Source organism: Cucumis sativus, chromosome 5 (assembly GCF_000004075.3).
Source record: "Cucumis sativus cultivar 9930 chromosome 5, Cucumber_9930_V3, whole genome shotgun sequence".
NCBI classification, from domain to species: Eukaryota; Viridiplantae; Streptophyta; class Magnoliopsida; order Cucurbitales; family Cucurbitaceae; genus Cucumis; species Cucumis sativus.
The window spans coordinates 22944664-23007808 of NC_026659.2; the positions used below are offsets into that span (position 1 = coordinate 22944664).

The 63145-nt window shown below is 27.9% G+C and overlaps 6 protein-coding genes across 8 annotated transcripts in view; 2 read left to right on the forward strand and 4 right to left on the reverse strand.

The window, feature by feature from the left end:
- The first annotated feature begins 6322 nt into the window (after nucleotides 1–6322).
- Nucleotides 6323–10248, forward strand: LOC101221226 (purple acid phosphatase 17). Its single transcript, XM_011657141.2, has 7 exons — nucleotides 6323–6607; nucleotides 7992–8148; nucleotides 8238–8345; nucleotides 8476–8603; nucleotides 9274–9402; nucleotides 9727–9794; nucleotides 9928–10248. Exons 1-7 carry the CDS (start codon nucleotides 6404–6406, stop codon nucleotides 10142–10144), a joined length of 1011 nt encoding a protein of 336 aa, XP_011655443.1. The 5' UTR covers nucleotides 6323–6403; the 3' UTR covers nucleotides 10145–10248.
- A 4300-nt stretch (nucleotides 10249–14548) lies between these two features.
- On the reverse strand, nucleotides 14549–18631 carry LOC101208398. Its single transcript, XM_004142767.3, has 3 exons — nucleotides 18072–18631; nucleotides 17849–17970; nucleotides 14549–15257 (listed from the first exon to the last, which is right to left on the reverse strand). Exons 1-3 carry the CDS (start codon nucleotides 18331–18333, stop codon nucleotides 15093–15095), a joined length of 549 nt encoding a protein of 182 aa, XP_004142815.1. The 5' UTR covers nucleotides 18334–18631; the 3' UTR covers nucleotides 14549–15092.
- A 5046-nt stretch (nucleotides 18632–23677) lies between these two features.
- Nucleotides 23678–26370, reverse strand: LOC101208641 (probable xyloglucan endotransglucosylase/hydrolase protein 28). Its single transcript, XM_031886107.1, has 4 exons — nucleotides 25947–26370; nucleotides 25745–25845; nucleotides 25280–25488; nucleotides 23678–24506 (listed from the first exon to the last, which is right to left on the reverse strand). The coding sequence occupies exons 1-4, from the start codon at nucleotides 26134–26136 to the stop codon at nucleotides 24005–24007; spliced, it is 1002 nt and encodes a 333-aa protein (XP_031741967.1). The 5' UTR covers nucleotides 26137–26370; the 3' UTR covers nucleotides 23678–24004.
- Nucleotides 26371–48056: 21686 nt separating this feature from the next.
- On the forward strand, nucleotides 48057–49695 carry LOC101208884 (probable transmembrane ascorbate ferrireductase 3). Its single transcript, XM_004142769.3, has 4 exons — nucleotides 48057–48277; nucleotides 48771–48819; nucleotides 48923–49122; nucleotides 49210–49695. The coding sequence occupies exons 1-4, from the start codon at nucleotides 48116–48118 to the stop codon at nucleotides 49486–49488; spliced, it is 690 nt and encodes a 229-aa protein (XP_004142817.1). The 5' UTR covers nucleotides 48057–48115; the 3' UTR covers nucleotides 49489–49695.
- A 285-nt stretch (nucleotides 49696–49980) lies between these two features.
- LOC101209125 (protein OBERON 3) lies at nucleotides 49981–54445 on the reverse strand. The gene is made up of 2 exons (XM_004142770.3): nucleotides 52361–54445; nucleotides 49981–50958 (listed from the first exon to the last, which is right to left on the reverse strand). Exons 1-2 carry the CDS (start codon nucleotides 54138–54140, stop codon nucleotides 50312–50314), a joined length of 2427 nt encoding a protein of 808 aa, XP_004142818.1. The 5' UTR covers nucleotides 54141–54445; the 3' UTR covers nucleotides 49981–50311.
- Nucleotides 54446–62565: 8120 nt separating this feature from the next.
- LOC101209374 (zinc finger protein 7) overlaps nucleotides 62566–63145 on the reverse strand; it is a 3722-nt gene continuing 3142 nt past the window's right edge. For all 3 annotated transcript variants that reach the window (XM_004142772.3, XM_004142771.3, XM_031886071.1), the window contains one exon: nucleotides 62566–63091. In XM_004142772.3, coding sequence (XP_004142820.2) covers nucleotides 63082–63091 — 10 coding nt within the window. In that variant the 3' untranslated portion in view covers nucleotides 62566–63081. The remainder of the gene's footprint in view (nucleotides 63092–63145) is intronic.

Consider the following 63145-nt stretch of genomic DNA (forward strand, 5'->3'; position numbering starts at 1 on the left):
AAAAATTTCAATTCTAAGTAAAACTTCTATGAAAATGCAAAAGACAGTATATGTATATATAATTACCAAAATCAGTATTACAATTATTCTAATTTAGTCGTTAAACTTTAAAAAAAGAATACTCATTTGGTAATTCATATCATCATATCAACCAAATCTAGACGTTTAAAATCTAAACTAGAGCCAACCAATACTTAAGCACATGTCAACGTTATATTATTCATCTATAACCACAATAAAGTTTTTAAAAAAATAAGAAAATAGACATTTTGTGAATTTAAAAAAATCTAAATAGAATCTTCAAAAATTTAGAAACGACTACTACAATAGTATTTAAACATTTTAAAAAGTATATATTTGATTTCAAATATATATATATAATAAAATTCTATAACCACAATAAAGTTTTTAAAAAAACAAGAAAATAGACATTTTGTGAATTTAAAAAAATCTAAATAGAATCTTCAAAAATTTAGAAACGACTACTACAATAGTATTTAAACATTTTAAAAAGTATATATTTGATTTCAAATATATATATATAATAAAATTCTATAACCACAATAAAGTTTTTAAAAAAACAAGAAAATAGACATTTTGTGAATTTAAAAAAATCTAAATAGAATCTTCAAAAATTTAGAATCGACTACTACAATAGTATTTAAACATTTTAAAAAGTATATATTTGATTTCAAATATATATATATAATAAAATTCTATAACCACAATAAAGTTTTTAAAAAAACAAGAAAATAGACATTTTGTGAATTTAAAAAAATCTAAATAGAATCTTCAAAAATTTAGAATCGACCACTACAATAGTATTTAAACATTTTAAAAAGTATATATTTGATTTCAAAACCATGAAACAATCAAACTATATATGCTTACTAAAAAATTTGTTGACAGGGGACTCTCGAAAAAAAACTACACATATAAGACTTGATCATTAGTTGGAAGGAGAGTTGACAAGTATAATTACCACTAAACTATCAATAAATATTAAATATTAAAAGGTTTTGTTTATACATTTTATGTATATAAAAACAAAAAAATTGAGGAGCCCTCTAGCCTATACTAAATTCGTGGGTGTATATAGTATACCATCTAAATTTAAAAGCATCCATCACATATCAAATCAAGTCATCTAAAAAAGAAACTTTAATTAAATTAAAAGTATTGAAGGTGAAATTAGAAAGAACATATGTATAGGTTTTGATATATGGAATATGAGTTGGAAAAAGTTGTGTGGAGGATCGTATCATCCAAATTAGAATTTTTTTTAAGAAAGAAAGAGAAAGAGAGTGAATGAGATGGGGATAGGCAATGCATGCATAATAATATTCCTGATAACAATATATAATAATGTGTTACATGGGGAACCAGATAAGTTGCTTATTGGTCATCTTCTCCATGCGCCATCCTCCCACATGCCTGTCAACCTCAACCAATCCCCTTCCATTTTCTTCTGTCTTTTCTCCTCTTCTCCTAAACTTGCACTTATACCAATCATATCAAAACATACCCGTAAATGTATAGTTGGTCAACAAATTTATAAATATAACAAAATTTAGATTTAACTCTTAAAATATTAAATTTGTTATCTTTATAATTATTTTAAAATATTGTTATACACTTAATTATTAATTCTAAAATTGTTATCATTAAAATAGACCTATTTAAAAGTATGTGAACAAAATAATTGTTTAAAAAGTATAAAAATTAACTAAATTAACATGAAATGGTACTTAAATCTAATTTATATATTTGCTTTTTTCTCTGTCCTTTTTCTTTTCACGTGATTATCGTTTATTTGCCGTTGTTTGAAAATTAGAACATTATGTGGAGCCACACATTTAATTTTAATAAATTTTTTAGGGTTATTTTAATTGAAGTAAAGTGGTTGATATAATCAAAGTCGATAGTAGGCAGGAAGGGACTATAGGTGGGACTAAGAAAAGAGAAAAAAGATGCAAATATATAAATTAAATTTAAATACTATTCCGTTTATTTAGTTCATTTTTTATACTTTTTAGTACTAAAATATCCTTTCTAAATTTAAAAAGTGTTACATGTTTAGTGTTTAATTAAGTTTTTGAATTTGATTTCGACTTAAGAGGACAGATTTCAAAATTTTACTATTCACATTTGAATTTCGTTTTGATTTGGTCCATAAATTTTAATATTTATATTTTTATCCTTAACTTTTCACTAAATACTTATTTCTCATATTCAACGTTATTATACGTTAATAAGTGGAAAATTAAATTTAAAATTTTACTATATGATTACTTTAAATTAATTAATAAATATTAAAATCAATATGTTTGTAAGTGAGTATTTAATGAGAAGTTGAGGTTTAAAATCTAAAAGATGGAATGATAGGGTATCAAATTGAAACAAAACTTAAATCTTAAAAGTAAAATTGCAACAGTGTGATACTTAAGGACTAAATGAAAACCAAAGATCAAAACTTAATAACATTTTGAAACTTAAGAATAAAATAGAAACTAGATCCAAAATGGATAGATTAAAAAAGAATAGATGTTATTTTGTTTTCTAAAATTAAAATTTAGTAACAAGTATCCTTAAATTAATTTTTGAAAAATTCGAACAAGCAATTTGCAACAGTTTGTTGAATGAAAGAAAGCTGGATCAAGAAAACAAAAAGAAAGAAGTTACCTCCACCAGCTAACGCAATGGATAATAAAAAAGAAATTATATATTAAGAAAAACAGAGTTTCTTTCTCTCACATTGTATCTTTTTCAAGTGTTTCTAGTGAATTTAATTATAAAATTTTTAAAAAGCAAAAGTGCTTCTATGTGAATTTTGCTTTGATATGTTTGTAGAAGTTGAAATTGGACCCAACAATTGATTGCAACTTAATTTTTATGAAAACTGTTTAAGACTGAAGTTTGTAAGTTTGAGTCCAATTTTAACATTTGAATTCATGAGATATTTTGGAGCTATATATTTGTTTTTAGTTATTTTGGTTCTCTCTATGTGTTTTCATTTTATATTTAAAAGTGGTTTAAAAAGGATAGATTTTGGATTTTGAAAAACTAAGAATTGATGTTACATTCAGAAATTGAAAATGAGAAGCACCATTTTAAAATAAACAAAGACAAAAAAACAAAAACAAAAGCAATAACACAAAGAGAGCGCTAAAAGACATGTCATCCTTTTTAAATTTGACACACAAAAAAAAAACAAAACAAAACAAAAAAAAAATTCTAAAATCCAATTTTACTTATAAAATTTAGTTAAAAGATCAAATATATATAAAAAAGAAAAACATATAATTTAAAAGAAATTTTTTTAAAACATAACAAATCAACCAAAATACTTATAAAATAAAACATAATAAAGATGAACCGCAATAAATAAAAAAATATATTTTTATAGATAAATGGTAATATTTTAGAAATTTTACTATTTAAAATATATATTTTAAAAGAAATTGACAAAAAGAAAAAACATGAATTAGAAAGTAAAAATTAAAAAGAAAAAAAGAACAAAAAAAGTAAGAACAAAATCACTGTTTGACCATCAATATCAACAAAAGAAATTAAAAAAAAGGAAAGGTTAGAAAAAAAGATATAAAACCGTGGGACCAAGAGATAGAGATTGAAGCATAGGAAACCCACCTGATTTGGAGTTCAAATAAGATCCAAATGAACCCTACCTCACATGACACACTTTTTTGCTTTAAACAATCTATACTATTCTATGCCATCCTATCAACACTCACTATACTAATAAATATATTACTTTTCTCTTCATCATTTCCTAGCTCTTATTTGACAAAATTAACCCATCCCCCATCATTTATATGTTTCATAAATTACATTTCCAATCCCTATATTACATCCTTTTTGCATTTTAGTTCATATATATGACCTATATGTGCAATTTTATCTACTTTCTTATACTTTTCTAATTTGTATTAATCAACATCGTCATTGTAAATATTCTCCTACGTGACATTACGTTATCATATAAATAACGTATAATTCTGTTTTTTTCTTCTTCTTCTTTTAATTACTATTAGACAAACGAGAAATAAAAACTTGCAATTGGAATGTTTTGAATTTGTTGTATGATGTATCGAACAATAATGACTCCAAGATTTAGAGAAATACATTATATAAACTCTTTAATTTTAGAGGTCTCATCACTCTCTATTCAGTAACATATTTTTCACTAATAAAGTTGTTCTATCTTTGTCTTGTGGACATAGCTAACACGTTTTAGTGAACCACATAATCTATGTAAAGGTTAATGATCTTTGTATTATTTGTTTGTTAGTGTCAATTAGATTTATCATATTGGATTCATAATTTTAATTTGTTTATTACCTAAGACGTATCAAATTATATTTTTATATTTCAATGCAAACATTATTTAACTATTCACTTAAAATTGCTAAGCTCAAACCATTGTACGATTATTTAAATAAAAGATGTTTTCGTAACTTCGTACATAAGATACTAACTATCAATTCAAAACAATATCTTATTTCCAAACAAAAAAGAAAAAAGAAAAAACTCTAACTAATATATTGTGTTTAAATAGGTTATTTCATTCCTTAAAATTCCAAATTTTTTATTTTATTTTTAGAGAAAAGAAAAAGAACATTTTGTGTATTATTTGTTGCTAAACATAGTGGAACACCTTCATAAATCACTATATAGTATATACATTACCCCATCAAAATAGATACCAAACTTTTTTCTAAGAAATAGTATTTTATTGCCTAACCTAATTAATATATTGCCTCTAAACTCGGCTCCACTATTATTGCCCATGACATTAATAGTATACACATTTCAAATAATTTAAACAATTAGCAACTTATTAATGAGATTTACCAAAGATGGTTTATGTTGTAAAAAAAAAGAAATATATAACTATATATGATTACTAAATAATTTAACAGACTTAAAAGTGACTTTAAACAAACCTTAAAAAAAAAAAAGTAACGTAAGCACAATTTAATAAATTATGATAATTCTTTTCTTTTGTTCGAAGTTAGAAGATTGAGGTATTGAATAAATTTAAAAATTCATAATATGAGAATATATAGTAGGCAAAAGAAACTCAAATATGTGAACCTTTCACTTTTTTGGAAGTTTGGAATGGGATGTATTTTTTTTTGGTTAAGGTTCTTCTTTCCATTTATCATTTAGAGTTCGAGTCTTTATCTAATTTAAGTTTTATGGATTTTGATCGACGTATTGTTTCATTTCGAAATCATTTAACAACAGATGAGTAAGTTCATATATTTTTTAAAAAAATGTCTCCTCATATTTCTAATGCGAGATAATCTTGCTTTCACTTTCAAATTCGATTTTAATACATAGTAGGAATTTTAAAATAACAAACATAATTCAAATTATATTTAAATTAAGATTAAACACCATCTTTGTAATACTTTTTCAACCTATTCAATTTCTGATTCTCTATACTTTCAATACAACCTAACTTTAATTTTGATTGCTAATTAATTATTGGTTATTTTTTTAAAAAAATAATTATACTCGGCTAGTATTTTCACAATATACTTTTGTAAAACATGTTCCTATCTTATACTTTCTACATATGCTTAAGATACTTTCTACATGCTTATAATCATTATTGATGACAAATTTAGGATATTTAAGCCTTCGCATAATGATAATTGTAAATTTGTATTTTGAAGAAATAAAAGAAAAGTTATTATAATTGTAACAACAAAGAAGATATCAGAAGTTTAAAGAAATTAATGCCAAATAAGGAAAAGAATGTCAAATGAATTCAATGTTCAAAGTGATCATAATTGTATAAATAGATAATGAAATCGGAAGTTTAAATTATTTCATGTAGATTGACAATAATTTATTTATAAAGAATTTGACTAATAACGATTTAACTCAGCTATCCTACAATTAAGATAAATCAACCTTTTCCTAATCCTAAAAAACTACACCAAATCTATTTTAAATGATTTAATCTTTGATATCGAAATTCACCAATAATAAAATTTATTATTATTTAAAAAATTTCAATAAAAAAATTAGTTTTAATTAAGTGCAGAAATTTAAAGTTTATTTAGTATTAATATTATAAAAAAATTGTAAAAAATAGGTACCAAATATTTAATGAATTTCGTGGTTTAGTTTATTTATTTATTAATTAAAAAAAACCCCTTAATTATCCCTATTGGCATGTAATGTTTATTTAAATTACCTTATTTAATTAATTGCGTGGAGGAAACGGATTAACTGTTGGCATGAAGTTAAAAGGCATTTCTTTGTGACGCATATATATAAATGCAAAAAGCCTCTTCTTTTTTTCCTTCATCTTTCAAAACACTTTTGCCACCTCCTCTCTTTCTTTTGGTCCCTCCAGGGAGTTTTCGCCATGGCCGCCACAGCCGCCGCTTCCAACCACCGTGTCGCACTTCCAATTCTCTGCCTTCTTATTGCCTTGAGTGGCATCCTTCTTACCCGTGCCGAGCTCCCACGATTCGCCCATCCCTCCAAAGACGACGGCTCTCTCAGCCTTCTCGTCCTCGGAGACTGGGGACGAAACGGAGATTACAACCAATCAGAAGTTGCCTTTCAGGTCCTCCCTCTCTACTCTATTCACTCCATCTTTCCATTTAAATTAACGTTTTACTCCATATACTTTATGTTTAATATTTTTATAATAAGGATCGGAATATTAAGTATTTACATATCTAACACAATATGATTTTTTAAATTTGTGGGTTTTTTAATTGACAATTATTAGATTTTTCTTAATTTTATTTTTTGTTACCAATTTTATATCTTTTCTTTTTAGTATTATATTACAAATTTTATAATATTCGAACTTATGAATTAATTATAAATTCGATTTCTTATAAAAAAAAATTATGAACTATAATAAAGAAATTATAGATGTTGAGTGTTGCATGCTTAATGAAAATAGTTTACTCTAATTTGAGAAATTTGCAAAAATTAAGAACAATACATGGATTTCTAAAATTGATACCATCTTTTTTCCATCTAACTAAATTTTTTTAAAAAAAGAAAATCACGGTTAAAATTAGTTACAAATATAATCAAATTGTAGTATTGATAGATATTATAAATTTTGTTATATTTTATAATTATTTGGTTGATATTGATATATTTAAAAGCAATTCTATTTTGAATGTATACAAAGTTTTAATATTTTCAATAAAATTTAAAAATAGTCACTTTTTGTGGAAAAAGCTTTTATTCTCCTTTTGTTTGTGTTTTTTTTAGTCTAAAAGTTATTGTTTAATTTAAAATTAAGTTGAATAAGTAGTTTTAAGATTAAACGAAAGGTTGGAGTAGAGATTGAAGAAACACACTAAAGCAGATATATATTTGAGCAAAATTAATTGAAATTGAAATTTCTGTAATAAAAGAGAATAAACTAAAGGTATATTAAAAGATTCCAGGCATTATTCCGAATGAGAAAAAGATATTCTTGGAATATAATTTTGTTAGGTGGGCCAATTCGCAGTAATTTTCCATCAATCAAAATTGAAAAGTAATAAAATAGAAGAAACTAAATTAAAATAAAACTTCTCCTTTTTTTTTTTTTAATTAATTAATTATTATTGTTACGTTGGGTCATATTAAGCTAAGAATGAACATTGTGTGGTTGAATTGAATTAGTGTTTCAATTTCTCTACCTTCAAGCAAAGATAGTAATCTTATCTTTTGCTTTAATAACTTGTTTTGCTTTTTCCTTAAGTAATTATTTTCAAATGTTCCAAATTCTAAAATCCAAACTAAACTCAATTGTCATCCCTAACAATAAATATATCTTTTAAATAAAAGATCGTGTTTGGATTTATTAGTGGAAAAAAAATACACTTTTATATAAAAACTTTTGACAAAAACAGAAAAAAAATGGTTTAAAATAAAATTTTAAAGTATTTCAAAAGTTATTTTAAGACTATTAGATACTTAAATTTTTGTATGTTTGATAGATGGGAATCATTGGCGAAAAACTGGAGGTAGATTTTGTAATTTCAACTGGCGATAATTTTTATGATAGAGGACTAAAGGGTACCGAAGATCCCGAATTTGAAGAGTCATTTTCCAAAATATATACTGCACCAAGCTTGCAAAAGGAGTGGTATAGTGGTAAAAATAGAGCTCCTTCATACAAAATATTTAGAACTAAACTATTATTAATGTTAACTCATTATATATTATATTTAATTTGATTGCAGTTTTGGGGAATCATGATTATAGAGGAGATGTTGAGGCCCAACTTAGTCCAATTTTGAAAAAAATGGACAACAGATGGATTTGTTTGAGATCTTTTATAGTTGATACAGGTAAAAGAAAAACTATAAGCCTTAATTTATTGATATTTTTTTATAATATCATAATTCATAGATGCTTTGTTTTAATCCACAAAATATTGCAACAATTAATAAGTAATGAATATATATATATTATTGGTAGAAATTGTGGAGTTTTTCTTTGTGGACACAACCCCCTTTGTGGATAAGTATTTTAATGATCCTGAAGATGAGATTTATGATTGGAAGGCTATTTTACCAAGACGAAAATACCTTTCTAACCTTCTCAAGGTAACTACCACCCTATCTTGGTTTATTATTTCTTTTTCTTTTCATTTTTTTCACTTTACATATTCAAATTTTTTTTAAAAAAAATATTTAAATATGGTAAAATGAAATATATATATATATATATATATATATATATATATATATATATATATTAAAAAAATTCATATTATATTATAATTTGAAATTTTGATATATTTTCAAATATTTTTCACACATTTACAAGAAATTTTATTTTCTTTTAGTTTTCAAAACTTTTTATTTTTTAAACACTTCTAAAAATTGAAAATAAATAAAACAACACATCAATAAACTAGTATTTATAAACTTAATTAAAATAATAAACAACTATAAAATTAACTTAATGCATGAATTTGAAATTGAAGCAAACACATGAAATTGAAATTTCAACAACTAAAACCCGAAATAATAATTGTTGTCATAAATCTTACATATAAATCTTAACTATAAATGAACTGATTTGACATTCATGGTACAATAACTGAAGACAAGAATGAATTGACTGCTTTGAAAATTAAAACGTGAAAATTAAAATCTTATTGGGTGAACACCTAATCAAAACAGCTTGAGATAAAAATTCAATTGATTTCTACAATTTTGTTCAAAAAAATTTAAGTTCATTTATTTATTTATTTTTGGGAAAATGTAATAGGAATTCGACTCAGCATTAAAGGATTCAAATGCAAAATGGAAAATAGTTGTGGGACATCACACTTTGAAAAGTGCTGGGAGTCACGGTGATACTCAAGAACTACATCACCAACTTCTTCCCATTCTTGAGGTCTTTTTTATTTCTTTTCCCTTTTAATTTAATTTCATTCAACAAATTATATACTTCTATCTCTACTTAATTACAAATTAGTTTCTATTATATTTCACTTTTTAAAATTTTTAAAATTAAAATATCATAAACCCACACAATCAAAGAAAGAAAGGAATCCTCCTCTCCTCTCCTTCCTTCCTTACCATACACATCAAGATATATAGAATTGATGGGCATGACCCTTGCTTGCTTCCAATATTTTATTAACAAGAAACTAAAATACTTTCTAAGATAATATATTTTAGTTTTCAGTAATTAAACTAAAATTTCAAAATATGACAGGAAAATAAAGTGGATTTCTATCTAAATGGACATGACCATTGCTTACAGCATATAAGCAGCACAAACAGGTAATGTATATGTCTTTATTTTGTGAAACATGACAAAATTCAATCACATTTTAGTTTGATTTACTTTGTTATATTTAAATAGAGAAGTAATTATTTAATTGAAAAGCATATGTATATATGTAATTGGGTGCAGCCCACTTCAATATTTTACAAGTGGAGGAGGGTCAAAGGCATGGAGGGGAGACATAAATTGGATGGATCCAAAAGAGTTGAAGTTTTATTATGATGGGCAAGGTTTCATGTCATTACAAATCAATCCTTCACAAGCAAACTTTACATTCTTTGACATATTTGGCAATATTTTGCACCAATGGTCTTCCACCAAGCCACTTCTTCATTCTACCATTTGATGAATCATCACTTTGCCCTTTCTTATTTATTTTTAATTATTCTCCTCAACTCTTATCATTGTTATTGTTTATTCCCCAATCTTATATATATTATTAATTTGGCTTTCTTTTGTATCATCATCATCAATGTAATATATTAGCATTCTAAATATTTTATGGTAAATTTATTAAATCTTGTATAGTTGCAAATATAACAATGGATCTATCACTACAAATTTTATTACCTTTATTTAGTGTAAATTTATATTGAAAAAAATAAGTCCACATAATTTTTGCACTTACAACTTGAAATAGGAAAACAAATATTATAAAAGAATTACGAAGATAACAAATAAAAATGCATACAAAGAGCCTAACAATCACATAAAAGTAATAACATACAAAATCTAAAATGATTGTAAGACATGACTCTCAAAATAATATAAAAATGATAAACTGTGGTTTTGACTCTCAAAACAAAAACTTGTAGGATGTGTTTTAGTGATACTTTCACTCTTCCAGCTACTTAAAATGTTTCTAAATGCCACTTTTTACCCTTAAACTTAAATTAACAAACTCTTGAAAAGTGTTCAAAGACTCTCTAAACAACCTAAAAAGGACAAATTAATATCTTGACTCTCTTATTCAAAATATATATTGCATGGATCATCTACGTCGACATTTTGACTCTCTAAATAACTTTAAAATGTCTAAGTAATATTTTCACTATATTTTTCAATATAAATACACGGGTGCATGCATACACACGCACATATACGTGTATGTATATAATATTGTATATGTATATTGACTCTCAATCAAAACAAACTAAAAATTTAGAATCTCACAACAACTGAGAAGTTTTTGTTAACTTTCAAACTCAAACTAAAAAGTTTGTAAAAAGTGTCTAAGTGACACTTTGACTCCTAAAACAACATGAAAAGTTTCTAAGTGTCTCTTTCACTCCAAACCCAAACTAAAAGAACCCTTGACACATAGTCTATCATAGATAAAATGCTATATTTTAATTTATTATACTTGTATTTGGTTTGTTTGGCTATTTTGAAAATAGTTCTATAATACAATTTAACATAACGTGAGGATTGGTCGATTATGAAAACCACATTGTTGTTTAAAATATTGGTTTATATATAGTTAGCAAAACCTTCCAACAAAATGTATAATTTAACTAGAATAACAATATATTATCGACTTTGATATCAAATATAATATTTAAGAGTTTCAAAGTTTCGATCTTAATTTCTTTCTGTTTTTCTTAAATGGATAAAAAATGATTATCTGGGGGAATGGCAAAATGAGGGAGGGTTTGGCTTTTTTGTAAAAAAAAAAACAGGATTAATAAAAGCTTGTTTAGTAAAACTTGAATTTTATTTTATATTGTCAGTTTCATTAAGTACAACATATAGCATATAGCATTTGGTAGACAATGTAGCTTCCATTTCTCAAAATTGTTTTCGGATGCTATGATCCAAACAATTGAAATACTTAACAGTGTTTTATGTCTCCATTGTTTCCATAATTTGAAAATTACATTTTAAATAGCATAATTTTATTAAATATATATAAGAATATTTAGAAATACATAATAAATCGATTAGTTTTCAGTAAAGTTAGTAAAATATAAATGTACATGGAATATGCCAAGACTGACACATAATGGAGCATCTATTTTTAATAATGATATTTATAATAGTAGTACATCAGAAAACAATTTCATTGAAATGAGTTCTTTTTTTTCTTTCTTATTTCTTCCTTTTAAAAAAAATCACACAATTGAATGTGTGGTAATGTGAAAAAGAAAAAGTTTCACTTTCCCTCTTCTAATGTATTGAGTATGGAATGCTTACAAGTATACGTGGCTTTCAATCAATTAAAAATGTAACTAAATAAAAAAGTCAAAAGTGGATATGAATTTTTTTTTCTTTTTTTTTGTGAGGAAGAAATATGGAAGTATTAGTTGCGTTCAAGTTTACACTTCTACGTGAAAACAACACTTACAAGTACATAATTTGTTTTAATTTTATAAATAATGTTGATCAAATAAGTATTTCTTAAAACTAAAATAAAGTGGCATTGTGGCCTAATGGACAATAGAGGTAGAAGTTTGGTTCATTAATTTTTGGTTGATTACATCATATTATATGATACTAACGGAAATTCAGATTGATAATTAAAATATTGTACTAAACTATTTGTTTTAGAAAAAATTTAAACGCAACTCCCCAACAACAAAAATAAATAAATAAGAATAAAATTATAATATAAAAACTTGTAATATATAATTTTATCCTAATATCTTTGATCATTTCTTAACCTTATCATAACATTTTAAACTGTTTAAGTTTATCCAAACGTTTAGAGACACTAAACTTCACTAATATAATTTGATGATAGCATTAAAAAAGTGGGTAATTTTTCTTACTTTAAATCAAGATTGGTTTTACTATTTTAAATAATATTATGTGCTTATATATTGTATTTTATGTATAGTTATCAAGTCTTTAAGAGGTAGAGTCGAGCATCAAGAAGTTAATGGTATTGAAAATTATCAAATTGGAGCCACAACGAGGAAACTAGATCAAATGGAAGAAAAAAATGCAAAAATTACAAAGTTGCTGTTAGACAGAAGGCAAGCAGCATAATTGTGTAACAATGCTACAAAAATGTGCCAAGAGAGCCGCTGCTCTCCAACCTGCTACAAAGTAGATTTTTTTTCGATTTCTAGGCCAATTCCTCTTGAGCTTTCAGGTCTAATCTCATTCTCTTCTACTCTTCACCTTTCCTATGTAATTCTTCATTGGGTACATTTGAAAATATTCCGTATCTTTTATATGATAAGGCATATCTACTTTACAATTGAACTTGAAACTAATGTTATTGCACATTCAAATGCTAGATGTTGAGCTTGGGTTGCACGAAGCTAAATGCTTATGTGGTTTTGGTTGAAGGAGTACGGATCTAGTAGTCTTGAGTGGATCATTAGAGATCGTGATAGAAGAGGGATTCTTAGTGGTTCTACTTTTACTACGAAGTGGTGGGACATTAGCTTTACTAGAAGTTGAAGTCTTCCTGGAAGGTTTGACTGTGGTGCAATGTGAATGAGCTTAAATCAACCACCTGTCAATTGTGATGGAGGTTGATGGGTTAGAGATGATTAAGTTTTTGGGTAGGAAGGATACGTCTTTTGTTTAGTTAAGTTTCTTGGTTGAGGATATTTTGTAATTTAGGTGATTAATATCTTCCTTTTCTATCACATCTCCATAGAGGAAAACAAAACAGTTCATGTCTTAGCAATTTTATCTTTCTTTTATGGTGATTCTTTGATCTTCTCTCCCTCATTTGTGATGAAATGATCATTAATAGTTGGTACGCGGTGTTGTTTGTTGCCTAAATTTTGTTTTGTACTATAAAACATTAGTCTTGAAAAAAAAGTGTTACAATACATCCAACAATTATCATTTTCTCTAGCAGTAAATTAATTTGAAAACTTTTTGAAATTTTTTTTAGCATTAGCACAATATGGTGTTTCTGTCTGTCCAATGTAAAATGGTAGATTCCCTAGCTCTTTGATTTCATTACCATTTTTTCCCTAACTTTTCAATTTGTTTAAAAAAATATTCACAATTTTCAAAAGATATTCGTTTCATATCATGTTTCAAAAGCATACACAAATGAATAGAAATACTTTAAAATGTCTAACAAAAAAGTGAAAACCTGAAGCAGTTTAAAAGTGAGTGAAATCGATAATTAGGAATTGAACAGTGTCACACCATTCTAGGTTCCAACCGCACACCGATTTCAGCTGCTAAATTTTATATAAAAAAAAAATTTAACATATTTCTAATTTAACGATCATTTTGAAGTATTTATGTAGTGGGACATTGAACTTTTGATATCGAATCAATAAATAAGCTATGAACTATGAAGTACAAATACTTCATCAAAGGGAAAGAAACTATATCAGATATCTTATACATGTAACTCGTGATTTGACACAACTATTTTGACACCAACATTTTTCTAACCTAAAACTAAGAAACCTATTTAAAAAGTTCACTACTCCAATTTAGAATCAAATCTCATTTTCAACTTTGAGTCTCCACAACGTAAGCTTTTCAGTTTTTTACTTGTTTTTGTTTTCCTGTAATTAATCTAACATTGGATGATTTTTTTTTGTAGATTTAGTAAATTACAATTATTAAATACACCTATATCCTAGACACTTTTAAGGGGAAAAAAAAGAAAAAAAAAGAACACATCTTCCACGTATCAATATTCTCGTTTTTTTTTTATAATTAACATATAACCGCTTGATGTCCGTATTTGTGTCACTGCTTCATAGTAAATAAGTTTGTATATATAAATAGAGTTATACTAATGTTGCTACATATTAGAAGAAAAAAAGAGACAAAGTAGAGAATTTATGTTATAAATTTTAAAAGATTTCAATAAAATTGGGAACAAATACTTTTCTTAAGCCTAAAACAGCATCAACCCAAGAGAACAATTCCAAATCATAGCTAGGTGAATCCATGCAATCCAAAGAAAGGTCAAGTCTCCACATAGCAAAAGGTTACTAGTTTAGTTTGAGACGACCATCAAACTACTATATGCAAAAGAGTTGGACTTCCTTACTTCTCACACTGTAATTCGCTTCCCGCTCGGATTAGTGTCCGTTGCAGTTTCCTTTATACATCTTAACCTGCAGTCAACAGATCATTCTTTATAACCTTCAATTACCATTTGCCTAGCAGCCATATGAACCCAGTTCCTTCCCCATTGGATGAATGCTGAAGCCCATATCTATTGCACTTGCAAAATGGCTCAACTCATTAATACAATTTTGATTTGTGTTTATTTTAAAAGGGAAAGGAAGCTATTGAGAATGAGAAATATGAGTCTTATAGTCTATATGTAAAAAGTAAGACACGACAACACAAATCTGTTCCTATTCCATGGATTTTTTCTTCTCTTCTTCAAGCTTTTGAAGTTCGGCTAATCTTACAGCCCATGCTCTTTCTCTTGCTACTGCAGCCATTTTTCGTTCCACCCTCATGACAAGTTTCTTCTTATTTGCCTCTTGAACTTGAGCTTTCCTTTTCTTTCTTTCAGACTGCAAATGCAAAACAAAACACTAAGTCCCTTAGTAATGGTGAATAATGTATTCTCTTAAATGACAAGTGGAAAAACTACAATGAAGCTATATTAGTTTCCCTCCAGACTTGCAACTCTAGCCAAACCAGCATGAGTCCATTCATAGTTCAATATCAGATTGGAATATTATGAGATGCTAGAGTTATAACACGGGAACTCGTGGTATAGCATAAACATTAAGTGGAAACTTTGGGGAATGAAGACAGAAAAGGTTTGAAATCTCAGTACACCACATATTTGTATTCACGATATCAATAAAGAAATGTTTTAATGTCAAACATAGATATAAGATACTTAATTTCATCTTGTAGGCAAAATAGAATGATTCAGATGAAATCACGTAAGATTGACGTTTCATGTTAGATTGAAGCAACCTTTTATTATGGATCAACCCATATCCAAATTGAGGATAAAACAAATAGCCGTGATGCAGAAAAAATCAAGTCATGATATTACCTTTTTACTCACAAAATAACATCTGCAACGGACCAACTAGCATGGAAAGTGCAAGTCTTAAATAGCATTAACGAAGGGAATACACATCATGATGCAAAAGCCTCAGATTATCATATGAAGTTTACAGTCAAAATATTTTGATATGGAAATCATAGTCCATAAATATATGCACAAAAATTTAGTATTAGTTCAAATGTGAATAAGAATGTTTTAGAACTGCGAAGTCATTAGTCTATTTTTATCCTTCTTCAAGAATAGAAAAGAACTGGTTTTTTCTTTTCTATATAGGTCATGCAATAGGGCAGAGAATTGGAACAAAATGGAAACCTAAATCAATATGAAAGTACTAGTTGAGTCATTAAACACACACTCAAACTTGTTACATATCGGTTGAGTAATCAACGTTTGTGTCCAATCATCAAAGAATAATCTAATTACTAAAGGCCCGCTGATTAGGTTTTTCGTTTAAGTTTATTTGTTCTGTTATTGAATTTCTACCAGTGTTTTCAAAAACCAGGTAGGCTTTTTCAAACCAAGTATTTCTGTTAGGATTCAACGTAAAGAAGAAACTACAAGATAATCCAAGTGTATGGTACTTAGAACTTCTCTCTTGAGAATACTACTCAGTACTTAAGACCTAACCACTCAATTACTGTCTTATGTTACTTCACTCACCAAGCTTCTATTTATACCCATATTCTGTAACTGACTATTAGTAACTACGTAATTATCTAAGCACCCTTATACCCCTAACCCCATATAATCTTGGTACCTAACAGTTTCTTAAAGAAATGTAAAAATCATAGTATGGATATTTTGGGAGGAAATGAGCATAAGTTTCAAGAGTAGAAAACTGAAAACTAAATCTCTATCAAATGGGACCAAAAGTTTATCTAAAAACCAATAATTATTTAATGAACTTAACATGATCTAGTATTTGGAATGTTAGGAAAAAAGTGGGCAAGGAATGATCTTTTAATAGGACAGATACAACAAAATAAATGCCAGACTTGCAAAGAAAAGATTGTGGAATGTTCCACATCCAAAAATCACGAGGATGCATACAGATTCTTGAACCAAAGAAGAGGGTGTACACATTGTCAATTAAATCATAAACAATAATGAAGTGTCTAAAAACCAAAATTCAAAACAGGTTTTTTAATAAAAAAAAAGTTGAAAATGTAGGACTCTTAAATCCAGTTACAAATTTTTTAGTTCAACTATATTGGGAATGTTTCTATCCAAATGCATGGTTATTGGATAGAACTATGTCTTAGCCAACAAGCTATACACAAAGTTGCTCTACGATTTCTTGTGGGCCTAGGAATCCCAAGTAATTTCAGTCTTATAGTTCTTCCTTCTCTGCATATGGCTTGTTTTTCTTAGGTGCTCATTTTGTATGGGCTTTTAGTTCAATGTTTCTATCCAAATGCATGGTTATTGGCAAGAACTTATTGAATCCATGGTTTGGGCTCATCAAAAATTCAAATTTGCTTCCACTTCACAATCATTAGCCTTGAGCATTGTCCAAGGGCAAAACTCATTACCCTTTGGGCTGAATTGCCACAACATGGGCGTTCTTCTTAGCAAGAATTATTGCAACCGGATAATAGCTAGGAGGCTCTGAAAGGCGTTATGGCACTAAGATTTCCAAGGTTTAGCCAAGGTTTAGCTTAGAACCCCGCTACTCTTCATATTTGATTTGGTATTGATACCATGCATGACTGTGAATGGTGATATTCTAAAGAACTTTCTAAGAATATCATATCCCACCATTACAAATATAGAAGGTTTCAAAATGTCAGCCTCACTACCCCTCCTTCTTCCCTAGTATATCGTATAGTTCACAAGATAGTTTATCACAGATCAACATAAACCAGATGCCAGTAGGCTAAGACATCAAATTTACAAATTTACAAATTTACAAATTCTCAGCAGCTCTAACTGGTAATACTCATGACATCTATATCTCAAAACACGAAAATGGTAGCTAGAGATAAGAGAAAAAATTGAAAGTAGACCAACAAAACAAGTAAAAAAAGAAAGATCACCCGACATTACTTTCAAAGTTAAACTCTAATATGACATACGAACCATAATGAATGCACGGTGCAACCTAATGCGTTTCTTCTCATTTCTTCTCTTCACACTTCCTTCATTAGGTTGATTAGGAAGAATTGGTTGGCCAGGGGTATATGGTACCCAAGCGTATGGCCCTGTCATTCAGCAAAAGAAATAAAAACCATAATTCATGGAATCAATTAAGAGCACATTGTAAACCCATGCCATGAATTTTCAGAAATGTAAGTTAACGAACCAGGGGGTCTCAAGCTCGCCCTTTTGCGACGAGGTTTATAACTGGGTCGTCTCTTGGGAAGCCGAGTCTCGGTCAAACTGTGAAAATGGTTGGCAATTGGGAACCAAGGATCTCCAGTTCTGACCGAACCCGTAGAAGGGAGGTGAAACCCTGGTTTAGAGAAAGTGAAGGCTGATGGAAATGCTGTCGGGGAAGAGAAAGGGTGTGATCGCGAGATCCTCGTTAGGGGTCGAATAATGGATCTGAGGATTCCGAGGCCCATCTACGCCGCGCAGACTTGGATTTCAGAGCGAATTCGTAGTTTATCGGATCCCTGCGTTCGTATGCTTTAAAATCAGTTGTGAAAAAAAAGCGGCAGCGCGATCTAACCAACGATGCCGATATCAGAGATAAGAAACTATGATTGCTGGGAGAGAGTGATTGTGAAATGGAGGTGGCGGAGGGGACTTCTGTGGGAGGCTGAGAGTCCAGCGGCCGGTAAGACGGCGTCGAGGAGTGGCGTAGCTCAAGATGAGAGGAAAGGGTTCAAAGTGGAATAGGGTTTACCAAAAGACCGCAAATAATAATAATATTAATTTACCTTCTATAATAATTATATAATTTAAATTCTCAATTTTGATTGTTGTATCATTTAAATTTCAAACTAATTATAACTTTTTACTCTATTTTACGTGGATATACTCCTTTAACTTAAAAGTTTAAATTTATATATTTACCTAACTGTTTAGTTTAATTTGATTTGATTGTTAGTTTATAGTGTAAATTGATGTATAGCGTAAATTTGTTATATTGATAAATATTTGATTAAATAAATAAAATTTTAGGATGAATTAGTATGTAGTAATTAAAAACGATTATAAAATTTAACCTAATACGATAGATTTGTAGATTCCCATAATTGTTCAAAATATAAGTGTATAGTTAGCAAAATCTTCCAACAAATTGTCGAAATAGTATGATTTATCAACTTAAATGTCAAATTTTCAACACAAAGTTTAGTATTAATGAGGATTGTATTTAACAGTGTTAAATTTCAACAAATCTTATACATCCGTATCATGATGTGAATCTTGAGATTTAAGTTCACTATTCAAATACGGAAATTTCTTAAAATAATATATGGATGTTAAATGTATCGTAATTATGGGGGAAATGACAAATTTAATATGAAGTTGTTATATCAAATTGCACGATTTTAGAAAAGACACCATTCTAAATTCAAATTTTAGATATATTTCCACTAAACATTCAAATTCAAATAATAAATAAATATTTATAAACATTGAAATATAAATATGAAAAATGTGTATTATGATAAAATATAATGCTACTAAATATTAACCAAACCATATGAAACGTACGATAAATAAACTATATTATTAATCATTTTATTGACAATAAAAAAAGAATTAAATAGCTACTAGTATATATATTATGAATTATATAAATAAAAGTTTGAAACCTACCCATTAAAAAATCTTGTATGAATGGCAGACATAAATCTTTATTTAATATTTTATAAAATTAATTGTTTATAAATACAACTTGTGATTCTGGATTATATTATATTATTTTCATTTATAATTTTTTTTCTATAGGAGTAAAATCGACTAAAAAAATAGAAAAATAACTACATCATAAAGTTTTGCTATAAATCATTTTTTTAAAAAAAAAATGCTATTTTCTAATTTGTTATCAATTATTTGGTCATTTTCACGGTTTTCCTTGTTTAAAAGGAAGGAAAAAAAAAGTTGTACTAAGAGAATTTTCGAAGGGCTTTAATTGGGCTTCTACCTAACTAGCTTGAGCCTAACTATTAAACTTACGATTGGACCAAAGCTTAGATTCGGGCCCAGCTTTTACTGGGGCAATTTAACTACACATGTGGACCATATTTGGAACTCAAATTTCAGTTTGGTTAAATTTATTAAATATTTATTGATGTAATTATAATGAGCAGCAATTTTAGCAATTTTAGAAATAATACTCTAAGTGTATATAAGAGTTTTTTCTCTTCTACAACCAAAATCAAGAACCTAAGCTTTAATTTGTATCCCTCTCTTTTAGCTTTCGTAATTTATTCCCTCTCTTCCCTTTTCATCAGTTTATTTCCTTGTTGTAATAATGTCATATGTATTCAATCTCAATTATATATATCAAAGTGATCCAGAAGTGAAACGGTAAAATCAGAATAATAAAAGTCACATGAGCTTAAAGGTGTAGAAAGGAAAGATGTTGGGCCAAATTAATAATAAACTAATTAATTATCATTCTCTTAATTTACATATGAGCTTGAAGACTTCTTTTGGGTCATGATCTAAGCCTATTTGGTTGTTTCAAATAGGCTTCACGGGAGGTATGTTCTTCTTCTCATTGTACCGCCCTATGATGATCACTAACTTAAGCTTAGAGGTCTTATGGCCGGCATCATATGTTCTTGAAGGAACGTGGAGCTCAAATAAGTCTTTTTGTCTATACAATTGTGAAAATGGTACGATGATAACCTCAAATTATGGAGAGAAAAAAAAACTTATTTTAGACATTTTTTAAAATGTCTTCTATTTGAGTTTATTGACACGATATCTCTTTTAATTTACCTAATTTTTTCACCATAAACTTGAATTAGATAGACTCTAGATCCAAACGACTTTTATCACTCAACCTAGTTGAATTTAAATTTTCAAGTCCAATTGGACTACTAACCAAATTTATCAATATCAAATTAAATTTTGTCACAATATCAAATAAATGGTGATTAAATCACCATTAATTTTACAAGTCTATTGTGTGTGGTTGGATGGTCAACAACTAAATTAATTTGTCAAAATTACACATCTTCAAAATTGAGGAAAACGCAATAAAAGAGATTGTTGGGATGATGTGAGGAAATTCAATTTGATTTGGCTAAACATCTTCTCTAACGAAAATAAATAAATAAAACAAATATTCATAAATTTCCTCGTGTATTTAAAAATCATTCATATTCTTTTAAATGTAATTATTTGTAATAACTATTTTAGAGTAAAAAAAAAAAAAAGAGTAGAACATTAGATAAGTTTTAATTTTTAGGTGACCGTCACATAAATTTTTCTTTTATGATAACTTAAAATAAATGTGAAATGGGAAATAAGTCGAAAAAGAATATGAGTAGGAGTATTTTGATTAAAAAAAGAAAAGAAAAAAGAAAGTAATTTTCTTGCTTTAATTTAACCTAAATATAATTGATCACTATTGTTGGATAAAGTTATATAAAAACAAATGAGGAAAAGTTGATGAAAAGGAGCAGTGAGATGTAAAAATAAAATAGAAATTGGGTTGAAATATATATATATATTAAAATTAGGAGTAGTAAAAATGTAAATATAGAATATGATTGAAGTTAGGTGGGTGAGGAGTTTGGTGAAGATTGTTGAAAATGGGTATTGTTAACATAGAAAAAAGGAACCAAAACAAAGAGACAAAGTAAATAGAGAGAGTGTCAGATTGAGGATACCATTTCTAAGCTTTTGTCAACCTAATCCCACACATACTCGGATACCCTCTCCCTTTTCCATTTCTACCCCTCTCCTTCTTTCCCCCTTCTTCTTTTTTTTTTCTTTATACTTTTAAAATATAAATCTAATTTTAGATTTCCTTCATTTTAGTTCTTTTACTTTTCAAAAATAACCATGTTTGTCCCTTCATTTTCCTTCTACTTTATTCATATAGACACTAAAATAAATGTTTTGAAAACACACTAGTTAAAATGAAACAAAATTAATCTTATAAGAACCAAAACACGACATTTAAAATAGAAATCTAAATAAAGAAAGTCAACAAAAAAAGAAAACTATTATATTATGAATGACAAAGTATCAATGTTTATAGAAATATTTCCGTGTCAATTATTAATATATATTATTTTAAATATTTTAGCTAATTTTATTATTATATGAATTTTCCATCTTGTAATGTATTGAGTATGGAATGCAGAAGTGTAGCTTTCAATCAATTAAAGTGTTTCTATTTAATAGTAATATAAAAAAAAGTCAAAAGTGAATATGAAAGTATTAGCTGCGTTTAAGTTTACTGTTTTAAATGAAAACACAACACTTAGAAGTACATAATTGGTGCTTTTCATTTTATAAATATTGGGCCTATATGTATTAGTTTAACGTGTGAGGTAAAAGTTGAATTCCTTTGATTACACAATGTGATAACTAACTCAAATATTTTAAACTATATTGTTTTATAAACTTTTAAACGCAACTCTGATAATGTAAAAATTACGAAGTTGCTACTAGGTAGAGTGCATATTAAAATTGCACACAATGTTATAGAAATATATGTTCAAAGTATAATTGCACTCCAACTTGCTATAAATATTTTTTTCAATTTCTAGGTCAATTTTTATCGAGTATTCAGCCCCCAAGTCTCATTTTCTCTCCACCCCTTCATTTTCCATGTGTATTCATTCTTGGGTACATTCGACATCTTCTCTATGATACCTACTTTACAATTGAGCTTGAAACTATTGTTATTGACTAAAATGCTATACGTTGAGCTTGGGTTGCAGGAAGCTAAATGCTTATGTGGGTTGGTCGAAGGAGCATGAATCCAGTGGTCTTGAGTGGATTATATGAGATCATGATAGAAGAGGGATTCTAAGTTGTAGTTCTACTTTTACTAGGAAGCGGTGGGACATTCCCTTACTAAAAGTTGAAGCCATCATGAGAGGTTTGACTGCGTTAGGGAGTCTTATGCATTAGAGGTGATTCACTTAATTGTGTAGGAAGGATACATCTTTTGCTTAACTGAGCTTATTATATTTTGGATATGTTGAGAATTCTAATCATGTCTTTCTTTTTTTATCACGTCCCCAGATAAGAAAACAAAACAACTCGTGCCTTAGCAATTTTTGCTTCCTCTCACGGTGATTTTTTAATCTTCTCTTCGTCATTCGTGATGCAGTTGTTAATGAATAATCTTGAAAGAAGTGTTACATGTAACATAAACTTAGTTTAATTGACATCTATATATTTCTAAAAATGAGAGATTTCAAGTTTACTTCATTTATCCTAAAGTTGTACTTAAATACATTACAATGCATGTAACAATTATCATTTTTATCAATATGGAGTAGAAGAATTCTAATAATAAACCTTTTTATCGTTTATACGTACTTTATGCTAAAGTGATCATTTGTTTGGTGTAGTAAATACTTTAAACAAAATTCAGTTTTTTTATTTTTACCTTTTTCATTTTTAATATGTGTCATTTTAAAACTTTACATTAACAATGAGAGGTTATGCAATTTGAAAAGATTCACATTATGTGGTTGCTAAAAAACAAAAGACAAAAAAACATAATCACACACAGAGCATTAGCACAAAAGTAATATTGCTTCTAATTTGAACATTCATTCTGAAACTCCAGCTTTCAAACAGACTGCCACTGCTTCCCACTTTGGATTCCAATGGAAACTTTGAATTTTAAAACAAAAACCAAAAGAAGACCTCTGCCATTTGGACACCTTCTTCCCTACAAACAAAATTCTATCATGTTTTCTTTTACTCAGAAAAGGGAAATAAATAAACTCACTTAACAACAATGGCAACCAACAACAGTTAAATAATAAATATTCTTTTTTTGTTTTTTTAGTCTTTTATTCAAATTTATGAGGGTGTAACAAAATAGTACACAAAATATGGAACCAAATTCAATATTGTAGAAACCCAAACAGCAGCCCATCGAATACTAGTGAATGTTGTAATAGAGAACCCAAGAATGTAATGAAACGTGTGAAATGAAAAAAAAGAACTATACAGATACTCTTCAATGTGGATCTCCTATGGCACCTTCTTTTCTATCACCCTCAAGAAATCTGTCGACTGATATCGGTCGTCGTCTATACACAAGAAAATAACCCCCCACATGAAACCGAATGCTAAGGATCAAGCAGAAGCTGATTCTGCCTGTCTTGGGTGGCTGTGGTGGTGGATTTTCCCACGATGGCGTCTTCCTTTACCGAATGTGACAGGGTCGAAGAGTCGCAGTCGTTCGGCCTCGTCAGGGTTGATCACACACTCTGATGGAGGGGTCTTGTAGCGGATGCGGTCATAGCAATAGGAGTATGTCAAGTGTTTCTTCCTGAGGCTTTCCATTTTAGCTCTTTGAGATGGTGTCATACCAGAAGGGATTGGTATAGATTTTTGGGAGTGATCACAGCTTGAGGATTGTTCGGTTGGGTCGACGGTGCAGCCATGGAGGATAAAATCGGAGAATTCAGCGATGTATGGGGCGTATTTGTAGTTAACTTTGTATTTGCCTCCATTGGTAGCCCAAGTAGATCCATCCCAGATTGTTGCATACAAAGTCATTGGTTTAGAAGGAAAGTCACCTCCCATTGTTGCCGTTCTTTTCACCTCTCTAATGGGAACATTGTCCACATAAAAGCTACATGAAAATCAAACAGAAAAAAAAAGAGAGAATCAAAACCAACTATGAAAATCGATCTCATCATCCATAATCTCAATATGCTTCCTTTAAGATTAGTCCCTGCTTAAAGTGAAAGTAAAAGTTACAAAATTGACATATAAAGATGGAAAAAAACTTAAACAGTAATGAATCAACACACAGATTTGCACATAGTCCACTAATAGTGTGTTAGGTACGTTGACAGTAGAACAACAGTTTCATGTGAGGAAATTATTCAGAATGTTTGCAGGCATGAACTGCATCCATTGAAGTGCTGATAGTTTCTGTTCATAGTGATTTTCCGAATTCTTTATAATTTGTCAAGAGAGAGACCAAAAAATATAATAAAATAAAAAATAAAAAAAGAATTTTGAATTAGTTTCCCAAGAAAATTGTTTTACATCAGTCAACAAGGTCCAACCCCAACCCAATCACATGTTTCTCTTGTAATCTTCAAATGGCAAATTTTTTTGTTCTTTTTCCTTTTTCTTTCACAGGAAAACCCAAACAGCCCTTTATCCTGTAGGAATGGGAAAAGGTGGTTTTTACAAAACAAGGGACTCAGTTTTAGGGAAAAATTCAGAACCCACACTCAATTTTTTTCCCTCAAAAGAGAAAAACTCTAAATATTGTACTAATAACAAAGGCATCACATCAAAATCCCTAAAGGGAGTAAGAAAAACATTTAGCATAACAAGGAGTTCATTGTTGAAAAAGTAATGAGATTAACATTGATTTCAAGAAGAACTTACATGATGAGAGATTCGGTCCAAAGGATGCTGTATTCATGAAAATCTTCAGATGGATCAAACCAGAGCCCATATCTTTCTTCTCTACCAATGCTTGTGCTTCCATTCCCATAAATATTGGTTTGAATCCTCCAATCTTTGCCTCTAATATTCCCTAAGAACTCAAAATCTATCTCGTCATGGTTCTTAGCAAACATGTCTCCATTTGACATCTGAAGAAGAAGAAGAAGAAAAAATCCACAAAGCTCAATCAATCTTCCCCTACTTTTTCTCATACAAGTTGATTGAACTATTTTATGAACTCACTTAGTGAATCAAATAAAGAAATCCACTCCCCATCAAACTAAAAAACAGTCACTGGATATGTTAGATTAACCTCTAAAACAGACACAGAAGGAGCAATCCTTCATACAAGCAAATATTTATTCAGCCACTATAATATGAAAAACAGAGAAGGAAGAAACTCACATAAAAGGCAACCACAACACCAGCAGTGTAATCAGAAGGCAACTTAATGGAAGCACTGAAAAGCCCATGAAGGTAAAGGTCTTGAGAAACAAACCCAGAGCCTGAAAAACAAAAACCAGAAGAATCAAACGTTAAGAATAAATGAACAAATAAATAAACCACAGAAACCCCATTTCATAAAACAGAGTTTTTTCTCTCTCACCAGTCCTCTCATCAAGATGAAGATGAACTGACTTGCCATCCTTGAGAAGGACGAGATTGTCATCACCAAATAAAGGATTATAACCTTCTTCAAAGTCGAGAATCGGGAAATTCCTCGAAGACCCAGAAACAAGAAGTGAGAAAAAACAGAGAAAAGAAGCAAAGAGAAAGGGAATTCGAAAGAAAACCATGGCTGGTTTAGTGGATTTTGAAACTGAATGGGGAAGAAGAAGAAGAAGAAAAAAAAGAAAGGGGTTTGGAATAATATTTTGCTCTCTACAGCTATGAGTGAGAGAGAAAGAGAGAGAGAGCCAAAAGATGTTAATGTGAAGAGAGACAAAGGAAATGAAATGGGATGTTAGAAAGAGCAGAGTATGTTGAGCTGTTCTTATGTAGACACATTTCTCCTACAATTTTTCGTAATTTAATTGCTTTCCTAATCCTAATTATCTTCTTAATCTAATTCCCATCATTTTCTCTTTTCTTTTCTTTTTTCTTTTTCCATTTCTTATTATTTTTTGTCAACAAATTTTCAATACTAATTAGTTTGACTGAATGTTCGGTTCCATGTGTGAGATTCTTTTAGTTTTATAAAAGTTTATTTAGGAGAAAAAAGGAATAAAAGGAATCTTAAATTACAATTGGTTAGCTTAGTTATAATTAATATAAATTTAGTCTATATGCTTCCAACTTTGTTTAATCTTATTTCATGCAATTTTGATAAATATTTTATCCATATCTTCAAAGTTAACTTTTACTTAATTGATTAAATGATAATATTAATTTTTGGTGATGAAATGTTCAAAATCTATACTAAAAATGTTAATATACAATAAATAAATAAAAATTAAACTAGCAATGGAGATTACTAATTTTCCTAATTTTATTGCTGTCTTTCTTAGAAAATTGACGTCTACAAGCATCTCCTTATAAATGTGATCAAAATATATCTAAACAGTCCTTTTTTACATCTTAATTAAATAATAATAATAATGGGATTTAATTGAGAAAGAAAATTTTGAATCTCTAGGCTATATAGTTGATCTCGAAACTCGTATTCCTATAATAATAATTAAAAAAAGAAGAAGAAGAAGAAGAGCATGAAAAATATACAAAATGTATGGAATTACATCATCGTCGTAAACCAATGTTTAATGTTTATTATTTGGACACAAATTTTAAAGGATTATTATTAGAAATTATTCCAAGCTCCAATGACATGTTTCCACAAATAGTATGAGAATGCCATTTTTACAAGTAATTTCCGGCACTTTTTCCCAATACCAAGACTTTGGGGCCAAAACTAAATATTTACATGACTTTTTAATTCCTTTTTTTTATTATTATTTGTATCTTTTTAAAGCTTAACAATTGGATAAAGTGGCAATGAAAGATTGGGAGATACAATAAGAAATAAGAACTACAAAATTTTGAAAAAAAATAAAGATGGGCACTACAATACAAATGATGTATCTTTAGGAGGGTAATATACAATTAATTTTTCTGAAAACAGCCTTTCTGATTATGAAAAGTGGAATTGCTTTTATATACAAAAATAAATATGATAAATAATTGTATTTATTTAAGAAAAGAAAGGAAGAAAAGAAGAAATGTTTATAAGAATTTAGGGGAAAAAAAGGGAATTTAAAAAAGAAGAGAAAAGGGAATCATGTAGTTGCGTCCATCATCTGGCAACCGCCCCACCTCCAATATATCCAAATCCCAATTCACTTTCTTTCCTTCTATTTCCTATTTCTTTTTTTCTTAAACACATCAATTTTCCATTAGTGAAATCACTATTTCTTTTTTCTTTTTTCTTTTTTTGCTAACTAAGACTTTAATGAAATGGATGAATCTCACAAGTCTATTTTTAGACTGTGAACTCAACACTGATGTATATATCAAATTTAAGTCAAAAAGATTGTTTCAAATTTATTAAAATTTATTAGGCATACAATTTAACGTTTATGGGTTGATTGTTAAAAGTAAAAGTTAAAAGATTTGAGATTTATTTATACTAACTTGAAAGTGTTGGAAAAACAGTAATAAAATTAAAAGTTAATTTTGTATGAATACTATAAAATTAACCAAACAAAAGCATTAAAATGTTAATGATGAGAATTTGATTTGAGAAAGGTTGTAATTTTGGTTGCAATACATTCTAAATGTTGTGTTTGTGAAGACGTGGTTTCCCCTTGTATAGAGTAATTCAACACACCACTTACTACAAGATGGCTTGAATGTAATTAAGTTATCTTACTTAATTTTGTTGAAATTTCTACTAGATTTTTGAAGACGAAATGTTTTGTTAAGATAAAAAAAGAAAAGAAAAGTTTAACTTGATTAATAAATTGAAATAAAATAAAAATAATTTTAAGAATTATTAAATTACCCAACCTAAAGTTCAAAAGACTAGATGAAAATTAACCTTTTTAGTGGATATTACTATTCAATAATTTTGTTCCTTTTAGGTTGCTTATACATTTGTTTATTTTGTAAATTATATCCTTGTAGCTAAGTTAGATTTTGTATTGAAAAAACATTGAATTGGGTACATATACAAAAAATCAAACTTCTAATCTTGAGTTGATTACGTATATTATGACAAATTTAGACATATGTAGCTTGAAAAATGAGGGGGTTTTTTTATTGGTTAAATAATGAGTAGAAATGGTAACAAAATTAAAAAAAGGGGAAGATTTGAACTGTTGTAAATTGATGGAATTTAAAATGAGAAGAAATAAAAGAGGGGAGTTTGGGAAAAGTGGGATAAATTGATTGGTGGAGAAAAGTAAAAGTAAAAGGCTCCATCCCTCCCTACCCTTAAACATAAGGAGCATCTCGTGGGACCTTCTAAAATTCGGCGCCTTTCCCCTTTCAAACTCTACAAATGCGCTTCCTACCTGGACCCACCCTTTACTCTCTTTTTTTCTCTTCTTCTTCTTCCTTTTTTGTTTTCAACATTTTTAATTATCTTTCTCTTTCTTTTTCAATTATATATTTTTAAAATATGTATAACAATTGAAACCAAATAGTTTTTAAATTTTAAGAAACTTAATATTCAAATTTCATACAATTAAAAAAGTAAAATTATTATTTTTAAATTTTGATTTTGTTTAGATTGAAAGCTTTTTGAATAACTACCTCCAATGAATGATCAACTATGATAACCACAACTAATACCAAACTCCGGTAACACACTATTGACAATTACAATTGTCACACTCCAACAATATACTTTGACAACTACCTTTAACGATATTAACTTATTAATGAAATGTGAGATTTTTTCAACTATTTGATGTGAAATTTGTTAACTTCTAACATGGGTAGAGAGGATGTAGTATTTTCAACCTCATCTTTGTTCCAAAATTGTACTTATTACTTTTTATTTGTTCTTTTAAATAAATCATATCATAAACATGAAGAAAAATATTTAAATCTACAAAACTTCATATCTTCCACGGAGATAAAAGCTAAAATATGTAAGAAAGGAATCTAACCTTCACAAATTACTATTATCAACTTAAACAAGGACAAAGTTGTGAATAATAAATTAGTAATAGTTACGAAATAAAACAGTTAAATAATACAAAAATGTATAGAATATAGTGAGAGAAAGATATTATTAGATAAAATGTTTTCAAAATTACTAAACGACGTTACTAGGTTAAAGAGTTTATATATTGCACTTCTCTAAACTCCAATGTCAAAATGGTAAATAACTTATAAACAAATGAATATGCTCACTTTTTGAAGGTGTTGTCCCTCAACCCCATCAGAGTACGTTGTCCCTAAACCTTCTTAGTAGCAAAAGAGTTAGACTCTATAGCGTTACCTAACAAATTCAACATATTTTAACCATAATAATATATAACAACAAAGTTAAGAAACACTTTTGATCATTGTGATAATAATTTAATTTAGTATATAATTATTTAGTTCTTATATTTTAAATTGAATATGTAATGAAAAATATGTGATTGTCAATGTATAATATGTGACAATTTAATCAATTATATAAGCTCGGCCTTCTATAATAAATATGCACATATATAAATAGGAAAGAAGCACGGTTAAATTTCTAACATTTTATTTTTATGAAGCCAAATTGTTATAAACAAATATACATAAATTAAATTTATTATATTGCAGAAGCTATTAACTATTTTCTTACAAACTAAACGACAAAATACCAAATTAGTATTTGGTTAAAAGTTTCTTTTTTCTTTTCCTATCCATTTTAACAGTAATAAATAACGAGAAGATGACATCTCTATCCTTCTCAAATAAATAACATCGCTCTCACAATTTATAAAATATTCTTAATAAAATAGTTTATTTCAAACTATACTATAAAAATAATACAATATATATATTATTTAGGGTCCGTATTGTATCTATTTAAATTGACATAAAAATAGTGATGGATACTTTTCATTTTCTTTCTCAAATTAAAAATGAAATGGATGGTGTATTTTTTTTTTTAAACTCAAAGTACTAACATATTCTGGTCTTTGTCTTGTCATCGGTGAATTTAAAATTTTGTAACAAAATTTCTATAATCACAAGATTTTGAAAATATTATAAAATTAAATCAAATTGTTTAAAGTTTATCTTCTCCCAACTTCTAACAATGATTTGCCTATTTTATTTGTAAAATAAAACATAGTAATTTTTAAAAATATATATATATATATATATATTAGTTATAAAAAAATACGTTTTCAAATATAGATTACACAATGGTTTGTTATTTACACTATTTCCCCGTTCAAAATTTGATTAGGTGATGGGGACAGCGCCCTACAGAGAATCTAAAACCAACGAAATTTAAGGAAAATAAATATAAATAAATAAGAATTTTACATTTTGAACCCGCAGTGGGCTCCACCATTCACGCGTTAAAAGAAAAAACGGAAGAAAAATGAATAAGTTTTTCCAATTCGGTAATTGCAAAAAATAGAAAAAGAAAAAAAAGAAACCGTTTTATTTGTTTCTAAAAAATGATAAAGAAGGGGGGGTGGGTGGGTGCACGTGCATGGGAAAGGTCAAGGTCACAAGCGGATGCTCCTCCACGGTGGGCCCTGGGTGCACCTTATCTTCACTCTTCTTCTTCACCCTATTGTGCGCTCTTTGCTCCCAGTTGGTGTTGTGGTGGTTGGGACTTGGGACTTGGGACTCTCACACCCACGGGTTCCTCTCCATTACTAATATTTTACTATTTTACTTTCTTTATCCACTTCTCTTTATTTCATCCAAATCTATTCCCATTCAATTTTATTTTATTATTTTGAATAACCAGTTGAAATATGCTCAATATTATCTTGTTATCTTTTAAAAAATACACATTAATATTAACTTATCTAATATTTTAGTAATAACCTCAATGAAAACTATATGATAATTGATTTAAAATAGTTAAAATATTATTTTGATTTTTAGTTCATATACTTCTTATTTGATCAAACAAGTTTGCCTTACTTATAAAGAAATCTTAATTCAAATTTCTTGTAATTAGTTTTTACGAAAATTGATTAATAATAATAATAAATTTTAATGGGAGAAAATAAAATAGGTTAATATATGTTTTCCAAATTAACAGTAAATTAAAAGATTAGATCCATAAATTTAAGATTTATTTATTGTATTTAGCGTAAAATTAGATAATAAAAAAATAGAGAATTTTGAAATTTGAATGTATGAAGTTTGTGAGCTATATTATATACATGTTTTAATTGAAGTATTCTTTTTGTTTTGTTTTGTGATTTGAATTATTTTTTAAGATGAGAAATGGGAAGAGAGACAAAAGAAAAAGGTATTGGATCCAATGGAAAAAGTAACGTGAAATTAGTTAGTCCAGGCAAATGGTCTAATTTAGTTGTGAGAATTTATGGCTCATTTAACACTTCCTATTGACTTTCAAACACCTTGCATTTTACCTTTTCTTTCTTTCTTTCTTTTGACTTCTTTCCAAATTGTTATCATTCTTTTGAGAGGGTTATTATCCTTTCATTATTTATTTTCTTTCTCTTCCCTTTATTAATATCTATTTATTTTTAAGTGATAAAACTACTAAACATATTTACAAAATAAATATTGATAGAAGGTAGATATCTATATGAATCTATACGAAAGCATACAAAAATATGAAAGTTAATCAATTCATCTATGCTAACCACATAAATTTAACATTATTTATATCAAACACTTTCATCTACTTTTTCGAGTTACAATTTATCAAATACTAGTTTATTTTATTTTATAACTGATTGTTATGAAAGAAGTTAACAACCATTTTAATCAATCCTAAACTAAGCCTAAATTAATATATTTAGTTCCAACTCGTTTGCATTTTCTTAATGCATTTAATTTCATTGTTAGTTACAAGGTAAGATTATGTGACAATATGCTCAAACATATCATAGTCCTAAATCATATATTTTATTCACATTATATTTGTTCTAAGGCAACAGCTGTTTGAAAGATGTTTTACTTTCACTTTTTGCTTTTGAAAATTACTTCCATCCAATGCTTTTTTCTTTCAAAAAAGAAAAAATAATTCTAAAATCTAAACCATAAAGTCAAGATTTGAAAACGGAAGGTTAAAAGTGATTTTCAATATTCTGTTTAAAATTTAAATTTAGACTAAAAATTCAAACGTATTATAAATCTTGGGGTGAGAAATTCAAACAAAATTTATTCTTATTGTTTTTAAAAATAGTAAAATAAATTAAAATATATAAAAAATATTTAAATATATATATACAATCAACTATCTCTACCATTATAGACACATATAGTTATTTATCTTTGACCTCGTGTGGTCTATCACAAATATATTACAATATTTAGCTATTTTTTTAAAAAATAAAATTTTCAATTTATTTTAAATTGTAAAATAAACTTTTACGCTTTAATACTTTCGATAAAAAAAACTATTGGAATCTTAATTTTCCTTTATCAGATAATTATTTTTAACTTCTTTTTTAACTAAACTTACCAATTCTAATTTTACTTATTGAGCTTTTTTTTTATTGGTGAAATATTAAAAACAAAATAAGATAAGTTTTTACATTTTAACTAAGAATTGAAATGCTTTTCTCATTAAAAAAAAATTGTGATATATATCAGAAAACATGCCAAATTTAAAAGATGTTAAAAGGTTTGGTTTGGCAACCCTTTAATTTTCAATTTATAGTTTGATAAGCTATTTGTTTTTAATTAAAATTTGGCTAAAATTTTGTGTAAAAAATTAATTGACAAAAAATAAAATAGTTTATAAAAAGGGATGTAAGTGATTATATATATAAACAAAAGTTTAAATGTTTTTCATTCTTAATTCATAGATTTTTAAAAGATGGATTATAGTTACAAACTTTGTATGATTCTTCACTAGAATGATATTTGATAATTAAGTCAATAAAAGCACCCGTGATATGACACACCCTTATTTTCCACACATCATATTAAATTAAATTTTAATACAATCAAGTCCCCATAATTGGTGCACTACAATGACAATGAACAAAAATTCTAGATACATCAAATCAAATGCTTCAAATAAAAAAATAAATGAAATTTGCAAAGAACACATATAAATATAAAACTAACAATAATCTTTATTATTGTTATTATTATTTGAATACGATCAATTGTTGTTGAATAATGCTGACTTTAACATTTTTCTTCATAACCACCATATTTATAACTCAAGACATTTTGTACATCATTTTGTTTATAAATACCCTATGATTTTCCATGTATGAAAATATAAACAATAGCTTATAATTATGGGAACTAATATGGGTTAATTTTATTTTTCTAATCACACTTATTTTATCTTTATTGGTTGTTAATATGGGTATATATATATTATTTTATTAACCTCTTCCCTTTTCTCAAAAAGGAAGAAAATCCCTAATAAAAATATTGATTTTATATTTTCAGTTCAATTGTACGATTAGTTAACTACTGTTTGTTAATATTAATTAAACAAATCACCAACCTCAACAAAATATATATATATATATATATATATATATATATAATAAAATACATTAAGATATATGGCCGATTGTTATTGATTTTATTAAAAACTATTTTGACTTACGGTTAAGTAACACATTTTATCTAACTAAGCATAGAAGATGTGACTAACCAGAGCTTAGGTAGTATAGATAAAAAAACTGATGGATGGAATTCTCCATCTAAATTTGTTTTAACCATACGAAATGGGTTAGTTTAATAATTGTGATATTTATGATTATTTTTTTAATGAACAAGAGGAGAGAGAAAAAAATTCCGGTTATGATGGTTAGAGTAAAATGTAAGGTTAGTTTTAAAAATGAAAAACATAAAAGAATGGAATTTAAATTAAGTTATTGATTGGAATCTGTAAATAGATTTTGTTCTACCAAATGTATCGTCTTATTTTGTCAACAAAAGATGCTCTTCAGTCTTTGTCTTCAATTAATTAAAGGCATAACAATACCAAAAAAAAGAAAAAGAAATAATATTTTAATAATAGAATATATCATTTCTAAAGATAAAGTAAATAAAGAAAAGCTAATTTAAATATAACAAAATAAATTAAAATATTTAAAAAATATAAATTGTTTATTAATATTTAAAAGATGCAGAATGCATATAATGAAGAAAATAATAATAAATAAAGGAGGTGAAGAAAGAAAGCATTAGTTACGTGGGCGTATAGGAGTGGGTAGAGGGCGCATATTTGGTGGAATGAGGTGTAGTGTAAATCTCCGGCCAAGGAGGGCCCAGAAAGGCCGTGGTCGGCGGCGGACATGCGGTGTCCACTCCACTTGGGGATTTGGCGTTATTGCTTTCACTACATAATATAACTCTTTCTTTTTTTCAACTTAATTTACAATTTTCCAATTCTATTCTTATTTTAACTTTTTCATATTTTGTTTTCGAGTTCAACCAACCATTACTCAACACATAAATATGGTTAATGATTGATGTGGTGCTTGCTCTACCAATGTTAGATGGAAATTAGACTATACCAAATGTTAAGATGGAAATTAGACCGCTCGTAAATGTTAGAACAACAACTTTAAATCTAAGAAGAATATAGTGACAAATCTATAAATTTTGTTGACCTCGAGTATTCTATCTTAATTTAAATAATCAAGCCAATAGAGTTTAAGATGTTTTTTATTTTTTTCTTTTAATCTAAAAATATTTAAGATGTTTACTTAACGTATGTAAATTATTTCAATGATAAAATATAAAAAATAAAATAGAAACATTTTTATACATTTTTTAAAATAGCAAAATAAATTAAAATATTTACGAGTTATAATAACATTTTGGATTATATTATGATAGAATTTATTATAGGTAGTCATTTTAAGATTTTTACTATATTTTGTAAACTTTTTTCTTTACTATATTCTTTTAACTAAAAAATAAAAATATTGAAGGCTTATAAAGAAAATCTAAAAGTAACCTAAAAATGAAGTTGAATATTAACCACTCTCTACATGTTTTTCTTCCTAATTTCTCCATTTTTATTTGTGGGGATTAGCATAGGTATTGTTTCTTTTTTTTTTTTTTTTTTAAGAAAATGAAGGTTGTACTAAAGCATGGAAAAATTAAAATATAAATGCACCAAACATGATTCGAACTTAGTAACTAAAATGATGTACATTAAATATCTTTTATTTATATATATATATTATATTACATAGAGAACATAAAATTGAAGAACTAATTAAAGTCTTCATAGAACCATGCTATATTTGTTGGAGTGAACAAGATTTACGTGGGTTGTCATGTTCTATTTATAATGTTTTAGTGTTGAGAGCCTTCATTATTCTTTTCGGATTAAGATTCTATTTTCTTTACCATTTTCAAGATTGAACACTCAGTGGTTGAACTGAACCACCATAGGGTTACAAATAAAGGCTCAATTGTGCATTATCATCCTCTTGTGATGGATACACTAACCTCATCCTCGACCTCAAAAGCTGAGGCGAGCCAATCATCGTGAAGGTTCTACTGCCCTTTGACTGTCTCAATTTTGGCCTCTACCAATTGCCGTGAAGGTTTATGACCATTATAAAAAATGGTTATTAACTTTTGTAATTGGGGTAAAAAATGTTTCTAAAATTTCAAAAGTTTAAAAAATACTCTCAACCCTTAAAAAAGGGTTTAAACATACTATTAACTTTAGTATTCTATCAAAACCATTAAAATTTTGTAAAAAAATATCTCAAACTATTGAAAAGTTCCATAAATACTCTTAAACTTAATTTTTTTTAAAAAAATACTCTTGAACTAAATTTTCCCCAAATTTACTTAACAAACAAAAAATAAAAGTAAAAATAAAAATTTTAAGTTCAGACGTAAAATTCCAAAAAAATCTTACCAAATTAACAAAATAAAAATTTCTGATTAAAACATACCAAAACAATAGTTGTTTCTAACTATTGATACACACTAAACTATTAAAATACAGTTTCGTTAACACATTTAAGTCCTAAAATTAATTGATGTTCCTATTATTCTCTTTATTTTTATTAAAGTGGATATACCTTGTTAAAGTGTACAATTTTATTTATATTAAAGAAGAGAGGAGAGAAAAAATAACAAAAGTATGGAAGTAACACTGAATTAACAACTTGTGTTATATAGCAAGAGTAATTTCTTAAAACATTTTTTTTTTTAGTTTAAGACTATTTTCAAAAGTTTTCTGTACATTAATAGTCAAACACATTTTTTTTATTTGACGGATTATTGTTTTAATATGTTTAAAGATTTTTTTTTTTTATTTTAGAATTTTTAGTTTAACTTAAAATTTTGGTATTCTATTTGGTTGAACTAGAAAATTGATTTAAATGTTGGATCAATAAAAGTATTTGTTTAATACCTTTTTAAAGTCTAAGAATATTTTAAAACTTTTCAATAGTTTGAGGATGTTTTTTAATAAAACTTTAGTTTTTTTAATAAAACTTTAACTGTTTCTATTCAAATTAAATGTTCGAATAACTTGACTATTCTTCAAATTTTTCTAAAACTTACAAATATTTCCTGCCCAAACTATATGAAGTTCCTTTTTTAAAAAAAAAATTAACAATTTTCCAGTATTAAATGTTTCCATTCATAGAATATTTAAAGTTACATGTAATTAATAGAGGTTGGTTTCAATATACATAGAGATTAATAAAACAAACTAGATAAAAATTTCGTAGAAAGTTTACCGAGTGAAATTAAATAAAACAATTAAGATTCTAAAAGTTTTAAAAGAACTCATTTTGTTATCATGAAAATTAAAAATATATAATATTAGAATAAAATAAATAATAAATTAAAAAAATAAAAAAATTTCAATTAGTTTGGTAGAATTTTAACGGATATGTGTTTCACAAAACTCAACAAATGTCATTATTTATAGACAATTTGGCAAGCAAATGATGAATTACAGGTCACTAAGATTTGATACCTTCAAAACACACAACGAACAAGTTGAATGTGGAGGAGAGTGACATATAACAAAGGACACGAACTATAACGACACGTGACCATAGATAGACACCATAATAATATTTGATTTTTTTTTAACGGAACAAAACAAATATTAAAAAAAAAAAAGAATACAAGAATTTCTAATTTTCTTGATGTCATCTATTGTTATTACATCCAATGTACTTAAAATACAATTAGTTTTTGTTCTCATAATTAATAGGAATAAGATGACAATAACTTAGTTCAACAGAATTGGTGATTTCGAATGAAAAATGTATAAATTAGGTCAAATTACTCAAATATAATATACATTATAATTTTATTAAAAAAATAAGAAGCACTTTCATAAAGTATGTGGCAAAATGAATAAAAATATAGCAAAAATTATGATAATTTGAGTAAGATAAACACTACTTAATTTCTATTAATATCAAATGATAAAATTTAGTTTTGGTTATATTTTAAAATGTCCTTCATTATAAAATTTAATTTCCAAATTTGTTGTTTGATTTTGAACAAAAATACTTTAGAAAAGGTCCACTTTATCCATAATTCATTTCCGACACAAAAAAACAGAGAGCCAAGAATGAAAATATATAGTAGGGTAATGGATATAATATATATATATTATACCAAACATTCATTTTCTAAAAGTAGTATTTTAGAGAAAAAGGCAAACATGCATTTCAAATAATGTATATGATTGACATGAAATCTCACCTAAAATTTTACCCTTTTCCTATTCTTTCTAATATTTTTAAAGCTTTTACCTTCTTTTTTTTTTTATAGTATTCTCATACATTTCTATTAATTTCATTTTAAATCCTTATCTTTCATTTGTTAAGCATCATATACAGCTAACAACCCACATGAAAATAAATCCTTCAAATATACAATAATTGAAAAAACTAAACTTACAAAGGATGAAAATTATATTCTATAGTCAATATAATTTTATACAATTATGTAATTTTGATGATCCAATTTTAAATACGGGAACTAAGTTTGATGATCCAATTTTAAATACGGGATAAGTTCGAGGGACTAGCTTATTTTTAATTTTGAAAGTTTAAGGATATAGCTACAACTATTCTATCATATTTCAACGATAGTACTTACAAATCTTTTTTATTTAAAAAATGGGTGTGATATAGAATTGCAAGTCATAATTATAACACACACTCCTTAATTAATTTAACAAAATATTTGTATAATCTTTTTAAATTATTCACTTGAATTTTAAAAGTAACTTTATAGAAAGTTAAGTAACAAAACAAAGATAAACTTAGTTTTAGAAAATATAAATAAATAAATAACTAAAAGGTAAATAATTATCAAAGGGAATGAAGCCATGTTCTACTTAATGCCTAGAATTCCTAACATTGCAAAAAGGAGTATTAAATTGAAGGTCCTAACTACCCATCAATGCAACTAAATTTGACTCTTTCGTCCAATTGGACTTTGGAGCTTAGGGATAGATATATACACACACATACATAGATAAAACATCAAAATCAATTATTGGGTCTTGTCAAACTTCAACCATCACACACTAAATAATATATGTGTTAGCTAGGAAGATAGGTTGATATTGACTAAAATAGTATATGTTGGGTGAGATTGAAATCATATCAATTGGTTCTTGTCAAAATTTTAAACTACCCTTAATATGTTAGTTTAAAATGTAGATATGAAAGTTAATTTGTAAGTTTAGTTATTATTTGAGATTTCAAAACTTATATACAATATGATTACTTAAATTTTATTAAGTTAGTAATGGATGAATTTATTAGAAATAAAAGCATAAATGAATGATCCTCACGTCTTGTATATATTAAAATTTAAAATAACATAAAATAAAATGTTTATAATCTATTAAACTACTGTTAAAATAGAAGGACTGGTTAAACTTTTTCAAAAGCTTAAAATCAAATAAACATTGATGAAAGTTAAAGAAGAAGCCATTAAACCTTTTCTTTAAGTGTTGCTTATTAATATATCATATATATATTTTTTGTTTTGTTGTTTCACTTCTTAATATAATATATTGTTATTAAAATATACTTTCTTATATTAAATGGTTAAAATTAAAGAGAGTGACCCTCTTAGTCTCATTTATTCTTGAACACCTTTGAATCCAAACTGACTAATTAGAGGGGAATAATAATGAGTTATGTTATGGAACAAGGAAGGTTCTTGTGTTAGGTTGTGTTGTGTTCTGGGGATTATTGGTTTGATATAGAGAGAAATAATGGATATAAATAATGAATAATGAATAATGAATATAAATAAATAAAGTGCTGATTCAGCAAAGGGAGATTGTGTCTATCTAAAAACATGTCTTAATCCAAAGGTGGGATCCCCACCCCCCAACAAAAAGGGTATGTACTCTCTCACATCTCAAACCAAATTCAATAATGTTTTCATTACATAATTAATTATCTCTCACTTTAATATATATATCTATATATTATAGTTTTGTAGGGTTCTTTTGTCCCTTTACTTTAACCATAATTCCAATACTTGGCCTTCATTCATCTTCATATTCATGCAATTCATATCAACCTCTCATAGATACCTTTTCTTGCGTTACACATTATTGTTAGCTTCAACTATATTCTATTTCTTTTCATTTTCAGTTTAATATTTTCAATTCAAATATTCTACTTTTAATATTTTTGGTAATTATGTTAATATTACTCTAAAATTAGTTTAGTAACTTTTTATTTCTAATTAGTTAATGAATATTAACTCAATTCACTCAGAATGATGTTTAATGAAAATTTGAAATCAAAAGATTAAATTTTGAAAATGTAAAACTATAACATTTTGGCTAGAAAAAGGGAAAAAACGTATCTTATTTTTCTAAATTCTTAATATTTTTCACCTAAAGTTAAGACAGAGTAAATTATTTGGCTAAATTTAATTTAGGAGAACGATATAACTTCCTTAATTATTGTTAGTGGGGGTTTGATGGAGACTTGTGAAAAAGGATTTTTCTAATTCTTAAGAATGATTTATGGAATAATCAAAATTAAAACACATTTTAAACTAAGGGAATAAATAGACATTTGTGTAGAGGATAGTAAAAGAAATTATGAGTGAAACCTTCAATTCTTTGATTCGTTTATAAAGGCCTTCATTCTCTTCACTCAAAATATCCTTAATTAGCTAATTAAAGGCCTCCAAATTTGTTATCTCTAATCTAATCTAATATAATAGATCAACATTTTAATGTTTACATGCATGGCCTTCCTCATTATTTTAGTTCAAACATCATGTAAAATTAAAAAAAAAAATTATATATATCTTAATCAATTGAATTATGTTAGTCTGTAAATTATATTTCATATTTTTCATCTAAAAATTAAAATAAAATTTTATTCATTAATCATTTTGGCTGAAATAATAGGTATAATCCACATCTAATCATATCTCATCATTAAGCAATATATATACATATACATGTACATACACAACATATATCATCAATAGCTTTCTTTTAAAAAATATCATTTGTTTCATTTAGAAGATATATATTAAAAGGGGTATGCATATTAATTATGATAAGGATCTATTGTCATATGAGCATGATAATGAGTAATAATATTTTTTTTTGGGAGACAAATGAATAATCTAGTGTGTTCTTATTATATTTTGTTGGTATTTTGTTAAATCTTTTATGATGAGTTTCCAAGAAAAGAAAATATTATTCAAGGACCTAATAATTTGTGGGTTTTTCACAATATGCCAAATGAGATGTTGACTCTATGAATCAATAATAATAATTTGAGTTATTAACCTTTAATTAACTATTTAAATATAGTATGTTATTATATATAAGAGAGATATTTATAAAGAGTCTACCTCAAGAACAACTGTAAGAAAATGATTTCCAATGACTAATAGGATCATAATATTGCATCGATCTCTCTCTCCCTCTCCCATCCTTCTTTTTGGCATGGATTTTTTAAATCATAGCTTAGAGCACAAAACTTGGTGGGCCAAATAATCATATAATTACAAAGGAATATTCAAACAACTTGCAAACAAAATAATAATAATATGGAAAAACAAATACTCATTTATACCCTTTTGTATCAATTATTTATGTCGACTTTTGTAAAATATATATATATATATATATATATATATATATATATATATATATATATCAACAAGTTACACAATCTATGGTCTTTTTTTTTAAAGAATTTTGTTTGAAATTTATAATTGTACCAAATTAAATGGTTAGACTTTCATAAATAAATCAATTGAAGAAATCTTTTGTCCCTGCATTTCCTTTTATTGTTGATATTGTCATATTGATACATTTGAAGAAATCTTACATATATTCATGATGCATTATTTTTTAGAAACTCGAAATGAAAGTTTTAAGTTGATAATTGAATTATGTAAATTTAGAAGTTTAAATGAATTAAATTGTACGTTTTATGATATTGATTGAGCAGATTATACACAAAATTAAAGTTCGGTCTAAATTAATACTCTTAAAGAGTTTTGATCGACATAACATCTAAAGTGTAGGGTTTGTAACTTGATATCTAGAAAAAGAATAATAATAAAGACAATTTTTCAAAAATATTTAACTTACTATTTTATAGATAAGAGGATGGATCAACCTCATAATTTAATAACCATTTTATTTTTTATTATGTACATGAATTATTAACCAAATTTCAAACACAAAATCAGTGTTTAAAGCAATTTTTTCTAAAAGTTTCACACAAAAGTTCATACATAACATCTTCTATTGACTTTATGATGCAGTACGTTTTTACTTCAACAAAAAATATTTAGAAGATTCACCTATTTGTCAATTAAAATTGAAGTTAAATAGAAGCATGCAACTATTTATTAATAAGGAAGCAAAATATATTAAATTTGGACATTTATTAGGTGAAAAAGAAATTAATAAGTTAAAAGAAAAGAAAAGGAAAAAGATCAGAATGAAGATGGAGAAAAAACGGTTCCCATTTCCCATGAGGATTTGTGGAAAATATAAGCATCCATTATCATTTTCAAACCATACAAATAGCTTAATCCAACAATAATTATTAACTAATTAATATACATGTTTTTTTTTTTAAGTTTGTTTAAATTTTTATGAAAATCTTCTTCTTTTATCTCTATAATTTAATTCTCAAATTTGTTAAATTTAAAGCCTAACTTTAAGTTTTGATAACAAAAGTTCTATTAATTAGGGTATGGATTTTCACCCTTACTACTACTAAAATCAAAATTTAAAATAAAGATAAGGGACAAATAAATCAAGTTTTTTAATCTTACTTTTATTTTATATATATGTTGCATAATTTTATCTTCAATTTTTACTTTATCAAATCAAGGCAAGTTTCAACATTCAAAGTAAAGATTTCATATTTTATTTTATTTTCTTGTATAGTTCTTTATTCAAAATTTGTATCATTAAATTCATGACTTAACAATTATTATAGTGGAAAAGAAATAAATTGAAAGCAATAATTAGAGAATGGGAAATAATTTATTTATTATTATTATTATTATTTTCCTTTAAAGAAGTGGAAGTGAATGAGAATGATAGGGTTAAAAGAGGATCCAAAACCCACAAGTTCTTTATTTTCTCTTTATTTATTATTTATTCTTTTTTGCTTCTTTTAAATATTTCATTCATTTCATTAGCTGTTGTGTTGTTGATAATTATGCCTAACATCTTCATGTCAACTTGAAAAAGTTGGGAAAAAACAGCTGTTCTTCACTTTTGTGTTCTTTAATTAGCACCCAAAATTAGATAATAATTATACCCAAAAAAGATGAAAAAAAAAAAAACTTTGATTTATATATTCTTTTTATATTATTGTTTCTTTTTCTTTTTTGCTTGCAATCTAAGCTTCCCCTAGTGCCCTATACCCCAACTAAACTTTCTATTATTTTTCTACTAGAATCTATTTTCATTGTATTAATTTTTTTCTTTCTGTAAACTTTAATTTAATTTTTCTTAAAAAAAGAGAGAAAAAAAATAGAAAAGCCAAATGGTTTGGCGAAATGGTTCACATCATTCTATTTAAACCTAACAACCTTAATTAATTGATGAATGTGATCTTTGAATTTTATTTCACAATACAATCAATATAATCTATTTAAGTGTGGTTCTAGAATTTTGTAAACCACGTATTATAATTAGAATTATGCTCCTTATCTAGAATATTTTGTTAATAACATGTCACCTTTAATTTCGGTTGTTTATGATATTATATCTAATCTTTTTGTTGTTTTGTTTTGCTTTTGTCTTTATCTTCCCAATCTATTTCTTTTGTCTTTCTTAAAGATATGGGTTTTTATTTTCTATTAAATGAATAAGAAACATAACTAGTTGGATTAAGATGTTGAAACCATCCATTGAAAAAAATGTTTAACATCACAGCCACACATCTAATCCTTACATGTTAGCACAAAAATCTGTATATTTTCTATATATAACTACTTGATATCAATTCCAGATTTTTTTCTTTTTTCTTTTCATTTTCCTCCCATGCATTCAATGAAGCAAAATTAGTACCTATTTTTAACAGTATGCTTCAATAACTTTTGAATCAAAGAGTATTTTCCAAATCATTTTGTGAAAAAAATCAACACATTAATCACATAATAAAGTTTATGTTAAATAATTTATTTAAAAAGAAGCAACAAAATACAAGAGTTTTATACAATACAATTACAATAGTGTCCTTGTTGCAATGTCTGAAATCTAAATAGAAATGAGAATATAGAGCTAATAAACTAATTTGAATATACAAATTACAATAATGTAACAAAATAATTAGGATTATTAGAATAGTGAGAGAAAGAGGAGTCCAAAAAAGATGAATCATAGAAAACCTAATGGGAGAGCCACTAAAGTCATAAGTCAATAGTGTGTGGAAAAAAGAATTAAAAGAAGAAGAAGAAGTGATGATTTCATAATTTTTTTAATCCCAAAAACTATTTGAAATCCCAAAATTGTAATAATTACATTACAAATATTATACATAAAGTACCATTTTCTTTTAGTGAAAGAAGGAGATGAAAAGAAAATGCTCAATGGTTGAACCAATCATAGCCAATAAATACCCTTTACTTTTGCTTCATGTACATTATCAATTTTTAAACATATTTTACTTTACATTTCATTATTTTCCATGTATACAAACATTTATTTACTTATTTATTTATTTACTCGTTCAAAGCTGTTAAATCACTCAAAAGTAATAACCATTTGTTTTTTTTTTAATTGAAGAATAATTATTATAAAAGTGCTAAAAATAATTGTAAAATATAATAAAATTTCATATTATTATATTTTATAGATATTTTAGTTGATTATGCTAAAATGTCTATTAATTAAATTTATAAACACAACTTTTATCTGAGATGATTATGATTATATGTTTAGTTGTTCTTGTAATGAAAGTTAGAATTTAAAACTAAATTATTAGTTTTCAATTCATTTTTAGATTTTGAAAATTGCTTTTCTTATTAATGTATTCAAATACCAAAATAATGTTTAAAATAAAAAAAATGTTTTTAGAATTTGAGTAAGAATTCAATAAAAATGGATAAAAAATATTTATAAAAACCAAGAATATAAAACTAAATAACAACTAAAAAATTGAAAAGAACAAAAGAGTGAATGATTGAGCATATTCATTTGAAGTAAGATAAAAATGTAAATAGGTTGAAGGAACTTTAGTCATGTATTGCTAAAGAGAAAGATTATAAATAGGTTGGCAAAGTGAAAAGTAGTAACCTTCGTGTATTGGTCAAAATGAGCAAATATTCAATTGTATGGAAAAAGCCTATTCAATATATACAATATACTACCACTTGTTCTTTAGGCCCAGGGAATACCTTTAATTTCTCTTTTTTTTTTTTTTTCTTAGTATTATTCAACCCTACCATTCTTATTATCATATTTTATCTACAATAACTGAAATAACGTTTTATCACATATCTAATTTTATATGAACAAACATTATCTATGTCATGTGACCAAAAATGTCACTTCAACTATTTTTATGATTTAAATTACAACTAATTTTGTTTAATTGTGTATTTTACGCAAGTTTAAAATAACCATTCTCATTAACGATTCAAAACTTTAGAAAGAAAAATATTAATATAGATTAATAAATTTGAAATTTGTAAATTGCTAGATTGACGTATTTATTGACACATTTTTTTAGAAAGCTAAATAAGAAGAGGATAATTGTTTTGGTTCAAGGTTTTAGTATACTTAATTAAGTGTAGTAAAAATTTTAAAAAACTATAAATATAGTAAAATCTATATGTGATAGAATCCTACTAGTGATGTGGACTATCTCTAATATTTCGAAGTATATCTATAAATACTTCGAAGTGTAGTCGTTATATTTGTACCAATTTTTTTTTTTTTTGGTATTTATCTAGTTTTTTATGTTAGAAAGAATTAAAATTGATTCCAGTTAAATTAATAAGTATTCTCTTTTTATCGAATAGTTTATGAAGATACTTCCCTAATTACTTTTTACTCCTACAAACACAATTAGGACTAATCTTGTTTGTTTTTTGGGCCAATGTGATATGGGCTGAAAATACTTCGCCCAAATGAGCAAATAGAAATAACATATTGGGCCCTCACGTTTGTTAGCCCATGTTTTAATTTATACTTTCACATAGAACCCTAAAATAAGGGATGCTTTTATATGAAAATTGAAACTTTTTTTAATAATGTTATTTTAAAAAATATGGTCCAAAATCGGGATGGAATGAAAAGTATTTACAAAAGAAATAGGGTAGTAAAGACTCCTCAAACTCCACTATTTTCTCTTTATTTTCCTTGACACAATATTGTTTGATACTTTTTTAAAAGATTGATACGTAACTCCACTGCACTCAGTTTTCATTGTATATACTTCCTATTGTTTATCGTTCTTACAACTATTGAATGTTTCTATATAGAAATGTACAAACAATTTGTGGATACTTCTATATATCAAGGATTCTCAATTGTTCCTCATGCTTACAAGGTATTTCTTCAACACTCTTTCCGCTTCTGTCTCTATATTAAATATTACTTCCAATAAAAAGTATTATGTATTTATATAAGTGATGGATATGTGACAACAACACTCAATTGGTGAAATAAACGGTAGAAGAGAATATGACAATGAAACAAACCTAAACGCTATAAAGAGTCATGTATGAGTTATACAGAGATATGGGGGTAATTGTAATAAGTAGTTACCTTTTTTTAATACAACAACGATGAGAACGAGAGATCAAATCTCTCATAAAAAATCATGTTAATTTTTATTGAGCTAAACTTACATTGACCAATAAATAGTAGTTTTAAGACTAATAATTGATTATTTAGCAATCTTTTTAAAGAACTAAAAATATGAGAATCATCCTTGCTAAACTTATTTTAGTGAATGCGCTACTACAAAAATGAGTTTTAGCAACCTATAATTTGCATCATAATGAGTTTTAAGATAGGCTATTTAATAACACTTCATGTGTCGTTAAATATGCACAGATGGTCCTAATATATTGTCATTAATACTCTTATATTGAGCTTTAAATGCATTTCGTTATCTATAACTCAACATAAAAAATGTTGTTCATGTGATAATTTGTCTATTTATGTCTTTTTTCTCGACGACACTTATTTCGTGTCATATTTTAACATTTCGTTACACATTATTATTATCAAGAAAGGTGCTCTCACAACACTCTTCTTGTGTAATAAATGCTTATAAGTCAATACTTTTTTAGCGTAATTAATTTTTAGTTCACAACACATATTTTTCTATCATATATTTACTTATTTCAACATTTTTCTTTTGTCAAAAAACATAAAATTCATAATTCAATATTGCCCATGTATGTTTAGAAAGATCTCTATATTGATAGTAAAAAAATTGAAATTACATTGTGTAAAGATGCATCACATTTTCTCGCGACGATGTAAAGATGCGTCAGTAGATCCAAAAAATTTCAAAATAGTGTTTTTTTCCACCAAATTTCTGCTTTTTTTTTTTATTTATTTTTAACGACACATTTTACCCCTTCCGTACCATTTTTCTTGATTTAAAGTAGACTCCTTCAATAATACAATCAATCGTGAATAGACCACCAAAATTGAATTTAAACGTTGCAATATTATACAAATTAAAAAAAAAGATATGAAAAAGGTAAAATCCAAACTCAAACTTGAAGAGAGAGTAATCCACTCCCCACATATACTCAAACCTTATTCTTAGTAACACATCCACTTTACCTTTATCTTCTCATAATCTTTTCCCCTTTTTTTCTCTCTATGATTCCTTCTGTTCATTCAATCAGTTAAAGCACCTGTCATGTCCACCCCACTGAATTGTCCTTTTATAAATGTATAAATATAAAAGCCTCAAACTTTATACATTCTCATATCTTCTTCTGTTCCAAGAAGCTGCCAATAATTAGCTTCACTAATGTTTTAATTTTTATATGCTTTGCCAAAGATCCAAGTTTTCCCATTACTACCAATTCCAAACCCAGCTCTTCAAGCAACATTTTATATCCCTCTCTCCAAATACAAATACTATATATAGGAACCAACATGAAACTCAAAGTCTTTGAGAACAAAAAATATACATTATTAGGTAGTCCCCATTGAATATGGACCCTATGGAGAGGGCAAATTTTAGGCACACTGCTTCTACAATTACTGTCTTTGCTCATATTTTTGGTCTCACTGCCTGCATTCTTACCCTTGTTTGGTTGCTGCATTATCGTGGCGGCCTTGCCTACGATTCTCCCAATTCCAACCTTGTTTTCAATGTAAGGATTCACTCGTTTCTTTCGTCATTTCACTTTACTTGTGGCTTTGATGTTATTGGTGTTTGATCTAGGAATATCAACTTGAATTTATTTTCGACGGAAAGAACTAAAATTAGGTTTTAATACCACTTTGGCCTCTATCCATTCGAAATAAAAATAAAGGGACCAAAATGATTCTTATAAATGAACTAAATTAAAAAATGCAAGGTATTTACACTTATATTATACTTATATTTCTCTTAACTCTATCTTGTTTCAATAATTTCTTAGTTTTATCTTCTACCAACTTCCATATATTATCAAGTTTTTGAAATAATGTTCAATAGAAGAGAAAAAAAATGATATTGAGTTACTAATTCCTCCTAATGAATTTCATAGTTCAATTAGATTGTTATCACTAAGGGTCAATTTGGCTAATATGACCAAAACATAGAAGTGTTACCATGAACAGAAGAGAAACTAACATCACAGATTTTTTTTTTTTTTTTGACAGTGTCACCCATTCTTCATGCTCCTCGGTTTCGTGTTCATGTCGGGGGAAGGTACCACAACTAGCTCGGGTTTATTTAACCAATATTTTGAAGATACAATATATATATATATATAATAACCAAAAATAACCATGATTGAATTGGGTTTGAGCAGCAATGATGGCCTACAGGACAGTGAGGGCAGAAAAGAGAACAAAGAAGATAGTTCACATGGCTCTTCATTTGGTAGCTATTTGCATGGGAATTATAGGGATAAATGCTGCTTTCAAATTTCATGATCAAGTGAACTTGGAGGATATGTATAGTTTACATTCATGGATTGGTATAGTCACTTTTTGCCTTTACGGTTTACAGGTATATTAAGTTTTAATTAGACCCTTAAACTTTCAAAACTTCCATCATCTTTTAAGTAAGTAGACTAACTTACATTGGTTTGGACAGTGGGTGGTGGGACTATTTACATTCTTGTTTCCAGGAGCAGATCGAGAGACTAAAACTAGGTTGCTACCATGGCATATAACTGGGGGAAGAGCTCTACTATTGATGATAATATGCACTGCGTTGACTGGCTTGTCTGAGAAGGCTACTTCTTTGAGACTGACTAGCAGCCACGAGTCCCGTTTGCTTAACTTCACTGCTTTCTTCGTCCTCCTCTTTGGCATTTCCATCGATATCTCCATCGGTTTTGCTCGATTTATGCACGTTGATCACACCATTTAGTTCTTCTTTTCCCTCTCTTTTCCTAATATTCATGACCTAATCTTTTCTGATTTCTTGTTTTTACGAGTGTGACCTTGTTTACAAGTTGTTTTTAAGTCTCATTGTTGAGATGTGTGTTGACTGTTAAGATTATGTTTATTCCAACTCAATGGACCTCTTGTCCTCTTATTTTGAATGAAGACAAAATTTGTTAGGTTTGAAACGGTATAAAGATGATTCAATGTAGTAGAGTTAACACATCTTAAATCTATCGGTAAATCCAAAATTTAAAGTCTAAAAACATTTAACAGTACAAACAAGATGATAGACCCTCTTAAATCACCACCAAAGAGAGACTTAATTGAAAATCCTATAATTTCTTATCAGTCAAATGTCTCGCAACAAATATGAACATAATTCAATTGAATAAGATACTGTACATTTGTCCTAAAGGTGAGGTTATCGCATCTTTGAATCATAAGGAGAGAGAGAAAGGGTTCAAAATCCGAAGAGAGAAAAATGGACCACTTGAAAGCCCAAGTTCAGAATCTAGAGAGAGAAACAGAGTTCAGAATCAAGAGGAGAGGAGGGGAGGGTTTGTAAGACTTTACATTTATACTAAAGCAGATACAGAAAAGAAAAAGGATTAAAAAGAATGTGAAAAATCTGGTAACTTAGACAAGAGAGATAATGGTTTCACAATCAGGATTGAGCTTCCCAATCACTGCCTCTTTTGATCTTAAATAATAAACAAACACAACTCCATTGTAATATAATCATTAAAACAGTCAATATTATTGCTAAACCTCCACAAAAATCAAGTTAGAAATAGCACATCACCCCTTCACACTATTTGCTTCTTTGTTACTTCCATTCTTTCCAACAACCCAGATATCTCCTTCTGCATTCTCTTCTTCATGTTGTAATAATCTATTTGCGAGTTCTCCAATACTTTCAGCTCCTCCAACTTCTTCCTCCGCCTATCTTCCGCCTCTTTCAAGCACAATTTCCCGATCTTTTCGGCATAGTCTTCATCGAGTTTCTCTGTCTTTGCAATGATTATTTGTCTCAGTCGTTCGGCCTCTCTCCGTGCCTCATCTGCCTTGTTCTGAAACATTCCTGCCTCTGCTTTCTTGATTCTTACAATGCTTTCTAAGCTTTCAAGGCCTTCTTTTTTTGTCAAAGCCCCCAATTGGAACTCGTCGTCTACATTCAAGTTACTGGCGATGGAGACTTTGAGAGCGCTCCTTCGAAGATCGCCAGAGATCAAGTCGCGATGTGGCCTAGATGGGGTGTTTTTCTGCATGACGTATGTTGAAGGTAGGGAAGCCGTTTGAGGAAGAGACATCCCATCTTTTGACAGGCTGGCCATATCGGTTGTTCCTAACTTCTCTGAGAATACCTCAGAAGTAGAAATCTCCAGGCTGGTCATATCGGTTCTTCCTAACTTCTCCGAGAATACCTCAGAAGTTGAAATCTCTGATGTACCATCTAACCAAGTCCAATAATTACGTCAGTCAAAACATACAATAACACTAAAATGCACAACACCAAAAAAAGATGGAAAAAAGCTCTTACAAATAGAAAAAAGCATAGGCATGAAATAATTCCGTGCTGATCTTCCAAATGAAAATGAAACAAGATTGAAATGCTTTGATCAACAGGGCAAACAACAGCATTCAACACACCCAAAACGACAAGCCAAAAAAAAAAAAAGAAACAAAAACAAAAACAGAAGATTCAGAACAGTCTAGTTTTGTCTCCAAAACATTTTATGGTTTTATTTAGTTTCACCTGTTACAAAAAGATTGTAAAATTATTTTTTAAAAAAAAAAGAAAGGATACAAGGCACTTTATTTCCTACAGTATTTTTTCTTCATTTCCAGACTTAACGATATAAATGGGTTAACGATTTCAATTTGAAGATGCCAGATGGAATACGATCCAGTAACCTGACATAGTAGCATTTTAATTCCATGTTTGAGCTAAAAGAATAAAGGTGTTGCGTGTCAAAAATATGAAGCATAAACACAAAAGTACTGAACTAATATTAGACCAGATTGTAATTTGTAAGATAGAAGAACTACAATGTATTATCAAACTACAAAGAATCACAAAAAATGACCATGAAAGGAGGTCCTCTTTAAATGAGAGTTGTTCTTATCGATTAGGAATGACAGGAAGCAGCAGTCCTTCAACTAGGAAGAGAGAGACAATGAAAAATATAGTAAAAAGAGCTAAAAACCTCAGCTATTCTGCAAATGAATAAGAATGAACTATTCTGAATATTTGTTATTTGAAATGGTGGACTCCTTCCTACTACTGTTAAATTAATTAGCTCACTCAACAATTTTAGATACGTCTCAGAAAGCCATGGCATCAGGAACCATAAAGTTTAATTTTTACATTTTAGCTGATCCTTGATCCTGTATTTCCTTTTGAGTAGGGATGAAAAAAAAAAGAGATGTTATGATTCCCCTTCATAATTGGATGCAAAGTTAATCATGTGCCAACCATTTTTGATAAGGTTTGGATGGAACCTCAAACCTTGAGCTTCATAGTATAAGTTCATGCTAATGAGTTTGGTCATATGCCATTATACGGTTGTACCATTAAAACATGATAACTACGGACCACAGAAATTGAGTAAGAAAAGAGTTTTTCATTCCAGGAATCAAAGGAGAAATGAACAAGAAACAGATACAGCAAAAGTTTCACATAAATGTAAAAGAACTTCAAGTTTTACGTGAACAGTCAATAAACAAATTATAAAGATAAAAATTAAGGAGGACCAAGTAGATTAACATCTATTGTTTCTTGCAAACACATTAAACAATCAAATTTAGGCAAAAGTTAAGAAAGAAAATGGATGATGAAGAGTTTTGGAACTTACAATTGAAGTACTTAAGAATGATATTGCAGGCCTCCCAAGGGTCAATTGCTTTCCTTTCAAGCTTGGCCAGCATCTGAGCAGCTTTAATATACAAATCCTTGCCTTTGTAGTCATCACTTCCAATAAAGATCCTCTTCACACACTCAAGCTCCTTCATTAAGGTTTCAAGACCCCAGTTCTTTGCACAGTACACAAAAACATCCTTCACAAATCCAAACATCTCTGAAGCATGATTACAAGCAATGCAATGAAACTGCATCTCTGTTGTCCCCGATGGACCTTTGAGGCTTGGACCAGGCCGGATGAGATTCTTCTCAATCCCACAAGCAGCATGACACCAATGGGAGCAAACATCACAACCAACCCAACTACAAGTATTGTTTGCACAATCGAAGTTCAAACAGATGGGGCACATACATGAACTGCAAAACCCCTTGTTGGCTGAGCAGATTTTGCAGTCACAATCATCAACTGGGATAACACTCTTGCAGTTCCTACATTTCAGAAACAAGAAAATGTCCACAAGCTCAGAAATGGGGCATCTGCTTTTTCCTGAGATGAAACTTGCAAGCCCCATCTTCACTGATACTAAAATTTCAAGCTGTGCTTTGTGACACTTTGAAAGAGTTTCCTTCGTTAGATCAGATCTTCGCTCTAATCTTTTTTGTAGAGTGGATAATTCGTCTCTCTTTTCAGGCATAGCAATCAGATCTTTCAAGTAATCTTTGATTGATGAAAGTGTTTCCTCAGGAAGCTCCTGAACTATCTGAGACATGATTGAAATTGACTCCGAAACGATTTCACGAAGAATTCTCTCCGGCCTACCAATACCCTCTACCCCCTTCAAATTTTCTGATCCCCTTCCAATCGAATTCCCTGACTTCACCTCTGTTCTCGGTCTAGCCGGAAGCTCCGACGGAAAGAACGAGTGCTCATCAGAGTTATTACATATCTCCTTATTCAAAGGGCGACTCCCCTGCAACAAAGAATTAAGCCCACCTCCATGATTTGACAAGGCAACCCCCCCATCCCCTAATGGTTTGAACCTGCTATGAACAGACCCATTAGTTCCCTCTCCACAGTTCCAAATATGGTCGTCTCTCCCAACAGAATACTCGTAATTCTCAGTCGAATTTCGCGTCAACGAGCAACTGGGGTTGTGAGAAAATTGGTGGGAATAGGAATAGGAAAGCGAAGCAGCAGTGAAATCGTTAGAACAAGTAGTTTGGGTGTTGTTCATTGAAGGAGCTAAAGATTGGTGGCTCCTACAGGGCTTTGATCGAACAGGGGGAGGATCTTCATTTTGCAAAGCATTTGAAGCAGTAAGAGAAAGTGAAACTTCAGGTAAAGCTAAAGAAAGATTAAGAGTTTCAAGCTTAGGCTTCTTTCCTCGATTCTCCCTTTCAATTTCATCCTCAACCTCCCGCTTCGACTGGTTTCCCCTATGCGAGTTCAAATTAAGGAAATCCCTCTCAACCCATTTATCATCTTCGTTAGTATTATCAGAAAACAAAACTTCCTTACCTTTGTAATTACCTTTATCGAAGGAAGAAGACGCAAAACCCTTGTCCTTCTCACAAAGGTAGCTAAGTGTGAGTTCTTGAGAACCCGAGTTCCCGATTCGAGCAGATTTCGATTGTTCTTCCCGAAAACCAAGAACACCCTTGTCGGAAAACCCAGATTTGGAATCGGAATTGTCTCTGAAACGGTCAGAAACATGGCGCAAAAGCTTGGTTCGAGAGTTCTCGCCATCGGAGGCGAGATCTTTGGCCTCGAACATGTCTGCCTTAAAATCAGGCGATGGGAGTAGTGAAAAGGGGGGAAATAGGGAGATGGGTTTGATGTTTGTTCTCTTCTTTTCCCCTTTTGTGGAGTGATTTACAGTGGTGTGCAACGGGCAAGAGCCAAAATGTCAAGCCTTTTCATACGAAGACGATGACTGGTTATGCAATGGAAAACTGATGATTACGGAAATACCCCTTGACTTGTTCAGAATTACACAAAAATTTCTCTCTCATTTCATTCTTTTTGGCGATGAAGATGAACTCTCCAATCTCCTCCCACACTCCCACTTCCATTTTCGCCCCCATTTTCTTTCAAACAAATGCAATATTAAACCCTAACGTTTTCTTCTCTCACCATCATTCATATGTATTCTAATTAAATTCTAATCTTGGTCTTTTTTAACTCCTATGTTTCTATATGGTAACTAAGCCTTCACCAAATTTTTATTTCTTTCCATCCACCAATTCATCAATTTGTGTATGTTATGGATAGTCTTGGACCAAAAAAACTTCTTTGCTTATTGGATTGTTAACTTAATAAATGTACTCCACCTTCCATTAATCTTTTGACTACATATTAATTTATATTAGATCTCCACTGTATCTCAATATTATTATTGTGACAAAGTAAACAACTACTAGATTTAGTATTTGTCCCTAAACAAAGATGAATATGCATAACTACAGTTGGTAGATTGTGTAGGGGTAAAATATGGTGCCTTCAATCTAACATAATTAACTAACTTTCCTTTTTATTTAATTTAAAACAATTATTTCAACTTATTCTTTTTCTTTTACTAATACATATTCCACGTCATCACTCCATTTAAAATTTTATTAAAATTGTATTTGAGAATTTTGTTTTTTTTTTTTATATACAAACTGTCCTTAATCAACTTTAAATGACCATCTTTTTTTAAAAAGAAAAAAATAAATACAATACCTGATTTGTTGGTTTTGTATTATGATAGGTAAAAAAAAAAGAATTTAGAAAGAAATATATTTTTAGGAAAAAGACGAGAAATCATAAAAAGAAAGAAAGAAAGGAATAAGGATAATGTTGGAGGGAAGGAGAAGGGAAGGTTCTAAAAGAGGCCAAGTCAACTTTCCTCTTCATACCACAAAACTCTTTCCCCCACCAATTTCTCTCGCTATAAATAATAAAGGCTTTCCATTCTTCTTTTACCTATGTATATATATATACACACAAATTGGGATGGGAATTTGCAACTGAATTCTCATGTCCTTAACCTCTCGTTCTTAAGTTCATAAATACACACGTTAACCTAAGTTTTTGTTGACATATTATATATATAATAATAATAAGATTATGTTTGGAGCTAGAAGTTAAGTGAGTTATAATAGTCAATTTCTTATTTGGGGTAGGACTTAGTTTTAATTGTGAGGATTAAGATTGTGATTAAAATAATTCACATATCTGATATCATTACTATTTTTTAACTCTAGTTTGGGGTTGTCGACCAAATTTCAGGCACCACCTCCGATGATCATTGTTGGTCAATCTCCAACTACCACCTCCAGTGATTCTACTAGCAAAATTTCGACAAACCGACTTACATTGGTTTTTACAACAAGAATTCGATCAAAACCAATACATTTTTGTTTTCTCCAAATACAAACCAAGAAGTTCAATTTGATACTAAAAAAACCAAACCAAAGAGTTGGATCTAACTAACCTAGGATCAAATCAATAGAGAATAATTAACTAGGTGCTTGCCACTATCTGTACCCCCAACATATCCTAGATCTTAATGTAATTAGTATCGATTTGAATTTTTTATGTGTCATCAGTTTAATTAATATTAATTAGTTGCTTAGGACAATTTGATTAGGATTTCTAATCAAAATTTATTGGTATTTAACATTTAGATCTAGGTGGTGAAATGACCATGATCGAACATTCGAAATATGGAGTTCCATTTTATCCAAGCTTTTATTCATTGAATTGTTACAATATACTATTGTTTTCATACAATTTAGCTTTATTGCAACCGAAATCAATCTTGAACCCACCTTGTTACCTCGGCTGGAAACTATTTTGTTTGAGAAATTAACATGCTCCTTTAATTTGATCCAAACTTACCACTAAAGCTAGTTCTTGATTTATATTTCAAAATTTTATTTGAAAATGGATTTACGCGACAAAATCCGTCCGTTAAATATGTGAAAGGTTAAAAGAATAGAAATCAATTTTAGTTGAAAATAAAATAACACTCCAAAGACCCAACAAGTGGAAGGCCTTGAACAAAGACTTTCTTGGACCAACATGCTCTGATACCATCTTCAATCAACTATTGATCCAAAAGCTTAAGTTTATGAATGAAAATAATTTTAATAATTATATATCATAAAATAATACTATCACATAAAATAATGTAGAATTTTAATCAACATGAATATAACTTACATGATATTTTAATTTATAACAAAGCAAATTTTAAACTTATTTTAAAAAAGATAAATGTGTATTTAATATAAGCAATTAATTTTATGGAATATTCCAACGTTAGTTAGCTTCATTACGCTACTTTATCTCTCCAAATATATTAATGACTTTCTTTTATCTAGTAACTTTACCCTTCATAATTTAGCGTACTTTGCTAAAAGATTTTATTTTTCAACTATGTATTTGAAAAACACGTTTTATAATAAAAGCTTCACCATTTATACTCTAGAGATAGTGTTGTACTAGATAAATTATGAAATAGTTGACAAAAACAATAGATGCATTTGTTTTTTTAAGTAGAATTTAGATTTTATTAAATAACTAATAATGTTTAAATGGTCCATGATTATTTTGAGTTTGACTAAACGATTAATTAATTAATTATTCAATTTTCTCTTTCTTTCTAAATATCGTTTAGAATTTGTGGGATTTTTTTTTCTTTTTATTATTGCATTTTAATACTTGGTCATACTTTTGAAAATGATATTCTTAGATTGTAGAGAAGAATTAGAAGTTAAGCTTTGCATTAATAAATGTAACCACTAATATCCTTTTGACTTTTAATGAAAACATATATTATTGGAAATGTTAATATTTTTCTTGGGATGTAAAGAATTCGTCAAATTAAAAGAAAAAATATTTTTCTATAGTCATGGATAGTGAAGTATTCTTTAACTTCTACCTCTTCCTTTCATTCTATTATATATTATGTTGATATCATCAATACATTTTTTTTTTATTAATTAGAACATATGTTAGATTATGGGTAGAAATTAATATGTATAAATATTATCAAATAAAACACTTCCAACTATCAATTAATATAGGAAAGAGAGATGAATGAGAGAATTTTTCTATTCATGAACTTGAGATTTAAAAGAATCCTTTAGTTATGTTTTGTTAAATAAGTACTTAATTTAATATGCACATAAGTTTGGAGGATCTATGTTTGTTTTGTTAAGTGGAATGAGTTGTTATTTGATTTTACTTTTGAAGAAATTAATTGCTAAAGATCCAAAGCTATGAATTCATTAGATGCTATACCTTCTTCCATTGATTGAAGAGTAGATATTATGCTATCACTTTTATAATTGACCATAAATATTCTTCTTATTTTCTGAAGTGCCCAAATGAAAGAATCAGTCAATATAACACTTGAGATATATGTCAATAAAAACCACTCCCACTCCACAAAAGTCCTCCCCCCACTTTATTCTAATTCCATTGGTATTTATATATATAAATATATATATACTCTCTGCCACTATACATTAACCTATTCATTACTCAAATATTTAATATCTTTTCTTTATTATAAAGTCTCCATCTCCAAAGTTTCACATTACTGTACCTTTTTCTAATGGTTTTTTTTTTCTTTTCATTTATTATTGAATATGGGGTTGTTCATAATTGTGTGATATCCAAATCAAAACTGTATTATTCTTTTATACTATTTCAAAAATCAATACAAAATATGAGGGGTTGATTGTTCTTCCAATGATATGATCAATGAATATTAATTAATTAAAAGTATATATATGATTCAAATTCAAAAAGCACTAACATGGAAAAAAGAAACACAAATTCAACCTCATGAATTCAAACTCAAGTATATATACATAAATAACGGGTCAAACTCAAGAAAAACAAAAGAAAAAAAAGTATATTCTTACTAACTTCATCAGACTTTTTGTTTGGTCTTACACGAATATCTACGTAAATTAAAACTAGCTATGACTGTATAGACATAATAAATGAACGATAATCTAATATTCATCCAATTATTTTTGTAAGATGCGTAACTAAACGTAATTAAATACATTCAAAATTGAAACCTCACTAAGATTAATCAATTTAAGTGTGATTAAACCCATTTCAATTTATGAAATTAGTAAACGTAACTTATAATAACAAGTATATACCTAAAAGATAAAATTAAAATAATTGTATAAAATAGCAAATTATAGGTTGAGAGGGAGGACAAATCTTATATTATTATGATTATTAAGATTATATATTTATTTGATATGGTAATGTGATGCATTATATTAAAAAAATGGAAGATATCTTAAAATTCAAAGGTGGGTGGTGGTCATATCCCAAAACATTTTAGGGTTTGTCTGAATGGATCATGTTGGTTTCTTTGAAACCCCCAAACCCCATAATTATTCCCAACTACTTTTGTCACTTGTATCTTTCTTTCTCTCCCCAAGAAAGAAAAAATACATTCACATGCTGTTTTCTTGTTTTTAATTCCTTTTTAATTTTGTATCCTTATCTTGAAAAAGAGTCTCTTTCTGCTACAAAATTAATAAGCCATTGTTTTGACTTGGGACTTAATTCAGATTGTTTTACCAAATACTTTGGAGTTAATACACAAATCTACCTAATATATTCTTCTAATTAGATAACTCATGATATACGTTCTTTTAAAGAGCTAATTACGAAAAGTACTCTTCTAAACTAATTTTAATTAAACAAAAAGTACCCCATAATTAGCTAATATATATAATAGTTTTGTTCTTCTTTTTTCTTCTTCCCAACCTTTTCTTCTTGTTTTTGTTTTCGTTTTGAATGGGTCTCATTGGAATTTGGCAGTTTTGTCTTTTTGCTTTTTCTTTATTTTTTGTTTAGCATTTTTCTGATCATTAGCAAACATGTGCATGCACCAATAATAATAATAATTATACATACACCATAATAAATGGTTTTGTTTTTCTAAACAACAAAAACACATTCACTATAATAATCAAAAAGGCTCAACCACAACGGTTTGGTATGATTTTGGTTGGTTTTCTCAATAAAAACCAATTCAAATAAATAATTCTTGGTTCTCTAAATACAAACCAAAATGCCCAATTTTATACTAAAAGATCAACCAAACCAAACCAATGCTTTGATTTGATATGATTATTCAATTTATAGATCTTTTGTTGAACTATAATGTAATATAGGATATAACGTTGTGAAATACGTATAATTGACCTAAATTCAATCCAATTTTTTTAGTTGACACATGGACTTATTTAATCAATATTTATCATGATAATAATAATAATTTTGGGCTTACTTCCCTAATTCTCATCTCCTAAAAATATGTTTTCTTTGTTTGTTAACAAGTGAATGAATTAGGCACACCCTTAAAATGGTGAGGAAGGATTAGAGCCCATGAAAAACATTTTTCAAAACTTTATTGAATAAAAATTAATTTTCAAAATTGAACATTAAAATCATATTGAAAGGACTATTATTATAGACACAGATTGTGCTACATCTTTCCAATATTTTATGCAATTTTACACAAAAATTAAATAATAGAATTATTGCATCAAGAATTTTTAAAATAAACATTTGAGCTTGAGATTCCAAGTAATAAAGCTTATTATATATTTTAATTAATTATCCATTTGTAATTGGGTTGATATTATAATTCAATTATTGCATCCATTACGAAGAAGGTAGAGGAGAATGAAACCATAATTAAATTAATTTTATTTTTGTTTCCTAAATCTTAATTTATATAAAAATTCTCACGATGGTTAGTGTAATTAATTAACAAAGGTGTGAGTAATTAATTATTAGACTGATGCTCATGTTGCTCCATTACTGATTTCTTTTCTCTTTTTGTTTTTATATTGAAAGGAAAGTGAACCCAATGATGAATTGCCATTTGTAATCATTTATGAATTAAAAGTCCATACCGAATGAGAATTTATTTGGCCAACGAAGTCAACACGGTTTTGAAAATTATATATATTTCTCTCACCATTCAATATTCTTCTTTTTATTTTGGTACAATTTGGGAGCTTTTATTGACTTTTTTTTTCTTTATAAATCGTCTGTCTATATTTGATGTATAAGTTTTAAAATATCATATGAACCACTGTGCTATTTACCTTCAAGATTCACTTTTAATTTAAACTTTCTACCTAAATTTTATTAAATTATGATTCTTGTAATTTGTCAATTAGTTAATTATTAAGTATTAATCTTAAAGATGGAAAATAAGTATTTAGAAAAAGAAAATTAGTTAAAAGTGGAGAGTTAAGAGTGAAAGTATAAAGTATAAAATAGATCCCAAACTAAAAATTAAAAATGGTATGGTTTTGTTTGTATGATTGTATCATTATTTTGAACTAAATGCAAATAAGTAATGTCAAAAAGTTACTGAAACATGTTTACACTATTTTTTTACTTTTTCTTTTTCTCTTTTTCTTTTTTGTCAGGTGTGTTTTGAAAAGTATTTATGTTTTATTTGATCAGGTTTTTTGTTGAAAGATTTGTCCTCGTCCTATTTATTTTTGGTTTATACATTTTGAAAAAGTTAAATAAATTATGTTTGAGAAAAGTTATTAAATTATGCATCCCAAAAGTTATTGACAAAGCTAAAAGCAAGGTTAAAGGAACACTAAAAAGAGAAGTTTAATAACACAATTCTCATAATCTGGTTGGATGAAAAGTTTTTACGCTCAAATAAAGAGATTTATTTATTAAGACCCAAATGAGTACAAGTTCCTAAGAATGCTAAAATCAAACATATACTTAGCATACTATTTGCAATCGATCTTGGTCTTCACACAATGCTCCTCCTAGATTGGTACTCCTAGTTATGGTAGAATATTAGATATGTAATATAAAGAGCATAAAGTTTAGAAAGACTCTATTTGTCGATGGTTAATTGATGATGTGGCATTTCCTTTTGTGTAAGAGGCGTGATATAGTCTATAAATATGAAAACTTTCCGACCAAATAATAAATATTATATTTAAATAAATAGGTACGTTGTACTAAAAAAATAGATAGTTACAATTTAGTGGTGAAATGTTTATACATTATACTATTATTATTTGTTAATTTAATCTAAAAGCATAAATTTGAAATACAACAAAAGAAGAGTGAAAACTATAATTGTGTATGGCAGTAATTGAAACTTAGATAAAGTGTTGTTACAAAAACATGTAGTTATATAAATATTGATGTGATTATTGGCTAATTTAGGCCACTATTCCCAAAATAAATAAATAAATAGAAAGAAAAGAAAAAAATTAGGCTCTTGTTTTTTAAAATTGTTTAATAAAAGTTGGAAGATGAGTTGAAAAAATTTAGTATTTAGTAATCCACATTAAAGTCAAATCTACAATTTTAAATTGAAAACAATTTCATGTATTTTCTTCTAGCTAGCAAGATTATTAGACAAACATGAGAATATACTCATAACATTTATATTATAAATAAAATATACACTATTTCTTTTAATTGATAATTCAATTAATTGAATTATATTCTTGCTGATATATATGTATAAAAGAAAAGGTGAAATAGTGTTTAGCAAATTTTAGTTTTAGATTAGAAACCATTGTTGGATAAATTAATACTAGATTGGTATAATTAAATTACGTGAACTAAAGTGAACTTATAATTTAAATTATTTCCACACTGATAATTAAATTAATATATGTTTTGAATTTTTTTTCTTATGATTTGATTTTCAACTGTCATAAAAGAAAGTGTATAAATTAAGATGTGAAAAACATATTAATATGAAAAAATAGTATTAGTATTTATTTGAATGGTTAGATCATAATAAAAATATGATAAGAAAAGAATAAGAATGTGGAAAGGAGAGGACACGTGGGAAATCAAATGGTGGAGGGTAAGGGTATTTCCGTCAATTAAGTTGATTTGGACGCCTGTTGTTGGTGACTCGTAAGTCGTGACCTTATGCCGACACCACATGTCCCCATTGTGCATTGCCCATTTCCAATAAATATTCTCTCTATTTTTCTTTTTTAATTTATTATTTGAATTTCCAACAAAAATTATTTAATAAATAAATCTCTAATTCTCAACTCATTAATATATATATATATAGATATAGATATAAGATAGAGTTTCAAACAAATATATAATTTGTATTTCAGAATGGGTTGACACAGAGAAGATATTAAATGGACTTTTTTGTTCCCAATAATACCACTCAGTCAATCTCCTTTTGATTCAATTCAAAATTATCTGTACATCAAACAACTTCATCTAATCAACTTAACAACAATCAAATGTATTCTGTTCCTTAATGTACGTTGTACACATGTGTACAACATATGTCTATAGATATAGAACAATATTTACAAAGTGTATAAAGAAAAAAGAACAACTAATAGATTAGACCTACAATCTATATATTACAGCTCAAGTTGGTGATGATATCCAACTTAAAATCGGACACGTACGAGAGAGATTAGAGAGATTATCGGGTTGTTATATTATGAACAGTAGGAATATCAATATGCTGTCATTTCCATTTCTCATCAAATTCCTCAACTCAATTTGATGTTTACATAACAGTAGTTTGAATCCTCTCTAACACATCAATCAACAAAGACATCAACACTCCAACAAAATGCTGTCACAATCAGGATCAACTGCTACATTAGAAGCTCTGTTTGCAAATTGTCTTGTTCAAATGCCAACTATAGGTTACTTCAATCGATTTGACAGAAAAAGTATCAGTTCAATTATCCAAATAATGGAGAG

Excerpts from the sequence above, each read along its gene's own strand:
- LOC101221226 (XM_011657141.2), top strand. The coding sequence starts at position 6,404 with ATGGCCGCCACAGCCGCCGCTTCCAACCACCGTGTCGCACTTCCAATT. Across the intron at positions 8,346-8,475 it reads ATCTTTTATAGTTGATACAG|AAATTGTGGAGTTTTTCTTT; the intron begins GTAAAAGAAAAA and ends TATTATTGGTAG. Across the intron at positions 8,604-9,273 it reads ACCTTTCTAACCTTCTCAAG|GAATTCGACTCAGCATTAAA; the intron begins GTAACTACCACC and ends AAAATGTAATAG.
- LOC101208398 (XM_004142767.3), bottom strand. The coding sequence starts at position 18,333 with ATGGGCCTCGGAATCCTCAGATCCATTATTCGACCCCTAACGAGGATC. Across the intron at positions 17,971-18,071 it reads GGCGAGCTTGAGACCCCCTG|GGCCATACGCTTGGGTACCA; the intron begins GTTCGTTAACTT and ends GCTGAATGACAG. Across the intron at positions 15,258-17,848 it reads TGCACCGTGCATTCATTATG|TCTGAAAGAAAGAAAAGGAA; the intron begins GTTCGTATGTCA and ends TTGCATTTGCAG.
- LOC101208641 (XM_031886107.1), bottom strand. The coding sequence starts at position 26,136 with ATGGTTTTCTTTCGAATTCCCTTTCTCTTTGCTTCTTTTCTCTGTTTT. Across the intron at positions 25,489-25,744 it reads GTGTTGTGGTTGCCTTTTAT|ATGTCAAATGGAGACATGTT; the intron begins GTGAGTTTCTTC and ends CTTCTTCTTCAG. Across the intron at positions 24,507-25,279 it reads TGGACCGAATCTCTCATCAT|CTTTTATGTGGACAATGTTC; the intron begins GTAAGTTCTTCT and ends ATTTTCATGTAG.
- LOC101208884 (XM_004142769.3), top strand. The coding sequence starts at position 48,116 with ATGGACCCTATGGAGAGGGCAAATTTTAGGCACACTGCTTCTACAATT. Across the intron at positions 48,820-48,922 it reads CGTGTTCATGTCGGGGGAAG|CAATGATGGCCTACAGGACA; the intron begins GTACCACAACTA and ends GGGTTTGAGCAG. Across the intron at positions 49,123-49,209 it reads TTTGCCTTTACGGTTTACAG|TGGGTGGTGGGACTATTTAC; the intron begins GTATATTAAGTT and ends TGGTTTGGACAG.
- LOC101209125 (XM_004142770.3), bottom strand. The coding sequence starts at position 54,140 with ATGTTCGAGGCCAAAGATCTCGCCTCCGATGGCGAGAACTCTCGAACC. Across the intron at positions 50,959-52,360 it reads CATTCTTAAGTACTTCAATT|ATGGTACATCAGAGATTTCA; the intron begins GTAAGTTCCAAA and ends GGACTTGGTTAG.